Source organism: the organism of the source record quoted next, unplaced genomic scaffold (assembly GCF_019419815.1).
Source record: "Pyrus x bretschneideri cultivar Hongxiangsu unplaced genomic scaffold, Pyrus_bretschneideri_v1 Contig2, whole genome shotgun sequence".
Classification (NCBI taxonomy): Eukaryota; Viridiplantae; Streptophyta; class Magnoliopsida; order Rosales; family Rosaceae; genus Pyrus; species Pyrus x bretschneideri.
The window spans coordinates 10,632,837-10,699,759 of NW_025999501.1; the positions used below are offsets into that span (position 1 = coordinate 10,632,837).

A 66,923-nucleotide genomic window follows, 5' to 3' on the forward strand; every position below is an offset into this window, starting at 1 on the left:
AGACATACGTAAGGTAAGAAATAAGATAAGGCATGGTGGGTCAAGGACTCAAGTACCTTGTAACAACAACCACTAATGTAACACAATTGCATTTATGAAAATTAACCCTATTTAAAAAAGATTGACAAAGTTTATGTGTAATAAAATGGTGGAATTTCAGTTCATAAAATGCATATTTTTGGAACCGAATTCGCGTGCTACTATCTGAGGAGGAGATACACAAGCTTGACTATCTATAAAACAACAAAGGATTGCAAGATTACCTTAGTACCGGTGGGGTATCAGGCAATGACTCTTCGGGTCAAGTTAGTAAACAATTTATGAGACTCAAGCAGTAGACAAGAGAATAGAGTATGCTATAATTGTATTACCAGAGATAAACCTAGAACGACGTATTTATAATAGTTGGGAGATAGTCCTTATAGGATATAAAACTCATATTAAACCAGGAGAATCCCAAAGAACATCTAGAACTGGATATTGCATACTCTTAGTAGTGTGATTACTTGGTGTTGAGTTCATGACCAACCTTGGTTCATATTCCGATTTGTCTTATTCTGACCCTAAAAAATTATGATCCCCCACTTATACGTACTTTTTAACATTAACAAACAAGTCGACCATACAGATAGAGTCGTTGGAGAAGTTGTTGGCAAGTGGAAAATCAATTCAATTGCGGCTACACAAACACACCATATACTATCTACACAGTTGAAAGCATATGCATCCCACTACTAATGACTTAAAGCTTTTAAGCAAAGCTTACATGATTGTTTGTAGCTATACCTACTCGCCTACTGTACTATGGTTGTTAATTATGCAATATTTACCGACATTGCATCATCTAAATATGAATATATTGTTTTTATAGTGAAAAGAAAAAACATTGACAATAGAAGTGGACCTAATTCATTATGTAGAAAAGGATAGGTTTAAGGAATAACTTATCTTCAATGCTGAATGTTGATGTATAAACGAGAAGTTATTATCGACTTTAGTCATGTTTGTCATTGTTCATGCTTCAATAAAAGAAGATCAATGAGGTGTAAATACAACATTATGGTGGAAGTGCTAAAACTTGCGGTAGATTTACACTTTTTTTCTTACATTTTGAAGAGGGTACAACTTAATTTGTGTCTTGGCAGAGAGTGGAGGCATCTTTTCAAACCTAGGTGTAACTACAGCCTTGCCCTTTTAGAAGTGCAAAAGGGGAGCTAAAACTAGCTTTTATACATATGAAAATTTTATTATATGCTCTGATATATAGCATGTATCATAGCAATGAATTGTTCAATGTATAGTCAAATATCCAACAAACAAGAATTCAATTGCCAAAAATCTAAATATATAACATACATTATACACCGATACATACTAAAACATCTTGTATGGTTGAAGCTTAACATAGGAGAGGTGAATGAGCAAGACCCAAGAAGAGGATCAGAAGGGCAAAACATAACCTAAGAAACCAAAAGGGAACAACCACTAGTACAACTATATCCCATAGAAAAATGGTTACCAGAAAGCAAAGACACCTTTAAAAAAAGACCCCCTTTGGACTTTTACTCCCACTAAAACCACTAGCTCTCCACCAACCTTTCTCTTCTTTTCACTCTCCCTCAACCAAATCAAAATTAAAAAAAAAAAAAGACTCAACGAAGCTTCCATATTCCCATTCAGATTTCAGACTGTTAAAAAAGGAACCAAAAAAATTAAATAAAAAAAAAATGGACCGCTAAACCAAAATTTAAACGGTTCCCAGTATAATTCTGTCACATTAGGGCCAAAATTAGAACATATTCGAATAAACACTCATAAAAACACAACATGCAGCCATCTACACAATTCACATTAAAAATTAACACTAATAAAAATAATATACAGCCATCAACAGAGTTCAAATCGAAAATCAACACTCATAAAAACAACATGCAATCATCTATTTGAATTTTGGATTCAAATAGATTCAAATGAGATGACAGAGTGTGATGAAATCGAGAGACCGACAGAACAAAGAGCACGATGGAATGAAATGAGATATATATATATATATATATATATATAAGCATGAATAAAGTGGAAATAACATAAATTAAGCAAGGAAGAATTAGAACTACACTGTGCTTATAAACAGTAAACAAGTTTATTTTGAGATTTCCGATAGGGTATTTAGTATTTACAATTGTGATAAGGCACTAATGCCCTACAGTAAAATTAATCACAATTAAATATCGAACTCATTACACATACCTATTATATTGTCATACAATTTATATTTGATGACTGTGTCATTGCCTATCATATTGGTGAATCTTTGTTAATTGAATCGGGTGTAACCTCATAAATTATTTCGAAGTGATCATAAGAATTTGATTTAGGACTCGTTTGCAACTGTTTTCGTAGCAAATATTTTTCTTCTTCTCATAATCACTTATATTAGAAGTGTTGTTATTGAAACGTTTACAATTGTTAGCAAACTTTTTTAGCACTTTGAGAAGCAATGGAATGAGCTTAATCGATATATAAAATATTCATATTCAGTATCAGATATTCAAGAGCCTAGTCACCCGAAAAACTAAAACAGTAATTTCCAAGCCAATTGTTTCATCATTAGCAACTTAGCCCTCCTTTTAACTTTGGATTATTGGAAGCACCAACACGTTATGGTCTTCAAGGCAAGCGATTCCAACCCAAACAAACGAGACAAATCTCTCCAAACAAACAAACATACTAATTACTACATCACAAATGATTTCTTCGCACTCATTTTCTCATTTTTAAACTATTGTTTGTACAAAAATACGAAAGGATAAAAAGAGAATAGAAGGCTTGTTTAGTGTGCTGGTTGGGATAGGTTATGATCAATTAAAATGAACTTGAGTCTAGTTTCTTGTTCATTATGTTAACATATAAGATGGACAGTACTAGACATGATGAGTTAGGAATCTACAATAAAGTAAGCTATCTTAACTTATTTTTATATATGAATTACAAGTCATATCTTATATGTCTCTACCAATTCAATCTTATTTCTAAAGATCACCAAACGGGTCCATGAAAATTAAACTTGCACTAAAGAGTGTGCATAATTAATTTTTGGTCACTGTAGTAAAACGCCAACTACGAGATTAGGCGTGTAGTTATATACCAAGATCCTTTACAGCGAGCGCGTCATAAGCGGCAGGATGCGCGCCGAGCTCCCTCTATCTCACCGGTGCTTTCATTCCAAAATTCTCAGTTAAAATAAAAAAACAAATCATTTAATTACTTCCCCTCCCTACTCTTTCTGTCACGTCTGTCTCTCTCACTCCCCTCACGTCTGTTTGTCTCTCTCTCTCTCTGACCACCGCATATTCAGTCACACACACACACTCTCTCTCTCTCTCTCTCTCTCTCTCTTCTGGAAATGTGAAATCGAAGAGCGGAGGTACCATATACAATTTGCAGTGTTGGGGAGATTAGGGTTTATCGGAGTGGAGAGCTGAAGAATGCCGTTGACGAGGTACCAGATAAGGAACGAGTACGGCTTGGCCGATCCGGAACTGTACGGAGCAGCCGATAGGGATGATCCAGAGGCTCTTCTGGAAGGCGTGGCCATGGCCGGCCTTGTCGGCGTTTTGCGGCAGCTCGGCGACCTTGCCGAGTAAGTATCTTTGTTCACTTTTTTTAAGTGGTTTTTTATTCGAATTGTTGAAAATTGTTGCTTTTACCAGAAATGCTGAGACTTTAGGGTTTGAAATTTGGACTCTTGGAGGTGATAGAATTACGATGCTTTATCTGGACTTTATTACTGGATTAACAGCGAGTGAAATTTGTTGACTTATTTGACACCAGTACTGAACTATGCCGGTGATTAAATATGCGATTATTGGAGATTACCATTTGATTAGGGCGATTGAAGTGTGCGTAATTGGGAATATTTTACGGGAATGAGTCTGCCATGTATTGGATTATGAATTTTGGTTGTAGGATCAAACTGAAATCCAAATGTTCTAGAATTTGGATTTAATTTGGTTACTGCGAAGGTGGGCATCGATACATAAGTACTTCTTTGTCCAAGAAATGATGTTTAAAGCCTTTTCAGCTGATATGTAATCTGGGTCTTTCCGGTTGATATGCCTGTATCACATAACTGAAATTTTATGGTGGCATTTTAAATAGTTTATTTGGTAGCTAGGTTTTAAGTTAGTTGGTAATGGACTCACGAGAAATGCACTTCGTTGCCAATTTTTACTTATAGGTTTGCTGCTGAAATATTTCATGACTTGCACGAGGAAGTAATGGGAACCGCTACACGAGGCCACGGTCTAGTGGTTCGTATCCAACAGCTTGAAGCAGACTTTCCTTCAATTGAGAAGGCACTTCTATCTCAAACCAATCATTCTTCATTCTTTTCCAACCCAGGTTTGACTACATGTTATGTAATTTCTTCTTCGTAACTTGTTTTGCACCTGCTTAAAGCTTTAAAAATCTAATGCATTGGTAAAAAGTAATTTCCTTTTGACCATGTTGCTGATAGACATTGATTACGGCATATTTATGCAAGTGCATAATTCTATTGCAGGGGTTGACTGGCATCCTAATCTGCGTTCTGAACAGAATATGATCACCCGTGGAGACTTACCTCGCTTTCTAATGGATTCTTATGAAGAATGCCGTGGTCCTCCTCGGCTATTCCTTTTGGACAAGTATGATGACCCAATTTGTGTTAACTTATGCTACTTTAACCTAAAAACTGAAATGCACAGATTTTGGAAAATTTAAGATTTTTATGTTTATCACTTTATCCCATTCTAACAGGTTTGATGTTGCTGGAGCTGGGGCATGTTTGAAGCGGTACACTGATCCGTCATTCTTTAAAGTCGAATCAGCATCTTCAATAACAGTGGAGATGCAGAGAGAAAAGAAAACCCGTAAAGTGAAGGTATTGCAATGGAATGATCATTTCTCATTAACTGCTTATACTTTAGTTGCTATGGTTACAATTGTACGAGGTTTTCTGTCATGTAGGAAATTGTAATACATGTTATTATACACATCATGCTCATTAAAATCTTTCTCTGCAAGCAGCCATACGGACCTTTTTTACCTAGCAATTATTTACTATTTGACCTCTCACAAAATTACTTAAAAGGTATAAAACGAAAAGAAAAGGAAAAACACATGGCATTGCTCCTCAGGGAGGAGTGCTGACACCAATGGGCAGCGACCATGATTGTTATCTATGGTCTTGTGTGGCCTAGTTCTGTATGAGCAAGATATTACTTAAATAGATGCCACTCAATCAATGTGCAGTTCTTCTTTTTGAGATTTAAATTTTAAGCATGCACCTTGATTAAGTTCTATTCATGTCACTCCTCCTGACTGACTGCATGTGTTAGGCATCTCCTAATTTTGTTTGGAGCGTGCGCCTGCATGCAGGCCTATGTGGAAACCGGGAAATGTTACTTTTTTTGTACTAAGAATTTGCAAATTAGGTTCTCCTTTTTCTGTTGGCAAGTCATTGCTATACTATACAATACAACTTATGTCATTACAATATTTACTGTGGTCTTTTATGTATAGCAGAAGAAAGGATCCCGCTGGAGGAATGGAGAAACCCCAGAAGTTGCACTGACATCCCATGCCAAGTCAAATGCCAAGTAAGAGCTCTTTTTTCATATTATTGCACTATTCTCATTCACGCTAGTGTAAATGTTCATGTTTAAATAATAGATGGACGAGTGGCTACTTATTATATTTCAAAAAATGCAGACTGCATGAGTTGTTCCTGGAGGAGCGTATTGAGAATTGTTCCAGTGATTCTGTATGTCGTGTGAAATTGAAGAAAAGGCATTTGAATGGATCTGCAGTTGACTCAAAAACTGGGAAAAGTTACATGAAAACATTTCTGGAGACTCTTTCACCAGAACGCAAACTTATTTGTGAAACTTCTGTTGCTCCACCGCTCTTGAGATTGACCTTAGGTGATAGTGGTGAGCCAGACCTTAGAATACTTGACATCACTACAGTGAGTCCTGCTGAAATGTCCCCAGAAATGGAAATTGCTAGCTTTTCACCTGATATCCATAAAGATATATTAAAACCATCCATGGATGGCTTTAATAGGGGGGTTTTTGATAGAGAAATTCCAGAGGGGTCTGATCCAAACTCTGATGTTGAGACAAATGAAAATTATTCCAACCTTCATCAGGTGGCAGCAGATACGCAATTAGCAGTTGGTGGAGAACATAAAACTGAAGGCAGCATGGAGGGGTCCACCCTCTCCAGTTATGTTGATAGGACAAGTGAGGTGGACAATTACATGGATGCTCTTGCAAATATGGAATCAGAAATGGAAATTAACAATGAATTTCAGCCTAAGAACAATCTACGCTTCCAGAATGTGGAAAAATATGGGATAGACTCTGATGCAGATGAGGAGCATCTGGAGCGTCAAACTCGATTTTTGGATTCTCAATCAATTGGAAACTCCTCTACATCAGATGACGGGAAGAATTCATTTGAAAAAGATACAGCCAGTTTTTCGCACTCTGATAATCCAAACAACGTGGTTGAGAATTCACCATCAGAGTGTAATGGAGCAGCTAAAGAATTCCCTTTCACTGAAACCTGTGGAGCTGAGATTTTTGAGATGTCGTCCAACCAGCAATCTGAATTCGTGGATTCCCTAGCAGCCACAACAAAGGAGCATGCGTTATCTCATAATGTATGCATTGTCGAAGACATAAACCCTGATCCTGGAGATACATCTTACAGTGCATTTGTTAGGGATACAAGTCCTACCCTACAGCACTCAGACCCTGGAGCAAACTCGCCAGTGGTATCATTGGCAGGACCTGTGTTAGATCATACCCCCTCTGAGGAAATTAAAGTTGGTTATAAATCACTAGACATTGATGAAAATGGGACAAATCTGGATAATTCTCTGGCTTTTGTCCCCGACTCCCAGACTAATGATGAATCCCCAAGTACTTCACCAAGCCATCCTGTTGATGAATCAGATATAGAAGATTTAGGTGTCAGTTCTGATGCTTTGCCACATTTGTCAAATGTTGAAGCCCTTGCTTCTGAGGATCAAAGTGGAAATATTGCTGTGAATGAAATACTTAAGACACAATTTGCTAATGAAGATTCTTTAGAAAGATTTGCGAGAAAGATTGATTCACCACATTTAAGTATTTCATCAACAGAAGAGCAGCTTTCCTCAGCTCTGCCAGAAGAACAAACATCTTCAGGTAATACATTACTGCCTTATTATAGAGATGTTACAAATCTTTGTAGCACGGCTTCCAGATTTGCTGATCCTGTTACACTAACTGCAGTCAACTCTGAAGTAGTACCGTTTATGGTGGATGCTGCACGGAGTCATAGCTCAGAAGAGCCTGTAGTGGATGCTCCACAGACACATGGACTAATAGATCAGCAGGATGCTTGGCAGGCACATGTCCTAACTGAGCAGCAGGATGCTCCAGAGACACGTGGCCTAACAGAGCAGCAGGATGCTTCACAGACGCATGGCCTAACAGAGCAGCGGGATGCTTCACAAACACATGGCCTAACAGAGCAGCAGGATGTTCCCCAGACACATGGCCTAATGGAGCAGCAATTATCTGATTTAGACGAGGACGTTCCCCAACTTGAATCTGTTAAAGAAGCGGGTGTTCCACATTATAAAGAAAAATTCAATGTAGAAGAGAGATCTAGGGCCATGGATGACGAGGAATTACGATTATTCACCAGCGATGCTGATGTAGGAGGTGATATCGTTTCTGTGGAACTAACATCTAATTGTCCAACTTTCCCAGGCCATGAGGATCATGTGGATTCAGATGAAGTGGTGCCTGAAACACTATATGAAGAAACTGTTGCTGTGCCCTCTGCTGCTGATGCCCAACCTGATAATGACGTCAATGATGTTAGTTATTCATCTCCAAATGCAATTTCTTCTTCACCAACGAGTTTTATAAATTTGCATGCATCTCTTCCTGGATTTGGGGATTTCCATGACAAAGAATCTGAACTGGATGAGGTTTCTCCAGAATCTGTCAGAGACTCAGAAGTGCAAATGGAAGCAAGTAAAACAGATGTTTCTCCAGATTCAGAATCTAACTCAAGTCAAACAGTTACTCATGACCATTCCAGTCCAAAAGCATCTGATGATGGTCAAAATTTCTCCCTGGATGAACAGATTGAGAACAGTTTGGCTGTGCATGATGTCCCTGCAGAATCAAACCCAAGTGAATCAACTACTTATGACCATTCCAGGTCAAAAGTATTTGATGATGGTCATCATTTCTCTCTGGATGAACAAACTGAAAGCAGTTTGGCTGTTGGTGATGTCACCATAGACTTGGCATCTTTAGAAAATACAGAAGTTGTGTCTTCACCTACCTGCTACCTCCCAGAGCCTGAAACGAGTTTGGAGAATTCATTGGAGTTGCAAGCAAATCAAGTTGATATCAAGGATTTGCCAACAGATGGAGCAAGGGATCAGCCAGAAGCTGACTTAAAGCGTTCTCTGCAGGTTCAATCTGCTGAGCTTGATGTGGAAAGTTCGGAAGAAGATCAAGCGAGTATCATCTTATCAAGTCTTCAATCTGTACAGGCAGGGTCTCAAAACCACATGGATCTGGAGAAACCCAACCAGTTACCATCTACGGAGCACATCAATCAGGAAGTATGCTGGGGTGCTTCCCCGGAATCTCATCCTGAATATCTTCCAACCCAAGCTTTAACATCAGAGTTCTTACCAGAATCATCAGGCCAGGAACTTGATGTTATGAAGCAAACATTGGAATCATTAGATTTTACCCTTCCTAGATCAGTCCTGCCCCCTGAAGCTACTGTGGTCAATCTGGAAGACATGCCACCATTGCCACCTTTACCACCAATGCAATGGAGGATGGGAAAACAACACGCTTCCCTTTTTTCACAGAGAGAATTGGTTGGAGTTGGTCAGGATTCTTTGCTGCCAATACGGCCACCGGAATCTGATGAGAAAGCTCAATTTGATATGCCAGCACCACAGAGTGAGGTGTTGCCTCCCCAGAACCCATTTTTGCCTCTCACGTCTGAAGAAGGCGAGAAGTTCCAACATGTTTCTGAACCAGTAATGGGCAATGTGGTGCATCCTGCCCCGTATTCATTGCATTTACCAGCCATGGTTAATGATGCTAATCATCAGTACAATTTACCTGATTTAGAGGGGGCACAATTCTCGAACTCATTTTTATCGTTACCAGGGGTATCTCAAGATGGGTCTGGAAGTAATCACTTAGCTTCAGAGGGAGAAAAAGTTAAGACTTGTTCAAATCCATTCACTGGACCAAGCTCGGAATGTGTAACTTTTACACATGACCCTGAATCTTCTCATGGATCTATTATCCAGCCTGTGCAGCAGGTAACTCCGGAGACACGTATCGAGCCTAAGGTACTTCAACATTCACTGAAAAATTCAGAATCAGAACTAGGAGAACCTCTTTCCACATCTGTGACAGCACCACCAATGGTTGAGCAGCCTCAGCATAGTTTGCCAACATTGGAGGGAGAAGTAGCATGGTCATCCCATAACTCTGCTGTAATGTCAGACTATGAAGGTGGAAGGTCTAATGGAGTTCCAGTTACTAAGCTCCCTCGTCCTAGAAATCCCCTTATTGATGCTGTTGCTGCTCATGGCCAAAGCAAGGTAAATGAATATCATATGATGGTGTCTTTCAGCACATGCTCTTCTTGAGATTTATGCTCTACAAAATACATTTCTGACATGTTAACATTTTGCAGTTGAAAAAAGTAACTGAACGAGTTCGGCCTCAGGTCGAACCTAAGGTAGATGAAAGAGATTCGATGCTGCAACAGATAAGAACTAAGGTTAGAGCTGTCTTTTTTTGTTATACTTCTTGCTTTTGCGTCACCCACCTTTTCCCCATTGTGGGCTCTCTATTTTCGAATATGAAGACTGAACCAATTTTTGTTGTCTTAGTCCTTCAACTTGAAGCCTGCAATGATGACAAGATCTTCAACGGTGACAAGACCCAGCATTCAGGGTCCAGCAACCAACTTGAGGGTTGCTGCTATCTTAGAGAAAGCAAATGCAATTCGCCAGGTTACTCTCTCCCCCACTCCCTCTTAGTATTTCCTTGTTAGTTAATATATTAATACGATAAGAATTTCGTTACAGGCACATGCAGGAAGTGATGAAGATGACGATGATGATAGTTGGAGTGATACTTAAAGGGGTTTATTCTAGTGCAGCTCTTCACCAGTGCAGTTATTGGCTTGAACTGGGTGGTCACTTCTCTTTCTCACAGAACACTTGACGTTTCTGTAGTTTGGAGTATCCTTTCTCCGTACTCAAAATTCTTGTAGTATACTCCCCTCCTTCTCCTCTCTCCCTTCAGAATCTATTTGTTGAAACGTCGGTCAGCTCTATCCACGGAAATCTAGTTGAGGCAAAATGCTTTATACAAGAACGACAGATACAGCTCTGCGTGCGAGCGCAGTTCCAATGTATGTCCACATATACTCATTTTTAAGATCTTGTTAGGTGTAAATTGTTGTGATATAAATGTACTATGTAGCGTAGCGGGAATGAAATTTTTGTAATCCTATGTGCAATGTAATGGTTCTTACGGTGCATATATGTATCCCTATATAGTCTATATGTATCATATTTTAGAGGCCATTGTTTTGTTGTTCATATAAATGTCGATGTGTGGAACTTATTCAAGACTACAAATTATTAAATTTACTGTTTCTATTCCTTGCAAAATTCTTCTCTGCAATTTTGGTTTCAGGAGGAATGTAGCAAAAGATTAAGAAATATCAGATTTATTTTAGGGTTTATTTTTAAAGTCTCAACTTAAAGCACGGGTGTACTGTTTTGTGCATTGTGTATACTGAAAAATCTCTCGATCGTATGGCTTATGGACCAAAGACTTTCTACAATCTACATGGTCAAATCCATCAACAACTCTATCAATATGAAGTTTCGCGGGTCGTTGGAGATGGGTTTGAGGCCTGATGGTTTCAGCCTCGTTCGGGTTCTGCGTGTGGGAGGTTAGGGGATTTAGGGAGTGGGTAGTGGATAGATGGGTACATAACGGAGACTGGCATTGGGAGGAATGTGTTTGTTGCTACTTCTTTACAAGACATGTATACCAAGTGCCGGATGGAGAAAGCGAGTTGTGTGTTCAATGGGATGCCCGAAAAGGATACAGTTTCTTGGGGTAACATGATTCAGGAATCTGCATTAAATGGGCTTCCTAAAGAGGCAATAGACCTCTTCTTTCAAATGCAGAAGGAGAATTTGAAACGCGGTTGCAATGCCATGGTCGGCGTTCTTTCTGCTTGTGCAAGTTTAGGAGCGCTAGAATTAGGGGACTGGCTAGCAATTTGATGAGGGTGCTTTGTGTGTGCTGTCATGCCGGTCTAGTTGATGAGGGTCGGAGGTATTTCAATAACACGACGAGTGTCTTTTCCTTGACTCCGACAATTGAGCATTATGGATGTATGGTGGAGCTTCTTGGCTGCACAGGTTTGTTGAATGAAGCTTATGAGTTAATTAAAAGTATGTCAGTGGATGCGAATTGCAGCGTTTGGAGAGCATGGGTGGACGCCGGCTACATAGGAATACACAATTGGTTGAACTTGTACTGAAACAAATCATTGAGCTAGAACCATGGAACTCAGCACACTATGTTCTCCTGTCAAATATTTACTCTGCAAGTCATAAATGGGATGAGGGCAGCAGATACCAGATCACGAACGAGTCAGCAAGGGATGAAGAAAATCCCGGATTGCAGTTGGACCGAAGTAAATGGGGTTGTTCACGAATTCCTTATTGGAGACGAGTCCCACGCATTGTGAGATAAGATATATGCAAAACTTCACGAGTTGGCTAAGGAAATGCTCCTTTTATTCCTCTTCTATGTCCCAACAATATACGAAATCTGTGGTTGGAACATTTGATGATTGAGTTGATTCTATGATTATAAGTTCATTCCATACCGGACCAGACCAGAATAGGGTTATATACATTCTAATTATAAGAAGGGGTCATTCGAGCGTATCTAGATAGGTACTATGTTTACATATGGATCCCTACGTCGTTACATTCCATTTAGGATTAGGAATAGGCGTAATCGGACCTGCTTTTTACATATCTCTCATTATTTGGGATGGGACCCTATTCATACAAATGTGTAAAAGATGCCAGCCGCACTTAAAAGCCGAGTACTCTACCGTTGAGTTAGCAACCCAAATAAAATAATTAGAATGTGTAGATACAATCGGAATCTCAATAAATAAAAAAAAAAGATTGAATTGCACAATGCAATCCAAACCAATCAAAACATTAAAATAGCAAAAAAATTTAAAATTCTAAGAAAGTAATTCAAAAGGAATTGTTATAAGGTTTAAAAAAAAAGTCAATTGCCACTGGTCAAAGAAGGGACAAGACGAGAATCAAGACAAAGTGGGGATGGTTAATTCCGGGAAAATGAAATATCCCATACCCTTCTTCGACTATTCGACCTGCTCCTTGAAGCAAGGAAGGGAATGAAGATGGCATAGAATGCCCTGTTAGCAAAAAAGCCATGGAATAGATGAAATAAATCAAAAAATGAATTTTTGTTCAAGAATGAAAACTGTCCATATTCAATTCATCCTTCAGAACCATATGACATCTCGAATATGATGAAATATGATGAATTGAGATGGTATTTTGTAAACACGTAATTATCTTGAATATATTAACTGACTGGTCGTAGGTACTTGGGGAGATTTGATTCATTCCAAATTCTTTAATTCGGAATGAAAGGGTTCACTTTGACCGTTAAGAGTAGATAACCTGTTCCCTATGTCTTTGTTTCTATTGGATTTTATCTCATCGTATCACATTTTGTTATGCGATATTTGAGAATCACCGTCAATACCTTGGTTAAACTGTAGGTGCGATGATTTACTTCATGGGCGAGGTCTCTAGTTCAAGTCCAGGATGGCCCAACTGCGCCAAGGAAAAGAATAGAAGAAGCATTTGACTCCTTTATGCATGCTCCACTTGGCTCGGGGGATATAGCTCAGTTGGTAGAGCTCTACTTTTGCAATTGGGTTGTTGCGATTACGGGTTGGATGTCCAATTGTCCAGACGGTAATGATAGTTATCTTGTACCTGAACCTGTGGATTAATGCAACCTCAGATGCTTCAATTGTCGATTCTCGAGTATTGAGCGGGAGGTTACACCTATGGGTTAGGTCTCCACCAATAGAGGGCATAGGGGAAGAAGCACTACTCCTAGGAATTAACACACGAAAACTTTGTTATAATTTATCCCTTTTCCTTATCAGGATCGGGACTAACAAGAATGGTTGGGACAACAAACATCCATCTTGTTCGTTTTTTGGATACCTGTATAACCATTGAAGATGTTGAAGTGACTAATTCCTGCAAATTAAAGGGCGTTGAAGACAAAGAAATTGTTGGAGTAACTTTTTATCTAAGTCGGCCGGTGGGAGCAAAAGGTTTGGGATATGTTTGGTGTTTCTTCCATCAATCATTTGGATCTCCTACATATATCAACATATTATGGTTTCAAGCACGACTAAGCCGAAAAGAGATATTCGATTGGAGAGTCAATGTGGGACCTTAAAGCAGGTGAGAATCCGGTTTGGTAGCAGCTTACCAACTTTGAATTGGAATCTTAAATAGCAGACGATCTGCTACCCTATTTCCTTGAAAGAAGGTGCCCCTTTTGAGATAAGCAGGTGGGTTGGGCCAAGGGGCGAAGGATCAAGCGCTTTGAGCTTTGTAACTAGCCTTTCCGTGGGAATTTTTTTTTTCTTCACCTTCTTGTATAATATTAGGATGTCCCCTCCGACCGGCGAGATGTTTGTGTTCAATATTCTCCCTCTAATTAGGGCGAGAGTTTCTGCAAAGACAATGTTCAAGACAATTGGCTTGTGAATTCAGTACAGTGGTTAGTCCTTGAATTTAGAAAGAATATAGAAAAAGAAAGAGCCCTCTTCAAATTAATAGTGGTCGGATTTCGAGACGAAAGAACTCTCGTTCTATCAAAATATCAAATATTTAGAAAAAAAAATTCTTTACTTTATGATGAAATGTTTTATTTTGATATATGATGAATCTATCATGAACCTATGTGCCTATGACTTTGTTTCTCAAGAAATTCATGCAGCAGAAGATCTTGAATTTGAGACTTTCTACACCAAAAATATTCTCTTAAACGAAGGTATTCGTGCTTGGATGGCGGTTCAAGATCAGCCTCATGAAAACCTTTCCATTTCTACAATCGCATAACCAATTATTCATGATTGACTAGATCATGATGCGAAAAATATCCAAATACCAAATTCGACCTCTATAAAACTTCTTCAAAGTATAAGAAGCTCTCGCGTGTGCTGCAATTGTCATGAAACGATAAAGCTCGTCTCGAAGATTACAGGGTGAGAGATCATCGTTGGGGACAATAACCGATTTCGTCGTTTCATTGATGGTTCATGTTCATGTTACCAATAATTAATACTATTTTTTTATAGCAATCCCTTTGATGACAACATTTGGGGAGGCTTTCTTATCCGTTCTGTTGATATACAAACGATGCTTGCAAGAAAAAGAATGGGCCAAATGGGATGGTGCCAATAATCCCAGAGATATATGACAAGTTAGAACTCCAATAAGCACACTAACTGGGCAGAGAGACATCAGATTTATCCAATTGTGATATTTGGATAAGCAATGGTAGCATCAATCCTACCTAGTGAGTAACATTTGTATCAACGAACAACGGTTAGACAATCAACTTACTATTATGAACGCCTAGCAATAACTCGTGCGTGCTAAATAAGTTCTACCTACATCAATAACTGAACGTCAAACTCACTAGCATCAACCATCAGCAATCACTCAAGCCTAGTAAGGTCTACTTGGACCATGGGCATAGAGAAAGATATTGCCTCTAGAGATGAGATTAAAGATTCAATCTGAAGCTCTCTTTATCGACTCCTCCTTCCCGGGCATACAAGATCAGATCACCCAAGTTTTGGTGTAAGCCCTTCCTTCTCTCTAATCCAAGCAACGACAACAATACAAACCAAAGTAGCGCCTAGCTTCGGATGCTAGTTCAGAACTTGCCTTCGCAAGTTTCACTTTCATCAACAGTCACCATTCAAACTGACTAATATTAGCGGCCAATGGTCATTTGAGCCTCCTAAGGTCCACTTGCATGATTGCCTCCAACAGTCAAACTCACGCACATAAGAGCACAAACTCATGTTGTGGGATTACTACTGTTCAATTGCATGAATGACTAGACATTTCGATGTCATCACTCACCACACACGTCATGGAATACATAAGCTTGGTGGAAACTGGTGGCTGAGGGCCCACAATGACATGGAAAAGCTGCTGATATTGCTATTTAGCACGCGTTTTCATGGCGATGCTGATAAATATTACAAAGTAGTCTTGTCAATTAGCGCCATTTTTATATTTAAAAGTAAAAAAGTAATCCAAAAAAATACAGACATCAAAACTCAAACGAAGTCTTCAGCACACAAGATCACCACGTTCGCCACCAACATCCACCGCCAACTCGACGTCGTACGGCCCCTGGACATGGCAGCGATTTAACCGGGCCGCCACTTTCTCTCTCCTCAGTCCTCCCTCGTACCTTAACACCCACGCTCAGTTCCAAGCAGTCATGAATCGCCGTGTCCCCTAAAAAAATACCTGCCTCGCAGTTTCCGCTCCCCACTTCTTAAAAACTGTTTTCGAATCTGATTTTTTCACTTTAACAACACAAAAGGTAAGCTAAAAATTCAAAAAACCCAAAATCCCCGATCTTCAAAAATCTGTTTTCGTTTTCGAATCTCTTGCAGTATTTTTTTAATTCAGAAATTTCAAGTCTTTTTGTTTGCAATTTAATAATATGGGAAAGTCGCTTCCCTCCACCGCCAGGCTGTACCAAGTCGCCAAAACGACGTCGCAGGGTCTAGTGACCTCTCCCCCAAAGCAAACGAGGCCCACCTCGCCGACAACGCAGAAATTGTCGAAGCGGCCGCGGTTGTCGAAGGGGAAGGAGATGGAGTCTGAAAGCAGCTCAGTGAACGCGAACAGCAGCAGCAACGAACACCGCGTGCCGCTCTCCGCCGTCGTGTCCGACTGCATAAAGCGGTGGTTCAAGGACACGCTTAAGGAGGCCAAAGCCGGCGATATTAACATGCAGGTTTTGGTGGGCCAGATGTATTACAACGGCTATGGCGTCGCCAGAGATGCCCACATGGTAATTGCCTTTCTGGGTTTGGTTTGATTTCTGGGTTTTTTTTAATGTGGGTTTTGGGTTTTAGGGTTCAAGTTCTGAGCTTTTTGTTTTCTAATCTTGTTTTCGTGTTCTAATCCTAATTAGTTTACAGTAAGTGGCTGAACTTGTTTTTTGATCAATTTTATTGGCTAAAGTTGCAAGCTTTGTGTTTAGCACTACAAATTGTAGAGTTAAATGTTAGGATTAGTACTTAATTAGAGCTCTGGTTATGATTCTTATTTGTGCTAATGCTTTTCGGTTTTCACAATTTTACAGGGAAGAGTATGGATTACAAGAGCGTCGAGGACGCGATCTTCAGCTTGGAAAGTTGGTGATAAGCAGCCAGGTTTGACTTCTCTCTTTGCAATTTGTGTTATCGTCATCATTGTGCTAATCATCCTTGCCTTATTAGCTTTGCCTCTGTTTGGTCTTCTGTGTCTGTGGCAGGTTATAATGCAAGTGATTCAGATTCAGATGAACTGAAGTGTGATTCTTAGCACGACTAAGTTAGCCTTCACGCCCGATCAAATTTTGAGCTGGTATTGCTTTTGTTCTTGCCCTTTTTGTACTTGTTTTACTTTATCGTTCAATATTTAGAATAATTCGAGTCTGCAAAAATAGGTACAACGAGTGTGATCCCGTATGTGAGTTTCAAAATTTGTAATCCTATGAACATTCGTATTGTTGGAAGACGTCTTCTATGTGTATGTATGTAATTGATCTTACTTGATACTTTGTATTTGTTGATTGACTTCCATAGCTCATTTGTATTTGTTTTCCTTCATTTATGAGATACATACAAAATGTTTTTTGTTTCACATCGGTTTTCAAGCTTTGAATTTGCATCTTCTTTGTTGAGTCTTTTGGAGTTTATTTCTCCCTCCCCCCTACTTTCATTCCCATCACCAATGTAAGCGGAGGGAGAAACACATATTTCTTTTCCGTTGTCCTTCATGATTAACCCTTTGCATCCTTTCATTTCTCCATCCTTCCTGACTCATTGTTTGTTAAGATTAAAACAAACAATCTTGAGTGGTATACAGCACCCCCAAGATCTCAGCATTTGGTAATAATTTTCTTTACTAGTCGAAAAAGTCTCACTATCGGTTCATTTTGTACTCCGAAATCAATATTTTATCATCTTCATAACTCACGGAACCAGTGCAGGATGACAAAACTAGGAGTGTATATAGCATTGTTCTTTGAAAAGCCCTTATTGCGAACATAATATTTGTACTGGGTTTGGTTTGTTGAGTCTTCATTGTATATGCCTCTGTTAAAATATTTGCGGCAATCTGGTCAACTTGAATTCTGAGGAAGAGAAAGTTGCTAATATCTGTGTGTGTGTGGATTGACATGTCAGCTGTCTACCAGAAAATTTCAACCCATCGTTGGATCTCTGATTTTACTGATAGAAGATCCAACGTTTGTTTCTCATACAAAAACATAGCATATATTCATCACTGTGCATTTCTAAGGGCTGTTCGTTCATTTTCCCCATGAGAACGTATATGAAACTGAATCGGAAGTAATTTTACGATACATAATGCTGAGAAGTCGAGATATGGTCTCAGAATTATTAGAAGATTTGAATGATTTGCTTAGCCAAAGTTTGTGGAGGATGATCTGGTAAATAGATATCGTAACTGTATGCTTTGCCAGATAATTGATGTCTTCTGTCGTCAATTGCGCATATCCGGCTAAACTGATCTCTAGTGTCTTTGCTTCTTGTGGTAGGATGTCGTAGGCTGTGCTTGGAGTCGTGCTGACCCTCGCCCGCCATGGATGTGCCTGTAACAAGTTTCGTACTTTCTTCCCTCATCTTTGGTTTTTTTTTCCTGGACCTATCAATGTACCCAAACTTTTATTTTCATGGGAAAACAATTATTTGTTAAATGCACTTTCATCTCTAAAGTTTGAGTTGTTACTTACAAGCAATTGTATAGATGCTATGCATGCGCTTATTAAAATTTACCCAAAAAAAAAAAAATATATATATATATATATAAATAAAATGGTCACTAAAGCTTTTTTGATGAGGACCAACGATTTTTTGTTACTGAAAAGGTTGTGCATATTTTTAGCAACTGTTTTAAGCAAAGTTAAGAGATTCATTTAGAAATAGCTTCTAACTCATTTCAAATAAGAAGACAAATCAAATTTAAAAGAAACAGCTTCCAACTCATTCTAAATAAGTGAGACACGAATAAAATAAATTTAAAAGAACATTGATTTCCTTTTGCGCTTTTACAATTTTAACCAATGTTTTAAAAAACGGCCTAGGCGCTAGGCAATGGTGATCCGAGGCGTTTTCTTGCAAATTGGTCGGAAAAATCGGTTGGGGTCTAGGCGGCGCCTAGGCGGGTGAGGCGGCTCTAGGCGGTGCTAGGCGGCTAGGAGGCTAGGTGTTTTTTTTTTTTTTTTTTTTTGAAATTAAAAAAAAAATCCTATCTACATTACTATATTTCCTTATTTTCCTCCTATTTTGCATTTTGTTTGGTTTAAAATTGAGAACTTATTATACATGTGTCATCCTACAATACTCCTCATTATGGTTCTATGACATATATGCTTGATGTGTTTTTAAATTTGGACTTGTTGGATACTCTTTTTGCATTTTATTATTCATTTATTATCTTATCCATGAATTTCATACAAGTTTAATTTTTTGTAAGTGTCAATATGCACTTATTTACAAGATATATAAGAAATTTACCTAAATCCGCCTAGACGCCAGCCCGCTGCTCGACCAGCGCCTAGCATTTTTTAGAACATTGATTTTAACAAGTCATCTAGACGTGTGTCAATGGTCAACTTGTGATTTGATTTGTGCAAGAACACCTTACATGTGAGGAGCCAAGTATTCTTCGACGGATTTGGATCCTCTCCTAAGCTCAAGGAGAGGATCCTCCTGATCAAGGATTGTGGGAATCCAACGGTTATAAATAAGAAGATTCTTTTAAAGTTATAATAATTATAACCATTGGATGAAAATCCAACGGCCCACAGTTCTTGGTTAGGAGGATCCTCTTCTTAGGTTTAGGAGAGGATCCAAATCCTTCTCCAACTTAAAATACTCTTGATATTAAGAAAGGTAAAACAACCGCATGGGACTTGCCGGCGAGGGTGCTGTTGAGACTTGCAAGTGGTATTTTACAAACCCGACACAGCTGACTGACTGATACATGTACTTATTTAATCAACGAAAGCTAATTACTCGCATAAATACAAAAGTTTTAGGTAACCGCCAATTGAAAAATGTATATATTTATGATTAAGCATCTAACTCAACAGATGAGTTAATATAAACCTTTTTCAATGATTTTTTCCCCTTAATTTTTGTATCACAACTTTGTCCATTTGTATAGCTGCCGTGCACCTTCGACCTCTTAATTTGTTTAATTAAATGCTTGCAAAGTATATACTAATGACTAATCATAGTTGTTAACATTGCTTGAAGGCCAAGGATTGCAGCATTGCTTCTGTGTGCAAATTTAAATAAACGTTGCAAAGTATATGCTTATGATTAATCCTAGCTGATTTTTTAAAGCAGCTTTTTAGAAAAGTTGGGGCCTTAATTGCGTTTGGTAAATGAGAAAAAGAAATGTTTTTTTTTTTTTTTTGTCAAAATTATGATTTCAAAATAGTAGAAAGCAAAAACACTTCTATACATGCTTCTAAAAAAGTGTTTTTTTTACTAGAGACAGATGAACAATATCAATTAATGAAACTTTCATATTAACTATCCTAATCCTATCTGCTTTTGCTAAAAGTACTTGTAGCATTATAGTTTACTCAATACTTTTCATGAAGATCTGATTTTTCATCTAATTAATATTATGTCTGTGGAATTGCATGTGCAGGATTCTAATTCTCTTAATTTTGCTCATTTATCTAATTTGTACGTATCATCTAACATATGCGTTCCTTATAAAATCCACCGGCCGAAGGGTTTCGATTTTTCTATTACGTAACGAGTCATGTACGTAAGAATCATTAGTATATTATAACGGTTGTTTTAGTATGTGATCTTCTGTCACATAATATGGTCTAAAAATCTAATTCTTGTATTATATTAGAGCATCTCTAATGGCAATTGAGTATGCAAATTCATTTGATGAGCCATTTAAGTAAAACTAGCTTCAACGGTATAGGCAATTGAGTTTACAAATTTTGCCTACTGTAAGCAATGTTGACTACAATAACATAAGTAGGCAAATTAGGCTCCGCATGCCAAAACTAAAATGTAAAAGAGGAAAATTGACGAAAAGAGCTTGAAAACTTTGAGTTTTAACCAAAATGACAAAAATGTGTTATCAGTGAATAGTACCATAAGTCACTTTTTAGAGTTAAAATATCATTAACGTTAAAAGTGAACAGTAGCCAGGAGTCTTTCATTAAGACTCCCAAGTAAAAGTAGGCGTTATAGATAAAATAAAATATTAAGATATAACTATGCCTATTTTTTTTTTCGTAAAGGGGACTAACTAGTGGTTTCGCCACGGCAGTTGACCATTCTAGAGATCAGGAAGACTCACAAAGACATTTCAGCCTCCTCCTAGCCACCATCATGTGATTCACCAACATCAGGAATCGAAACCAGGACATGCTATGTGAAATACGAGCTTAGAATTTGTCCCCAACTACTGGGCCACCTCGTGATGGTTAATTCTGCCAACTTGGTTTGCCTAATCCATTTAAGCGATATTCTTTTTTATAAGACAATTGAGTAAACAATATATCACGTAAACTTTTATAGTATAATTTTATCTATTTTAGTCCCTGTGGACTATGCCATTGGAGATGCTTTTACTATTTGGATTTTAATTGTTGGTACGTTAGGGCAAAAATGGAGGGCAGCTTCGCGGTCACGGTCTAGGTCTAGTACGAGTTTAGCAGCTACGGTTTTTCTGAGGCGTTAAACGTACCGTACTGAGATCCAATTTTCTTTCTCTCTGAATATATAAATCAAAACAAAGCAGCTACACGAAGTCAGCGTTAATATTGTATCGATGGCTGCAGTGTTAGGTTTTGCACCACGTAAAACAAACACTCAGCTCAATAAATTAATAGTTTTGCATCACGGTAGCTCGTGTTAATTTACTCACACACAATAAATTAACACGAAACTTTAGAACATGAAAGACTCCGTCAAGTGATACATCATGCAATAATTTGACTGATTCAAATGCTCTCAAATCCTGCCTCCCCCGCATTCGTTTTGCGGCTGTGAAAAAAAAAATTGTGTTTAGTTTACTATATTGTCAATAACGTTTACTTCGGTTATTGCTTTTTAAAGTTCTGCTGACACGGTTAATTTGATCCTTCTAACTTCTACTTTTTTTTTTTTTTATTGACAAGAAAATTTTGTTATTAAGTAATTTAGATTATGTAGAATTGCAATAGTGTTGTGCTATGACACACTTATTTTTATCTCTTACACATCCTTGATAACTTTTGAACATTTACTTCCTTCAATTGATTCGATTTGATGGTTGAAAATTGAGCAGAGTGTTTAAAAAATAAAAATAAGTATGTAGATAGCACTATATTATGTTTACAACAACATAATCCACACAGGTTTCGACCTTGCACTAGCAGTTCATCTCAACCTTAGCTCAGTCTAGACTCCAGCCCAAATGTAGGTTAATAGATTAATTGGGCCAAACAGGTACATATTCAGCGGGATTCATGGACATCATGGCTCGGAACACAATACTGACATGTTTACTTGGGCATAAATCTTGCATCGGAAAAGTCATGAAATGCTATTCATACTATGTTTTTGTATCATATTTTCATATCATCTTAAGTTGTATTTGATGTGGACAACTATATCATTTGAATTAATCAGATTTTTAAATTTAGTTCATTAATAAACTAATAACTAAGAAAAACTAGTTAATTAAAGGGAATTGTTATTGAATTCCAAAAATATTATTCTACACTCCAAACTTTCTATATTTGGAAAGAAAAATGCACTTGTAAGGAGTGTAGAATGAGATTTTTAGAGCGCCAATAACACTTTTCTAATTAAATTATAATTGTGGTATACGAGAAGTTTTTCTCTTCATTACTCATAGAAAAATGAATGAATGAAAATGAGATCGCGTACTTTTGCTAATTAGTTTAGTTCCTTTTCTAGTTTTAATACTTCGATCATGGATAGTTTCGTAGTAATGTGGAGCGCAACATTTTCCATTTCACAGGTGTTGGTAAATGTAAGCAAAGTTCGGATTTAGAATAATTTCAATTCTCCCGTGTCAAAACACAAATGTCATGTAATGAGCAAACTCATTTAGAAAACGTGTCCAACTGATTCAAAGTAGCAAGCATATCATAATATGAACAAAATTAAAAGAACATTGATTTCCTTTGCACTTTTACATTTTTTTAGTACAACGATATACTTACATTAAGAGGAAGGAGTTTGACTAAGTCACACAATGAGCAGCCTAATTTAGTATTGAATTCGTCATCTACAAGATTCGAACATAAAAGTTCTCATTTGTAAGTGAAAAGGAATACCACAAAACCATAGTATTGTGTGGCTGCACTTCTACATTTTTATTAAGTCATTTGTACGTGTGTCACTGCCAACTTATGATTTAATCTGTCAAGAATAAAAACGCTTTACATGTGAAGAGTGAGTATTTTCCAACTTAAGATACTCTTAAAATTAAGAAAGTAAAAACAACATGGGACATGCCAGCGAGGTTGCCGTTGAGACTTGCAAGTGGTATTTTTAAAGCATGACACAGCTGACTGACAGGAAAATATATTTATTTAACGAATTATTATTGATACTTTAAAAATTTCATTTTATATTTCAAACTCTCTATAATTAGAAAAAAATAAAATAAAATTGTAAGGAATGTAAAATGAGATTTTTGAAGTGTTAATAACAGTTCTCTTTATTTAATCATTAAGATATAATTACTTGCAAAAAGTCAAAAGTTTTACGTAACTGCCAATTGAAAAATGTAAATATTTATGATTAAGTATCCAACTCAACGGATGAGTTAATATAAACCTTTCTCACAAAAGTTTCCCCCTTAATATTTGTATTACAACTCTGTCCATTTGTATCAGCTACCCTGTGCACCTTTAACCTTTTTTTTTCTTTTTTCCTTTTTTTTTAATTTTATTATTATTAAGAGAAGATGGAAGAGTTCAAAATTATTATAATAATTTAGGGGAGTGAGAAGTTTCGAACTTGAGACACATGAGTAAAAACCAACATTCTATCCATTAAAATATTGGACCACACTTTTTAATTTGTTTAATTTAATATTGCAAAGTATATACTATGATTAAATATCCTAGATGTTAACATTATTTGAAGGCCAAGGATTGGAACATTGCTTGAATTTGTTATAATACTTTCATGTATTTAATATAATTACCATATGATAATTAGATATAAAGCATATTAGAGTTGAATCACAAGGGCATGGAAGGGTGGCAGACACATTGGCCTATAACAAAGATGTGACTTTTCATCTGATTAATCTAATGTTTGTAGAAATCCACCCTTCGAAGGGTTTCGATTTTACTATTATGCAAAGCGTCATGTATGTAAGAATCACTAATATAACGTAACGATTGTTTGAACATGTGAACTACTGTTACATTATATGGTCTAAAAACTAATCCTTCTATCATATTAGAGCATCTCTAATGACAATTGAGTATGCAAATCCATTTTGATGAGCCACGTAAGCAAAACTAGCTTTGGTATATGCAATTGAGTTTACAAAGTTTAGCTACTCTCCCAAAGTAGGTAATGTTGACTACATTAACATCAGAAAATCAAGTTTCAGATGCCAAAACTAAAATGTAAAATTAAGTAGATATTATATATAAAATACAATATTAAAATATAATTCTGCCTACTTGGCTTGCCTAATCCATATGAGTGACAAACATTTTCATAACATAATTGAGAATGCAACCTATCAAGTCAACTTTTATAGTACAATTTCATCTACTTTAGTTGCGTATGAGGCCAATTGGCTATAGAAAAGGTAGATGCTTTTACTATTTGGATTTTTATTGTTGGAAAGTTCAGGAAGAAAGGGTTGGTAGCATCGCGATCACGTGATCAAATCAAATGTGACTGTCTGTTTAGCAGCTAGGTTTTTCTGAGGCGTAGACGCACGGGATTGAGACCCAATTTTCTATTTTTTTCCGAGTAGATCAAAACCACGTAGCTAGAGAGATTCGCATCCTCAAGTCAGCATGAATATCTATCATTGTTGTATTGATAGCTGCAGTGTTTCAGTTTTGCACCACGTAACAACAAACCCTCGCTCGGTGTTTTGATCTGAAATGGAGGAAGTGAGAGAGCCCCTTTCATCCCGAGTGCAAGAACAGCCTCCTAATCCAAAAGATGATGGAGTTCCTCCTCATCTAATCAGATATCTCTACTTTGGCCACTTTTTATCCAGATGGGGCACCAGGTTAATTTGCTACTTTTCATGTGTATTTTTTTTTAATTTTTGGTTTGAGTTTTTGCTTAAATTTATTGTGAACTTTCTTAATTACGTCAAATGATGCGTTGAAATTAATAACTTGTTTTTCTTACTTTGCTGCTGAAAGTTTTATGAAACTACATCAAGTGCTAGAAAGAATTAAAAAGAAAAGAGTAAATTAAATATCAGAAACTATTTTGAAGATTATGTAGAGAACTGATATGTAATTGTCTTTCTTACTATTCAAGGGGCGAAGCCACAAACTTATAGTTACAAAAGTATCCTAAAATGGTTCCTACTATCAAGCTAAATCAATTACAAAACAGGAAGAAATTATTTACAATATTGATAGAGTCAACATTCCTTTCTAAGCTCGATCTCCTTCAACACTCCCCCTCAAGTTGGAGTGTATATTTATGACACCCAACTTGCCAAGTAGCACTTCAAACTGTGTCGAGCTTAATGGCTTAGTGAACAAATCGGCCGGCTGATTTGCAGTTCGAATATGAGCTGCCCGAATCATCCCTTCTTGAATTTTCTCTCGCACCAGAGGGCAATCTATCTCTATGTGTTTGGTTCTCTCATGAAACACCGGATTCGATGCTATGTGTATAGCTGCCTGATTGTCACAAAACAAGGTTACAGGCTGTCTGTGATCAACTCCCAAATCGTTCAGAATGTTCTTCAACCATGTGACTTCGCAGCAAGTGGTAGCCATGGAACGATACTCGGCCTCCGCACTTGAACGAGATACCGTGGTTTGTTTCTTAGTCTTCCAAGAAACTGGAGATTGCCCAAGCAAAATGCAATATCCCGTGATTGATCTCCTTGTGTCCTTACAACGTGCCCAATCGGCATCACAGAATGCCCGCAATTGGAGTGACCCTGTAGATGATAGCAGGATACCTTGACCCGGCGTTTGCTTGATATACTTAAGCACTTTATGAGCTGCTTCCAGATGTGGTTGCCGTGGCTTATCCATGAATTGGCTTAGTACATGTACGGCATAAGTCAGGTCCGGCCTAGTTATGGTCAAATATATCAACCTCCCAACCATTCGTCTGTATGCCGAAGCATCATCTAATAACTTTCCATCAACCTGTGTGAGTGATAAGTTCTGTTCCATAGGGAACCGAGAAGGTTTGACACCTAAAAATCCAGCATCATCCAAAATTTCCAAGGCATACTTACGTTGTGACAAACTGATTCCATGCCGTGACCTGGCAACTTCGATGCCGAGAAAATATTTTAGCTGCCCCAAATCTTTAAGCTTGAATTGATTGGCCAAGAACAATTTCGTGTTCTCTATATCCTCTAAATTGTTTCCTGCTAGTATGACGTCATCAACATATACAAGCAATGCTAGAAAGTTACCTTGACGATTTCGGACGAACAGAGAATAGTCGGATCGTGACTGTTGGAATCCCGCGGCTTTGAGGGCAGTAGACAACTTGATAAACCATTGCCTAGATGCCTGTTTTAAGCCATACAATGACTTGTGCAATCGACAGACCCGAGTCTCCCCCTTTCGTCCGAAACCAGGAGGCAAAGACATGAACACCTCCTCATCAAGGTCGCCATTCAAAAACGCATTGTTCACATCCAGCTGGTGGAGATGCCAGCCACGCAGAGAAGCCACACTAAGGAGGACACGAACAGTCACTATTTTGGCAACGGGGGCAAAGGTTTCCCGGTAATCAACTCCTTCAACTTAACTGTAGCCCTTGGCCACTAAACGGGCCTTGTAGCGTTCGACCGTTCCATCAGCCTTCAATTTCACTTTATACACCCACTTACAGCCGATCGGGCGTTTATGAGGTGGCAACGGCACCAAGCTCCAAGTCCCATTAGCCTGTAGTGCAGCAATCTCAGATTTCATGGCAGCACGCCATTCTAGGAGCTGGACTGCCTGAGAAAAACTCGTAGGTTTTTTAAGAAGAGTAAGTTGGGCTATATATGTTTTGTGAAGGTGAGAGAGGCGATCATAAGTCAAAACCGAAGAAAGTGGATGAGCCGTACCTGAACGAGTGACCAAATTCGTGGATAACGCAGGGACGGTCCGTGATGGGAGGCTAGTCTCGAGTTGAAAGTCCTGCAAGTATGCAGGCGGCCGGATAGAGCGACCGCCGCGGCGCGGAGCGGGGGTAGTTGGTGTGGGCAACGGAGATGGGGAAGGGATGGGTGTCGGTGGAGAAAGATGTGGTATCGGGGAAGGAGCAGCTGCACGGGAGGGAGAGGTCAGATGGGTTTCGGAGAGGGTGAGGTCGGCATTGGGTGTGTGGAGTAAAGGGGGGTTAGGTGGGCCGGTGGGTGGGGTGGGCCCAGCAACAGGGGAAGGGAGATGGGCTGCAGAGAGGGAGTCCATGTCAAAATGGAAGAATGGGTCAATATTGGGTAAAGGGTGAGTATGTGAGGACGCAACGGATTGTGGAGGAAGGAGAAAAGGAAACACATTTTCAAAGAAACTCACATCACGAGAAACAAGTACCTTTTGTTGACTGAGATCAAAAACGCGATATCCTTTCTGACCATAAGGATATCCCAGAAAAACACACCGGGATGCTCGTGGATCAAATTTCGAACGATGTTGTGCATGGGTAGAAGTAAAACACAAGCAACCAAAAACACGTAAATGTGAATAACTGGGGGTTTTGTGAAACAACTTTTCATACGGAGTTTGTCCATCAAGAAGAGGAGTGGGTGTGCGATTTATAAGGTATGCAGATGTGAGAATGGCATCCCCCCAAAAACGATTTGGAAGCCCGGCCTGAATAAGCAAGGCACGTGCCATATTTAACAAGTGTCTATGTTTTCGTTCTGCAACCCCATTTTGTTGTGGTGTGTTGATACAACTAGTTTGATGCATGATGCCTTTATCGGCATAAAAACTTCCAAGTTTGAATTCAGGGCCATTGTCACTACGTATGATCTTAATTTTGGAATCAAATTGAGTGGCAATCATATTGATGAAATTAACTAGAAGAGTCCTAGCATCAGATTTGTGTTGCATAAGATAAATCCATGTGCATCTAGTGTAATCATCAACAATGGTAAGAAAGTATTTGGCACCTGAAATGGAAGCAACTTTATAACCACCCCAGATGTCAATGTGAATTAAATCAAAACTAGAATGACTAGTAATTGAACTTGAAGGAAAAGGAAGTTTTGTTTGTTTAGCCAAAGGACAAATTGCACACTTGTCGGTATCACAAGAAGCATGTTTAAAATTGGAAAAAGGGAATAATGGAAGAATTCTGGTGGATGGATGGCCAAGACGTTGGTGCCAAAGGACTGGTGTAGACTGCCGTGCCTGATTGCATGTTCCTTTCTTGGTTCTATCGAGATAGTAGAGGCCCTCCCGTTCAATTCCCGTCCCAATCATCATCCCCGAACGTAGGTCCTGTATGATACAAAATCGGTTCAGAAAAATAGTGATGCACGCTGAATTGGCTAACTTGCTAATTGAAACCAAATTCAATTTGAAATACGGGACACATAAAACGTTCTCAAGGATCAAATTGGGGGTCAAGGCAACTGTGCCAATATGGGTGACTTGTGCCACGGACCCATTTGGCAATTCCACCGTGTGATTAGTGACTGGCCTTGAGGTAGAAAACAGGTGGGGATCATAAATCATATGGTCCGTGCAGCCACTGTCTAAAATCCAAGTACTCTGTTTGCCATTAGAGTGGAGTGAAAAGGCTTTACCTGAAAGCGCTTCATGGGTTGTAGAATTACCAACATGATTAGCAGAGGAGGACTTGTTTTGCAGCACACTCAATATTTGTTTGCACTCTTCCGCGGTAAATGGAAACTGCATCTCCTTCCTTGCTGCTTGGTTCCCTTTGGAAATCACCGCACCAAACTCGGCCTCAGCTGCTGCCTTCTTCTTGCGACAATATTCGATTGTGTGACCCTTCCAGCCACAAAATGTGCATTTTAGATGTGCACGGCAATTCTTGGCAATATGGTTCGTTTTGTTGCACTTGTTGCATTTCAACTCACCATTTTCTCCTTCGGATGCACGACTCGAATTCTTCACAGCAAACACGGCCGCATCTGGTTGTGCCGGAGCTTTACCCGCTGTCACTTCTAATTGCTTCTCATGCCGCAGTACTAGGGAGTACGCTTTGTTCACTGTGGGTAGGGGATCTTGCAGCAAAGTGTTGCTGCGAACATTTGCATATGATTCATTGAGACCCATGAGGAACTTCATGGTCTTCTGCGTATCCAAATATGCAGCCACTTCTTTGATCGATCCGCAGGTGCATATCGGAAAGGTGCACAAAGCATCACGTGCATCCCATAGTCCTTTCAACTTCGTGAAGTAAGATCCCACGGTCATACTTCCCTGTACGCAATCATGAATCTCATTCTCAATATTGAACAGTTGAACCACGTTCACATGTGAGAATCTCTCCTGCAGGTCCAGCCACATCTGCCTAGCATTCGTGCAATTAATCACGCTACTGGCGATGTCTTTCGACATCGACCCTAGCAGCCAAGTCTGGACCAAATTACTGCACCGATTCCATTGCTGCCATTCGTTTGAATCCTTTCCACTCGGCTCCTCGATCGAACCGTCTACGAGTCCGATTTTGTTCTTGACCGTTAAGGCCATAGTCATGGATTGCTTCCATGTGCTGTAATTATCTTCAACCAAGGGCTGCAGCACAAGAATAGCACCGGGTTGGTCTGAATGATGAAGGTATAGTTGGTGATTGGGATTGTCCCATTTGGTTCCCGAAGCCGTGCCTGATGGTTTGTCTTCTGCCATGGAGGTCGGCTAGGGTTTTGTGTTTTGTTTAATGCCCAGATCAATGCTCTAGTACCATGTAGAGAACTGATATGTAATTGTCTTTCTTACTATTCAAGGGGCGAAGCCACAAACTTATAGTTACAAAAGTATCCTAAAATGGTTCCTACTATCAAGCTAAATCAATTACAAAACAGGAAGAAATTATTTACAATATTGATAGAGTCAACATTCCTTTCTAAGCTCGATCTCCTTCAACAGATTATGAACATGTTGATTAGTGACATCACTTGAAATCTCTAAAAAGGAACAAATGAGTGGGCAGGTTGGATTTTGATCAAACTTTAATTTCTATTGAAAATTGAATTTTCTTCTGTTTTCTGCAGGGTGTGGGAATTTTCTGTTGGTTTATACATGATAAGCATTTGGCCCGACTCCCTACTCTTTGCTGCTATCTATGGAGCGGTGGAATCGGCCTCCACGGCGCTTTTCGGACCCTTAGTTGGACACTGGGTGGATAGATTTACATATATAAAGGTATAGGCAAGCTTATATATGTGAATTGTTAGAGAAAAAGGGAGACAAAAAATTTTTTACATAATTATACACATCTTTCACTTCTGTGAACAGGTTCTCCGGCTTTGGTTGGTAACACAAAATCTCTGTTCTATTATTGCTGGAGGCACTGTGATGGCATTACTGGTCTACTCTGATTTAAACCGCACAAATTTTCATGCGTTCATCATGCTAGTAATATTAACCAACGTCGCAGGAGCTGTTGGAGTTACTTCTACTCTCGCCGGCACCATATTAGTTGAAAGAGACTGGTAAATTCTCAAATTAATTGCTCAGACTTTCATTAGAACGAGGCTGCTCTGAGATTAACAATCCAAATATTAAGCTACTAATTATGCGTTTTAAACTTGCAAATACACAAGAACACCTAGTATAGAAAGCAAGTACAAGATCATTCCCACAAGATTGCACTAATATGTATCTAGATTATGATTCCTAAGAGTTTAAATTAATTTGTTCACAAAAACTAACAAAGATGCACACAAGAGATTTAATAGAATGTATTGAAGATTATTTGAAACTGATAATAAACAAAATAGAATAAAACAAAAATAATCAAATGCAAACAGATTTGGAATATTTGAAACAATGAGAAGACGAGTTAGGGTTTCAGTATTCACTACTAACTACCTTCCTAAAGCAATGACATGCACAATGCTATAAAACAGATTGAGATATTCGTGTTTGTCAACCTAAAGGCATGATATTTGTTCTTTAAACTATATATTGATTATCCTAAGTAACGAATAAGGCATGGTTTCTACTCTAACTCTTTCCATTCTCAAAGCATTTATAATGTTATATGCTAAGTTGCATCTCGAGAAAGTATAATACAATTGAATTGACAAAAGACACAATGCCCAAAACACAGTATCTATTTCAGTTTTTCATGCTACTTAACTCCAAGAACTTGCAATAGTTCTTTTGTCGCTTGGCATAAGCACAAGACTCGATTATCTAAATTTATCTATGTAACAAACTCAATATAAGAAATAATTATGGTGATTAAACATAAAAAATACACGTAAAAAGTGAAATATAATCTGAAATTATCAATAAACATCATCAAATTCGTTTATAACAAAGCACAATCGAAAACTTAAAAAAAAAAACTTGACTAAGACATTTCTAATGATCAGATGGTGCGGCTGGCACTGAATTTTCTATTTTAATTATTGTTTTCCACGCTGCTGCTGCCTCCTCTGTTTGGTGGCTGCTCTCTTTTTTATTTCTTTTCTTTTTTCTATTGTTTTGCACGCTGCTCTGATCAGGGATAATATGTCCCCTTTCATTTGTAACAGTCAAAGGCCAAGAATAGCCTCCTTATCTTTTCTCACCTAATGAGTTTTAAAGTTTCGTTATATCGAAAAATAATGTTAGGAAAACTAATTTTAAGAACATTTTTTTCATCATCATAATTATAGTATATGATTATCTTACATCTGATTAATTCACACATGTCTTTTCACATAACTCTAATTAACTTTCATATTAAATGTTACTTTATAAATTTTGAAAAAAAAAATTAACCAAGATTAAGTAAAATGACACGTGTTAATTTTTAAACCAAATTGCAAACTAAATTATGTGGCACTAATAAGAAAAAGCACATTAATCGACATTTAATCCAATCATCTATAACCACATCATTTGTTTGCAAATTTGGTTTAAAAAATTTGCTCTCTAGCATTACCCTATATAAAACAAGCATTCTCATTTGTTTTCTTCCAGACTTTTGGCTCCTCCCAACTGTAAATAGAAATGTTAACCCTCTAATATGCCCAGTGGTAGAAAACTTTGAATTCGCATGCAGCCCGACTTTCATATACTAAAACTGCCACAACGTCCTCTTCAAAAATGATATTCACTACCATAAATTCTATAGAAAATAGACGTTCGTAGCTTTACAAGCTTGTATGGCTCATCTCCTGGTTCTTTCCGAGTTGGTACAACTTATTCCGCGAACTCCGTTGATTTGCACAGATAGTGCTAACTGCGTAGGATTGTAAAAGCTTTTTTAGTCTCCATACTTTCTTTTTAGCTCATTTTCACTCTTTGCTTGTTACAACCTACAAAACACAAATAGAATGTAAAACATATATAAAAGAGTAAAGCAAAGGTGTAAACAATGAGAATTAGTATGAATACAATGACGAATTTATGCGCACAACACGCTTATGTTAAAAGTGCACTTATTAGAAACATGCTGAAATATTTGTTAAAAATTCAAGTGAGTTTTGAAAATAAATAAAAAATTACTTGAAAGTGCTTCTTGATGAAGCACTTGACAAGTGGTTCTGTAAAAGCGCTTCTATTTGTTTGACAAATACAGTCATAAACGTTTTTAGCTTGAAAACACACCTTTAGCCCTTGCAAAATAAGATCCCAAACAGGCCATGTTTAACTTTTAATAGAAGTAAGTTCTAGGATGAGATTTTTTTGGTAGTCCTTGTTTATCCTTAGCCCAGATTTGTTGTGCATATCATATATCAACTGCTCTTTCTGCAGGGTGGTGGTGATATCGGAAAACCATTCTAATCCAGAAATACTGACAAAAATGAACTCGGTCCTTCGGCGTATCGATCTCTTCTGCAAGCTATGTGCTCCTGTGCTAACTGGCTTCATTATCAGCTTTGTGTCCCTAAAGGCTTCTGCTTTAACTTTAGCACTCTGGAACGCTACAACTATCTGGTTGGAATACTGGCTTTTCATGTCTGTATACAACGGGATTCCGGCTCTAGGCGAAAGCAGCCAACGGAAGATATCAATGCCTTCAAGAAGTGATGTGTCTACTGATGGTCAGGAGACAAGCAGCTTGCTTTCTCATGATAAAAACGATTTGGAACCGGCCGAGGTAAGCTGGATTAAGAGAGTAACTGAAATGATCTCAAGGATCCCTTATGTGGCTGCATGGAGAGTGTATTTGCAGCAAGATGTTGTGCTCCCTGGTGTTGCTCTGTCTCTGTTATTTTTTACTGTGCTTAGGTAAAAACCCTACCGATACTAATTTCCTTTTATCTTAACTTTCGTTTCGTGGCTTTGGCTATACACACAAATAGAACTGGTTGCAAACTTTTAATCAAAAATAGAACCAGAAGGATACTAAACGGACAATAAACCGTATATAAACTATGGTTTAGGCCATGTTTGATATGTCGGACATGATTAGACGAGATAAACGACTTGATTTCAAGTGCAGTCTTGGAAGAATATATGATGTTATCTTCTAATTTGTAGGATTAAGACGGACTCTTCGTATAAAGATTGATGTTTAAACTAGTTCCTAGGAATCCCACCATTTTTTAGGGGATTAGTAGGGATACAGTTTAGACATAAACCTGTTCCAAATAGTCCTTAATCTTTGAAGTTAGAAAATAACATCCATATTCTTTTTTGGTTGCACTTGAAATTTAGTCATTTAGTTCGTCTAAACTTTTTGATTAAAAACTTAAAACCGGTTCTATTCGTGCATATATTTTATTCTAACGTTGTGATTTGTGAGTAAGTCTCTTACCAATTGAATCTCTTATTCCAGCTTTGGGACATTGATGACAGCTACACTTGAATGGGAAGGCATACCTGCATATGTCATTGGGATAGCACGTGGAATCAGTGCTGCAATTGGAATTGCTGCAACAATTGTGTACCCTATAGTGCAATCTCATATTCTAAAACTCAGAACCGGACTTTGGTCCATCTGGTCTCAGGTAAAAACTTTGGCGCTCCTTTGATGGATCGGTCTGAACTGGACAATTTCAGTTAAATTTGACTAGACCGGACTTATTTTCGAGTGGTCACAATTTCAGATTCTAATCTTTTTTCATATTTATTTCTTAATGCAGTGGACCTTCCTCCTACTGTGTGTTGCTTCAATTTGGATATCTAATAGCAACTTATCAGCATATATGCTGATGGCAGGAGTGGCTGCTTCTAGGCTTGGATTGTGGATGTTTGATTTAGCGGTAATCCAACAAATGCAGGTAAAGTAAAACAATATTAATTTAAACTAAACTAATAATCTTATAGGTTTTTTTATGATTTGTGATGAAAGTGTTTTCAGCATTTCTTTGATGCCTTGACATTTAGATGTATCCATATGTTGGACAGGATCAAGTTCCTGAATCGGATCGATGTGTAGTGGGAGGTGTTCAAAACTCCCTTCAGTCAATTATGGATCTGATGGGTTATGTCATGGGAATAATCGTCTCTAATCCACAGGTAATCATATTTTACTTTATGGCTTGATGATTCTAGGTAGGGTGCAACTCAGGTAAGGTCAACCCAAATCCAACAAAGGTCACATAACCCTACTCGGCTTTTAACCTGTCAGAAATTGAAAAGTAAGTTCAAACTCAAATTGTGAAGTATGAATTAGAGTTAGGTTGACCTTACAAACTACCTAACCCACAAAGTACTACAGAAAAAAACATAACGTTCAATCGGTAGTATGTCATTTTTTTTCTACTCTCTTCTCACGTGATCGTGTCAGGTGACAAGAGCGATATACACAACATAATAGTAATAGGCACAAGAAAATATACGATCAGCTGCATCGAAGTTTCTCTTGAGTTGCATCCCTAGTTCGATTGACCCAAACATCATTCGTATATTAGTCAAGCTATAGAGTATAGGCCAAAAGCCTAATGGTCAACTTCTTCTAGTTTTGAACAGCTTCCATTTTTGTTTTGCACCTAAAGACTAAAATAGTTTGGTGACTTTGTGTGACACTAATTTTTTATATTTCTCACTTCAGAAACTTTTTAAGTTTCTAAAATATTTAATTAAGTTATTAATGAAACCCATTTGGGTGTTTGTTTAACTGCATTGTTATTTTTCAGGATTTTTGGAAGTTGACTTTACTGTCTTTTGGTGTGGTGACATTGGCTGCATTGCTCTATACTCTGCACCTCTACCGCATCAGAAAGCACCTCATTCACTTTGAGAAGTTGTATGCCTTTTTTAAATGTTTCACAACATCATCACAATCTGCAATTGCGTAGTTGGGTCTCCAATTTGCTCCTATTGTCCATACAAAACTTTTGAAGTTGGGCCTCCATCACGCATGTATATAGGAATTGGTCATTAATATTACGGTTTAGTTATTTTTCTCTGTTGTAAGAGCGAGGCATCAAGTTCAACTCATATATTGAGATCTAATTATGATGGGCCCATTGTGTAAGTAAGCTCAAATTCCTTTTCCCCAAGTATTGTTGTATTAAATAAAAAAAGAAATTATCTTGAAAAAAATTTTGCTGCTGCTAAAATTAGAAATGTGTAGAAAGTCAAATATCAATTGAATCTGGTATTTTTTTGTGGATGCTTTTTAGGAGTAATGATGAGTATTTCTTATTTGTGGAGAGACTTTATCTTGTAGTGAAATATTTCTTTATTTGTTGTAAAATCGAAGGTATGTGTGCAGTGGAATACAGTAAATAAGACACAATATTTATGAAGTTTGGCAAGTGTGCCTACATCCTCAGGGTTGCAGTAGTACTTTCTTAGTATTTCTTATTTGTGGAGAGATTTTATCTTGTAGCGAAATATTTCTTTATTTGTTGTAAAATTGACAGTATGTGAGCAGTGGAATAAAGTAAATAAGATACAATATTTACAAGGTTCGGTAAGTGTGCCTACGTCCTCGAGGCAGCAGTAGTACTTTTTTTCATTATCTGAAATAATAGGAGTACAAAATAACTCTCATTATTTCCTCTTTTCTCTATAGCCTGACTCACTGGTAATTTCTTCCGCATCTCTCTTCTTTTCTCTTCTCTTCCTTTCCTCCATAGCTCCTCTTTCTTTACTAGTAACCCATCCGTTTTTCTTCATATGAATAATAATCCATCTGATTTTTTTTTATGAATAGTAACTAACTATTCATGTGTGCCATCTACATATTATATTAAAACACTCCCCCTTGGATAGCCATACGTCAATTTCGGTTGGTTCGTTAAAACCTTGATATGTTTTGGATGCTCCCCCTGATGAGTATCTCCCTCTGATTTCGAATTCTTTAATCTGACTGATTACTATGTTGATGTAATATAATACCATTCATGATAGTAGGAGTGCTTGCTTCTGAAGATGGCTCACATGTGCTCCAAATTTTAATGGCCACAGGTTTTAACCAAACTCCTATATTTTTGAGAGATAATAAGATGTGGCAATGAATGTTGCTTCCTTGATCGTTGTAGGATCAATTTATTTCCATATGTAAATACAAATAATTTCTGAGAGCGATTTGTATGCAAGCTAGAGAGATATTCAGATTTTTGTTTGCCCAATAAGACCATGGCTATTGGTGAGTTCTTTGGAATAGAACAAACACATGTCTATAATTTCCTAGAGTTATCAAAAGAAAAACCTTACTTCATTCTAATACCATATGTTGGTATTGTGCTTCACAAAAAATGTAACATCTGATTTAGTGTATTGTACTAAATACAGTAAGACACATACCTCACTAAAATATGGTACTCCTAGACGAAATATCAATTCACCATTTCCCTCACGAGAATGAATGATCTTTCTTAATGTCTAAATATTGGTTAATCATTTGAGTATTCAACTCATAATCTTCAATCAATATAGTTTTTTTAATACCATAAACATTTTGGATAAGATTTATGTTGGCATATTTTTCGATATGCAGCTCGAGACAATATTCTTTTCAACGTTTTATAATCTTTCTAAACTTTTCAGGAATCCCGTTCTAATATTATCAACTCGTGCAAGAGATTTAGCATGTTGTAACAACATCATAAAGATAGTACTCACTAAGGCAATTTATATCATCTATTGGTATTGAGTACATAATTTATGCTTTACCTTTCAAAGGCTTTCTTCAAGTAGTTTGAATCCTTTAGGAATTTTCTACACTTCATGACACATTCTCCTTTGGAATTTATACAAAGTAACTTGCTTCCATGTATACTTGAGGGATTTACTTGTGGAGACATGCTTCAAGTCTTTCATAAAACTTCGTGTAATATATAATTCTCCATTTAAATGAACAAGTTTCACAATGAAAAATCATGTTTACAGGATTATATCACAATTTCAGGTTTTAACTAGGAACCTTGTGTCATATCATGTTGTGTGTAGTTCACTGTATTACAAATGCCCATATGTAACCTTTTGGGTTCAACATCATTTGGCGATTTGTACTATAGGTCTATTTTTCCACGTTCTTAATAAATAGTAATGGAATTGTCTTTCTCCATTTTGACCAATAATTTTTCTTTTTGTCGACAAACAAAAAAACGTGGCTTAATATCAACACAGCTCATTGATGAATTTAGTAGCTACTGAAAACCAAAATTAACATTGGTAATCATCAATTTATAATCCCATAATTTTCACATGCATGCACATGCATATTTATAAGTATTTCATTACTTTGGATATCCTTTCTTTTTAGGGGCTTTACATTGTCTCTTCTAGGACAGTCATCTCTTATTAGATGAATTATTTGAGAATTTGGATCATAACCTCCTCTAGAGCGTTATAGAGCTTGGATTTTTAATCTCTACTTCTGGGGAGTTGAATCATTGGAACTTACACATCGATCATGCTTCAGGCATAAAATATATTAAAATTACCGTGTCCATGGATTACCCATTTTAGAACTTGAATCCATACGGCAACTGTCATGCTTCGGGCATGCAACAGTATAGTAGTGCCAAGTCTGTGGATAGTCTAACTGAGACTTTAATCCGTGCGGCATCTCTGTAACTTGTAATCAATTAGTAATTTTCATTACTTTTTTTGTACATCATGTGAATGATATAAACTGGTAAAGTTTGCTGGGACTGTGAGTAAGATTCCCATCATTGAACTTTGGTCTTCCATTCACTCAGTTAACCACCAATTTTTTCCCTTTGGACTTCCATAGACTCATCATTGATCATTCTGTTTCAGTCTCTTGCCTAGTAGAGGTGGTGCGCAATCTTTACCCTTGGATGGTCCATCACTTCTTGGTGACTCATCCATGCTTGGCAACTTCAGTGTAAAGAGCCAACAACGTACCAATTATTCTATGATGTTGGTGACTTGAGATCCAGCTTCAACAACAATTGAAAATGACTACTCGAGAGCAATGCAAGGTAAGCAATCAGGAAAGGTTCCAAGCAGTCAGTTCCTAATCGGAAATTTGATTTCAGGTTCCGACTTATTGATTTCTTTCTCTTTGCCTTGTAGGTAAGAGCAAAGGCAAAGGAAAAGACAGAGAAAGAGCATGATATAAGATACTCTTACTCTCAACCCTAATAATATGAATACTTTTGCTCTTGAAGGAAAAAGTATAAGATTTTGATGCTGGTGTAAACCTTTTCGATCGAAAAGGGTTTCTTGCTAAGAAAATGAGTTTGGCATTTTGAGAGACTTGGTTGAATAGGTATTCAAGATAAGGAAGACTGAATATGTTGAGAGGTTTGGTTACAGATGCATTCTTGGCAAGGAAAATGAGTTAGGCATTTTGGATGTATTCTTTGCCATGAAGGATGAAAGTCGACATATATAGGGATTTCCCAATAGTAGGTAGTGGTGCGGATGTGGCCTTGTCACCCACGCTTGTTGGCAATGGTGGTGTAGTTAGAATAGTGAACTTTACGCATTTTAACTTTGCCATAGATATTTTGACAGAGTTGTCATTGATATCCAGAAAGTTGAGATTACATCTGAGATATGTTAACAAACTTTATTCAAGAAAATCTGGCTTTTGAAATTCGGAGAGCGGTGTCTCTTCGATTTTTGAATAAGTGGCCGTGTTGACTCACCTTTTATAGAGGTATCAATTGTATTCAAAATGCACGCTTTGAAAGTTGCCCACCTGTGAAAATTATCTTTGTTGTATTTACGAGATTTCACTCTATCCAACCCTTTTCTTTCATCATTTCTTAAAATGGCTTGCCCATCCTACCTTTGTTTAGATTTGAGTCTCGGAGAAAATACACACGAGCCGCGTTAGAATAATATATGGCCCCCGTCCTTTTTATCTTCTAATGGCCCTCTTATGGTTGAAGACTCTGTGATGAGCGATGATGTAACGACTATAGTAGTAGTTAGGAACTTTCTCACTCCTAGAGACAAAAGAATACTTTCAAATAGGTCTAATGAATTGGCCGTTCAAGACTCTTTAGCTTTCAGTGTTCAGTTTGTGGGTTCTGTATCCAACATGGGCCAACGCTTACTTGTTCGAACTCGCCAAGTTGAAACATTAATGGCCGAGGTGGCAAGTCTTAGACAAGAGATTAAAGGGCTCAAGAACGAGAATAAAAAGTTGCGCAAACTTGCAAATATTTACTCGACGAGTATGAAAAGAAAGCTCGACCAACTGCAGGAATCTGAAAGTCAGATTCAAAGTGATCTCCAGAGATTCGTGGCTAGATTCTGAAGGCAACTGATGCCTTCCCCTTCTGATGTTTTGCTAAGTACTGGGGCATCACATGATCAATCTCCAGTGTCCTCCTTCTTTTGAGGTGTTGCCAAGTACTGAGGCTTCACATGAGCAAACTTTGTGAATGCCCCCTCATTTGTTTGTTTTTGTAGTTGTAACTCATGTGTGTGTGTGTGTGTATATATATATACACATGTCTAAAACTTCTAGTTCAATTTGTTAGATATAAGGGTGGGTTCGGTTCCGTTCGATTTGGTTTTTGATCGAAACCAGAAACCAAACCAAAATTACTGTTCGGTTCGGTTTTTTTCAGTTTGATTTCAGTCCGATTCGGTTTTTTCCTCCTTTATATATATATATATATATTTGGTTGGTAAACTAGCCCAAAAGAGGACATACCAAACAACCGAAAAGATCCAACAAACTGTAAATGCCCAATCTATAAAATACAACAAAAAAAAAACCTAAGCTTCCACTGCAGCACCCACCGCCGAGCATCCCAAACCCTCGCCACCAACCAACTGACGCCTCGCCGATTGCAACATCCAGACATGTTCGAACACAGCCAAACAGACGAGCAACCAACATATGGCTCCACAACGACAAATCCAAGAACAACATCGGCCAATTTTCCTTCAAAAATTCACAAACCAACAATCCAAACAAACATCAGCAATTTAGATGATCAAAAAACACAAAAAACAAAAAGAAAGATTGATTAAACAATATAAGAAAATCCAAACAATTATATTAAACAAACATCAGCATAATTCACCTGTTGAACCACCTCCAAGTGGCTGCTCCGTGGTTTACAAGAGTGCGAATGTAATAGATAAAATAAATTTACAGATTTGCAAAGGGTAACAATTCCAATTTCCGAACCCAATCATTCAATCACAAAATAAACATATTTACAAGATTGGGGAAAAAATCAATGAAATTGATACAGCGAGAGCAATGTTTACGAACTTGAACTTCTTGAATCAGGCATCGCAGCGGTAGGAAAGATAGATTCTTGACGGTGGGAGAGAGAGAGAGAGGTTGAGAAGTCAGACTAAGAAGATGAAATGGAAATAAATGGGTGGACGGCTAGGGTTTTGTGTTTAGAAATGTTATAAAAAATTAAAGATCCACAATCAGTATAAATATTTTACTAATACGATTATAGCAAACAAAGCTTGTTGTCAAGTTGGCTGAAGCAAATACTCCTCAACCAGGAGGAAGGGTTCGCAACCTCTAACCTCCAGGTTTTGAGTATTTGTGTATGATTTATATAATTAATATACCACCAAAACCGAAACCAAACCAACATATTTCGGTTCGGTTTTTTTTTGCTTCGGTTCGGTGTTCGACTCGGTTTTTATCGGTTTTCGGTTTTTTAAACCCACCTCTAGTTAGATATAGGAAACTATGGAAACTTCTGGTTCCATTAATATGAATCATTGAGCCTTTAAGCAAAGATGTTTCCTAATATCATATGCTTCCACATGAATTCTCGGGCATTATGAATTCGTGAAAGTATCTCTTGTGTAAGATGTTGATGGTCACAAAATCAAGTTCACCATTTCCTTATTCCCAAAATGAAGAAATTCAGGTATAGCAGAAATTGCGATAATTAACTCATACCACATATGAAATATGTCTATACAAAATGTTAGAACTTCAAGTTAAAACATAATTCATATGGACTCAAAATTTATTCTCAATATCGACATCATTTTAGGTTCATATTTTTTGGAACTCATGCTTATACTTAATCTGTACATGGATTAAGGAACTCATGGTCCTCATTTACATGAATCAAGGGACTTCTGGCCCTTATTTAATAGTCTGTGGACTGAGATGCTTATGGCCGTTACTTTAATTTAATTGAGGAACTAATGTTCTCTCAGTTGATTCAAAAACTTCAGGTTTTGATTGGATCAAGGAACTTTGAGAACGATCCTTTTTATATAATGATGATCAAGGAACTTCAAGTCTGATCTTTGATCTTTTTTAATAGTGGAACTTTAGGTCCAATTATTTTATATGATGAGGATAAAAAAATTTCAGGTTCTAATCTGATCAAGGAACTTCGGGTCTTTTTATATACTCATCATAAAATGTAGTACACTAAATAAATTAAAGCAATAGGCGGTAATTCCAGCCATAGTAAATAAATTGCTTTTAAGTAAATAAAGCTTGTGACAAGGACTTTGATTCAGCACCATTCACATAAATATCAAAGCTTAAAGCAAATGGTAATAATTTCACCTACTGTAAATAAATAGAATTTGTGATAGGGCTTTAAATCAACATCATTCACATAAATATGCCAAAACAGAAAAAGCAATTATTAAGTCCCTATCTTTTACTTTTCTTTTTCTTTGTCTGCCACTTTCTTTTGTTTCATCCCTTTTATTTTTTTTATATTTTTTTTTAATTTTCACAACTCTAAGTCCTTTTAGTTACTCAGGAAGTAATAGTAACAATAAGTCTCAATTGGTGTTCCTCCTCTGGTGAGTTTCGAAAAAATCGATACGATTCCCATAAGTTTTGGAGTCAAGAGTAGTGCCTGCAACTTATGAGAAGATCAAACCGTTAGATTTGGCTCAAATTTTAGTATGATATGGATAGGAGGATATTGAACAACTTTCATGAGAAACAATTTCGATTTGAGCTACTGAAAAAGAAGTTTCAGTACTTATAAGATGGCTGTCCAGTTTTCTGCGGAATTGGAAACTAGGTTGGTGTTTCAGACATTGACGACGATCGCACCGTTGGAAGTTTCTGAAAATTTGATGTGTTATAGGTATTGGGCGGACAAACAACTTTCAAGAAGGAAGTATCTCGATCCGAGGTTAGCAAGTTGGAATTCAAAGACTGTTTACATAGTTGTCAAATTTTTTGCCAATGATAATAGTTATATAACTAAATGTATATTTACTTTAAGAAAATTAGTCATACAGAGATATGAAGATGAAATTAAAAGATTTTCTTATCTGTGAGATTCCAGCCGACAGAGGTGAGAGGTAGCTAGTGCTTCACCAAATTTATGGCATTGTGCTTTCCACTAACACGAGAGCTTCTCGTGCTGATAACTTGTTGTAAAATCAACGGTATGTTTGCAGTAGAATAAAGTAAATAAGACACAATATTTACGAGGTTCGTTAAATGTGCCTACGTCCTCGGGGCAGCAGTAATACTTTATTTCATTATCTGAAATAATAGGAGTACAAAATAACTTTCACTATTTTCTCTTTTCTCTCTAGCTTGGCTCACTGATAATTTATTTCGCATCTCTCTTCCTTCCTCTTCTCTTCTTTTCCTCCATAACTCCTCTTTCTTTCCTATGTATGTTTTTCTCATATCTCTTTCTTCTTCTTCTCTTTTCTTCCTTCCTATGTATGCTCTCATCTTATAGGCACAAGATTACTATAGTAACACTATGTACTTTACAAACTTTCCTCAAATGAATAGTGAAATACTGTACATGAATAGTAATCCATCCGTTTTTCATCATATGAATAATAATCCATCTGATTTTGCTTTGGATGAATAATAACAAATTATTCATGTGGATCATCCACATATTTTACTACAACATTATTCGAGTATTCTTCTTTATTTGAGTATTCGCTCATTACTTGATCAAGTCACAAAACAACACTAACATAGAAATAAAATCCCGATCATACCTAAGATTTTCCCATACTTGTAATGGAAATGGTGAAATGACCATTTTCTACACATGCTTTAAAAAAGGGATTTTATTTTTATTTTTTATCATTATGCATGTGAAATGAATTTTAATGATACATTTTGAAAACAATACGACTCAAATTCAAATTCTAGTTGTGTTGTAGGCTTGTAGCTAAGTCCACATTTAACCCCGAAATCCTCAACTTATAAGTAAGAATTGATTCATACGACCCAATCAAAATTTTAAATTTATTATTTGATGCAATTAGAATTGTTCATAACGATAAAATGGTTAAAAAAAATCTATTAGAAAAAAAGAAATTAATAAAAAATTTCTCGATGGACATACAAATAATTAATCAAAGATTGTAAACAACAGAAGAGAGAATTCGAAAAAACTGTGGTAGAGGATCATCAGATTCATTCGCCCACGATTTTTTTATTAATTCCAAATTTCCCATTGCCATACCAAACTCCTGGAGCCAATTTTATACTGAAATGCCACAGGACAATGCTCAAAAAGGGCAGAATGGTAAGTTAGATCTCATTTTGTTGGGCAGAAATTCCATTCAGCTTAGTCCATCTTTTTAGGTTTTGAATATCTAGTCAGCATAACTTTGCAGTAGCTGGTTGTCATAGTATTAGTCAAAACTTGGAAATGCAGGCGTTTGGCCGTACAGTTTGACTCTTCTCAAGGAGGACGAGGAGTTTTACCCCTTGTGATTCGTCTATTGGATGGATAAAGTATTTTTGAAACACGTAGGAAGCATTTATGGACGAACTAAAAATTTGTTGCATGCTTGAGAGAATCTCGAAGAGGAACGTACCAGAAATTTCTGAAGACTTGAAAAAGTAAAGAGGGTGTGGGTTCTGTGGGACAAGAACGAGAACATGCAACGTAACTTCGACAAAGAAAATAAGAGAAGAAAATAAACAAAGCATAGCGAGTGCAAATGACCGACTGAAAGTTTTTCCCTGAGGCTTCAAACGTTGAAGAAAATTGGTGGGCTTGACTAAAAGTTAACCCAAACGCATAAAACCATTTCAATCATCTGATACCAAGGGTGAAAAGCAGACTTTTCTTAAAGCATGATGAACATATACATGCATGTTTTAGTTATTTGGTAATTCGATTACCTCCACGTTTTTGGATAACAATTTACATATGAAGTTATAATTTAGTATATTTAATCTGAATTGCTCACGTAACTTATATTTTTTTTCTTTGTTTTCACAACATGGTTAACAGGGAAGGATCCAGCCTCTTCCTTGGAAGTATTTAACTTATTCGACCAATGGTGGAGTTAGAAATTTTTCATCGGGTGGCTAGCTTAAAGATTTAAATCTTTATAAACAAAGAAACTTGATATTATATTTTTTACAGTATCAGCTAACTTGAGAAAATTTTCACAAGGTGAGCCAAGAACTTTCGTTATTCAAACAAATTCAAACTTGTACATGTACAAGAAGCAATGAGAAAAAAAATGTGAGAAAAATATATGGTTTGTAAACTGTATTATATAATTAAATCGAGAAAATTCAAATCAGTGACTAAATATATAATGGGTTACATTCGAAAATTAATAAAAAGTACATGAAAAGTTTCATTTTCTAACCAAAACTATCTGGGCTATAGGGCTATAGCCCAGGATAGCCCTTAATGTGGCTCATTAGATGTATTCGACATCAAAATTTCCCAAACAATTAAATGACGTGGTCTTTGACATTGCGTACGTACTCAACCAACTTTTAATTGTGAACACTTGATCTCTAATGGACACCGACGCTTTTTGTAATTATTCCTTTATTATACTGGATTAATGGGCTAGTACGTAATCAAATGCAAGATGAAAACACTACGGTCTCATTTGTTATAAATGATTAGCTTGGATAAGATTAATCACAGTATTGAAGCTATTTTGAAGGAAGAAATAGATGACAATTTCTTTATTGAATCCATCACAAAATCATTATAAACTCTTCATGTGTTAGACTTGAATATGATAACCCATTTCTCTAAAATATTGATATATAACACACACACACACACATACTGCATAAGCATGGACGAAGCCAGAGATCTATATAGATGGAGGCATTCTCAAATAACAAAGTTACAAATTAAAAAAACTATAAAAATTTGACTTAACCAAATATTTATATATTAATCCATAAGATTTTTCATACAACAAATTACAATATCTTTCGAGGCTTTTTCATGTTTTAAAAGCGTTGCATGACAACTTTATTACTAATACCATCAAATATATATATATATATATATATCTATTAAAATTACCATGTTGTTATTCATCCATTGATCTCCTATCCGATTTATTAATCGATTCTTCAGAAATTTCATGGTCAAAAACCCTTTTTCAACGTTGTCAATAATATAGAAAAGTTAATGGTAATATCACAAGCAAATAAACTAGTGATACACTTTACTACTGTCACAAGCATATACATTGTTTTCCAAAAAAAAAAAACCTGAGTGGGTCATCCATCCACCTGCCCAAGGTGGCTCCGTCCTTGCGTGTAAGTAGGTAGTATCCAAGTCTTCCCAAGGTGGCTCTGTACTTTTTCAACATTGGTAATAACATAAAAGAGTTAATACTAATATCACAAGCAAATAACTAATGAGACATTTATTATGTTACAAGCATATACATTGATTTCCACACAAAAAATACATAAATAAAATAAATAAATAAATAATTGAGTGGGTCATTCGCCCACCTGCCCAAGGTGGCTCCGTCCTTGCGCGTAAGTAGTAGGTAGTATCCAAGTCTAGCCAAAGTACACGCAGGTACCATCAAAATTTTCTAATAATTTAGACAATGATATGTTAATTAATTTGGAAATGCTTGTTCCAGTTGTTTGCTTACTTTCCATTCTCAAATACTGGTGAAATATTTGGGGAGATTTGAACTCCATATTTTAGCTTGGTGCTGGTGGAGAAGGTACCTTGCTACCCTAATGAAATCCGACCCTTGGTGCTGGTGGAGAAGGTACCTTGCTACCCCAATGAAATCCGACCGAGATAAACTAATATTGTAATACTGTGTGTATACTGAAAGCAACTTTGTCTGCAATTCAAACCGTGACCTAAGCCTCTGACTGACTTTATCACAGAGGTACAGATCGACGTGGAGAAGGTACCTTGCTACCGTACTACGATTTTTTTTTCTTTTTTTTAAGAAGATTAAGATTATAGAAAGTGGGTTTGGTTGCTTGCCAAATTGTATACTTTTGAGAGTGTTGACTTGGTCATACATTGTGGTACCAAATGACCGTATTCTTTCTCAAAGAAAAGCAGTATCTATTCAAATCCGCGGAAAAGCTTGACTTGCATATATTCAATGTTAGCATAGCATGGAAAGTGACATAATTATATATTTCACTAGCAAAATCAATGTTAAAAACTTGTAAAGAGAAGCTAAAAAGGACGTTTGCTCTAGGCCAGCTAATTAAATAAGGATTCTTTCATTGCTGAATGTATAAAAGTAAGTAAATTTGCATATTTTAAGCGGAGATGCTAGTAGTTTTCTTGTTTGGACCTCCTTATTTATTTTTTATGCTATTGCATTTTGTTTGGTGATTGAATTCGTTCATTTTGAAGCCACCTTTTGAAAATCAATCATGTCAAAAATTAACCAAACTGTTGTAAATGGAGGTGTGAATGCCCACATAAACAAACATGTGAAATGGAAGGATGGAATCGAAGAAGTTTGGTATTTACAATTTGGGTGTATAGAATTTGAACATTCAATATTTGACATTGTAGACTTTTGCACGGTAAGTGTTCTGTATAAAGAACATGCAATGTATGACAAACAATAAAGAGAAACATACAGAAGAAAGGAAAAAAAAAAAAAAGGAAAGAAAGAGAGAACATAAAGAAGAGATATGTAGGAGAAAATATCAATGAGTCATGCTAGAGAGATGAGAGAAAATAGTGAGAGTTATTTTATCCTCGTATTATTTCAAATAATGAAATAAAGTACTATTACTGCCCCGATAACGTAGGCACACTTGCCGAAGCCAAACCTCGTAAATATTATATTCTCTTATATACACAAATCCTTAATTTCACAACACAAACTATATAGAAATCCTTTAACATATTTATTGGATAATTGTGAGGGCCGACCCTGGATAATACCCAAATGTAATGCAGCCACCATTTTCAACCTTCTTTTCTTTTGTCTCTCGTCTCACCTCCACACACGAAGATGGTTATACTCTAAATTATTGTAATAGTTTTGAACTCTCTTCCTCTCCTTGATAATATATATTTTTTAAAGTATTGTATCTAAGATAAATTTTACAAGTCCGTCTAGTTAATTGTCAAATCACAAAATAATTTCGTATGTAGTTAATTTTTTACATAAATAATATTTAAAGCTGAGCTAGAAAATAGACAGTTGAGATTATCTATTATTCTTCTTAATTAGTGAGTATCATTTTGTTTAAAAGAAAATTAATGAAAATAGCTTCAAATTTTCACATTTTAATCAAAAACCACCTAATAACTTCATTTAATAATAAGGATAAAATAATAAAAAATAAAATAAAAATAAAAATAAACCCAACTTGCACTAGGGCATGTACCCCCTCCCCTTTCCCTTCCACACTCCACTTTTGACACACCCCGACCTAGATCAGGGCGTGCTGGCCGTCACGTGAAAGTGACGTAGCCAAGTGCACAGTGCGAAAGCTAATAAAGTAATAACGTAAAAGTACGAATAAATAAAAACTAGCATACATAAGGTCAAAGTAATAAGTGCTAGCGTAAGTGAGACACAAATTCAGAGCAGAAAACCCTAAGCAGTCCAAATTAAAATAGCGTTACATCAGTGCACCCGAAGGTGAACATACGCTGGTGATCGTCTGTCAGAAATACCGGAAAAGCCCTCTTGGAAACCACCAACTTGATAGCTAGCTAGAACCTGAAGGGGCGCAAAACAAAAGCGTGAGTGGGCAAAAACAAAGCTTTCCGAAAACCATTTCAAAAACAATATTCTAACCCCTCGCCGTAAAACCTGTATACTTCCCAGAAAATAAACATATGTACGTATATATAGATGTGCCAAACATGCTCAAGAATATGCCATGTCGGAACCTCAGAATGAAATGCAAGTGCTCAGGTATAAATCACATCAATAATACATAATCTGGCAGCCGGAGTCACCTAACGTGACCTGTACGGCTGCATCTAGAGCTCAAATCTCAATATCAACAACTAAACCTGCCCACGAGTCGGAACCACCTAAAGTGGTCTGTACGACAGGCCTGGGTGTAATACATATAAACGTTCTAGTGCTATGATCACGTGAAGGCTGTGCGAATAATCGCGGGTCACCTACGAGTCGGAACCACCTAAAGTGGTCTGTACGACAGGCCTGTGCACCTAACTTGGATCCAAGCTGAGCGTGTGGTGCGGGAGGTGAACATCACGTGAATGACTGTGCCCTACTCTGGGCGGGAGCACTAACACCGGGGGTGCAAGTTATGAGCTCTCTAAGCATCTCTAATCACTATTAAATGCAAATATGAAATAACGCTTACCTGGCACTTACCTGTGCATCCACAGCACCAATTAGGCATACGTATATATATACGATTAATTAAGCCACTAATGATGCATAAGGAACGATAATATAACACATGGCATATAACTAATAACATTTAAATCAATTTCTGGGAAAATAATAGTATATAGGTATATACGGAAAACCAAAAGCCCACTCACTGATAAGTGGAAGGGTCGTCGCCCCCTGCCTCGAGTGACCACGCTCGTCCTCGGGATACGTCTCACCTATATGCGAAAATACTATAAAAACGTTAATTTTAAAGCACATAACCTTCCTTTCGTAATAACTTCTCATACATTGCTCAAAATGGACAATTGAATATACCAACATGCTCTACACAACCTCATGATCACACCCAAATTTTTAGAAAAATTTTCCACCGCCGCACGTGCCCCCACGCGCCGGCCAAGGCACGGCCACACGCGCCGGGCACGCATAGGCACGTGCCTGGCACGCTGACGGCGTTAACTGACGCCGTTAGGAATATTCCGTTAGTTCTAACGGATTCCGTTAACGGCGTCAGGAATATTCCGTCAGACTTGACGGAATATTCCGTCTCCTTCCCCGGCGAGACTCCGGCGACGTCGCCGGCGCTGGAAAACTGGAAAAACTTTAAACCTTGATATCGCGGTCATTTTTCGTCCAAATTTCACGATTTTTGCACCAAAATGACACTTAGGACTAGGAGAACAACGATATACTACTTTTAAGGGTTGAAAATCACTAGATTTTACCTGTCACCAAACTCCAAGTCCGGCCAACTTCGAACACGGTGATCCCGACGTCCAAATTCACCAAACGAACCACTCCGAGACTCCTTGGGACCTCACCAAGCTACCTACGAGCTCCATTTTCCTTAAAATGTAAGAATTTACGATTGCATGAATAGTACCCCAATTCGGCCATTGTGAAATCGACGTGAAAACGTTGAAGTTTTTACCTGAAAATGGTACGACTGGACTCCCACGAGCGTCACGAGTCTGAATGTGTACTTGGTTTCTTCGATCTGTGGGAGTTTGAATGGTTTTGGTGTATGTCCGTACGTTTATGGTGAATGGGAAGGGAGAGAAAGACACGGGACAGAGACAGGGAAAGGGACAGAGGGATAGGGAGAGTGAGGGTGTGAGTGTGTGGCCCTACACATGCCAACACAACACAAAACAACCAACACCACGAAAAGAAAACGCACTAGGGGCAATATTGTCATTTCACACGTACGTAAGAATGTTTCCGGGACGGGCTGTCACAACTTTTTTCTCCCATTGTCATTAATAGATTTCTTTTTTTTTTCTTTTTTCTTTTGCTTAGAATAAGAAAAATACTTTAAATTTAATTACATTCTCTAGTTTTATTTTTGTGGTGTTGTTTCCCAATAGTAGTTATGATGATGAGAAACTTTTCAATGTGTCCGAAACACGGGATGGTACACTCTATACAAGTTGTGAGATTCTTGTGTTAAAAAATTAATAACATAAAAAAATAAAATTTTCCACCACCTACATAATAACACGTGGTATACCATTTGTGTTATAGGCACAAGGAAAAATTTCTTCAAGATAACACCCAAGTTCAAGAAATTGGATGGAGAGCTACATTTACTATTGTAGGTATGTAAAAAATGTGACAAAATTTTAATTTGGTAATTGAAAACAACTTTTTAAATATAAAATAAGAATGGAAATAAAGTTGATTCCCATCAACATTGTTTACATTTTGTCAAGAATGTGAATCAAAACATGTTTGATTACACTGAGAACATAATCTTGTCAAGGTTTTGATCTAAATAGTCACTTCTGGGTTCATCATTTTCGGCACAATGGGTGCTTTTAAAGGACCAAAAATGAAACTGAACCAAGAATTAAACACTATTTATAAAACTTCACCAACAAGTAGACAGTATTCATGAAACTAAACCAATAAGTAGACGCTATTTATGAAAACTGGACTAATATGTAGACACTATTTATGAAACGAAAGAAAAAATTAGACATTATTTCTAAAACCAAACCAATAGGTGAAAACCATTTATGAAACTGAACTATATACTATTTATGAAATTTGAGTAAGAACTAGAGAATATTTATTAAACATGACGGAGAATTAGACACTATTTATGAAAGTGGACCAATAACTAGACACTATTTATAAAATTGTACCAATTACTATACATTATTTATGAAAACTGGATCCAATAATTAGGCACTATTTACGAAACATGACCAAGAACTAGACATTATTTATGAAAGTGGACAAAAAACTAGGTTCTATTTATGAAATTAGACCAATAAATAGTATAGTACCGTTCAGTTTCATAAAATAGTATGAGTAAAGTACATAAAACTACCTCAACTATTGGTGTCACGACACTTTTATATCTCATCTTTTAAAATTGACAATGTCATACCTCATCTTACGAATTTGTGTCAATGTTATACCTTCCGTTAGCTTGGCGTGAATTTCTCAGTTAAATGCTGACGTGACTTGATTCAGAGCCTACTTTCTATTAAAAAAATTTTAAATATTATTAAAAACTAAAAAAAATATTTAATATTTTTTAAATATTAAAACAAAAGTAAAAAAAAAAAAAGAACCTAACTTCGTCCCTTCCCCCCTCTCTTTCTCTTCTCCATAACCCCCGCCCCACCCGAAGAAGAAGAAGAAGAACCCCCAAAAAAAAAAAAGGCAACCCAAAAGAAGAAGAAGGAAAAAAGAAAAAAAAACCAAACCAAACGCAGTTCGTCCCCCGCCCTCCCCCCCCCCCCCCCCCCAAACAAACCCAACCCCCTACAACCCAGAACGAAGGAGGAAGAAGAAGGGAAAAAAAAACCCAAACCAAACCCAGTTCCTCCCCCCCAAACCCAACCCCCTGCTAACCCCAAATCCACCACTCCCACCCCATCACGAAGGTTTCCCGATTCCACCTCAACGGGTTTTTTTCCTGGGTTTTTTTTTTTTGGGTTGTAGGTAGTGGGTGCAAGGGTGGGTGCGGGTTTAGGGAAGACAGAGGGGAAGAAGGAGGAGTCTAGGAAAATCATGAGTTGGGGGGGGTGGGGAAGATAAATTGTTTTTAGTTTTCTTCTTCTTCTTTTTTTCTGGGTTGCAGGAAGGGTGCTAGAAGGGGAAGAAGATGAAGATGGAGGAGAAGAGAGAGAAGGGGGTGGGGAAAGTGGACGTGAGGGTTTTTTATTTGATTTTATTTATTTATTTATTTTTACTTTATTATTTTAATATTTAAAAATTATTGAATGATTTTTTTTTTAGTTTTTAATAATATTTTATTAATTTTTTAATAGAAAATGGGTTTCAAATCAAGCCACGTCAGCATTTAACTAAGAAATTCACGCCAAGCTAACGGAATGTATAACATTGACACAAATTTGTAAGATAAAAATGAGGTATGAAAGTGTCGTGACACCAATAGTTGAGGTAGTTTTTTGTACTTTACCCAAATAATATTTAGTTTCATAAATAGTGTTCAGTGTACAAATCCCGTGCATCAGGTTTTTTTTTTATTTTTTATTTTTTATTTTTATAATTGTGTCATTTTCATTAAAATTTAAGTTTTTGGTTCTTTTTATTAAAATTTAATTCTTTTTCATTAAATAAAATTAGAGTATAATTTTTTGTTAAAATAAACCCAATTCAAACCATTTTCATAAAACTTCCCTTGTTTAATTCAAGTTGAGCTTGTTTTGCTTCTGGTGGGTAAAGAGACACCTACCTAAATGAGACACAACTGCCACGCATAAATGCAGATTAATTATTATGGTGTGCTAATGGGAAGTGATTGATAATGATAATAACATTGTCAACCACCATTTGCCACGCACGATAATCATTTCGTGTACGAACCATGCACTCATCACGTCACTAAAGTCCTGCCTCTGGTGTCAACCAAAAAAAAAATGGACCCTTTTTCAAAAAAAAAAAAAAAAAAAAAAAAAAAGGTCCTGCCTCTGGTTTATGACTCTCTAGGGTTCTTCATGGCATACACGTTAAAGATTGATAAACATCATTTTAATTTTTAATTTTCAATTTTAAACTTACTAATCACTCACAGTCCTACTCATTGAGTGGTTTTCTTTTTTGTAAATTTGGTTTTTATTTTCCTAAGGGGAAATATAATTTTGAGATTATGAAAACTTCACCATTTTTATCTTCCCCTCTATATATATAGATTCACATTTTCCTTATTCCATAAAAATAACATTAAAAAATTGAGCTTTTTTCTTTGAAAAACTACCTAATATTTTTTGAGTGAAGTAACAACTTCGCTTTTCAAGAAATAAGCTCATAAACTAGTATAAAGAAGAGAAATGTTTAAACACGAAACGCAGTGAGTTAAAAAGAAAGTCCATAATCATTTGGACAATCTATCACTTGCAAAACTACTAATAATCTTGAGATGCCTTTACCAACTTTCATGTTCACAAAATCTAAAGGCAAGAATATAAACAAATGGATTGAAAAATTTATGTCGTGGCCAGCTCTACCAACACATGGATGGGTTATCAGGTTTAGCTGCCCTCAATCATCCTAAAATAAGAGCATACAAAAATATTCTGTATTATTTCTTTATTTATTCACACACTTTTTTCCTGCTCCACTACACCTTGAATTTATCTTTGCTTTTTTTTTTTTTTGGGAGATGGATTGTCTGTCCTCTTATTTCCGTACTTTTTTATATTTTTCTGTGATATGTGATCGTGGTTAAATCACGTCGATATTTTATATTAATTTTTTATATAAATAATAAAACAAAAAGTAATAGAAATATAAAATGTTAACATAGTTTAATCATGACTATACAAACAAGAGAGCATAAAAAGAGTATGAAAATGAGAAGGCAAACAATTCACCTCCTTTTTTCTTAAATACTTTCCTCAGATCATACCAGAGTTCTTTGAAGATATGATCCGAATAAAATATGCAATCGATCAGGAATTGAAGACCAGATCAGCTGCAAATCTGCCACACAACATGAAAGAATTGCCGAGAAGAATGGCATGATTGTAATATCAGAAAAACAGAGGGGTGTTTTGAGAACATAAGGTATCGTACAGGTTGTAAGATGATGATAGCCCACATAGCGCCGCATGAGTCACATCGTTCCTTATCAATACTTAGCTTTTGAACCATTTCTCTTGCCACAAAAAAAATAAAATCTAGAGTACACATCTCTTGATCAAAACTTTAATTCTCTTTATCGTCATCGTTGTTAAAGATTACATTTTGAAAGTTTTATTTACTTTTTTAATAATAAAATTAATTGACGTTTTACCATAAATTGTTACTTGTAATCATAGTCGAAGGTTTATCTGGCACATATATATATATATATATATGAATAAATGATTAAAATAAATAATATTTTTTTTAAATAATTTTTAATGATGATAAAGAGAATGAATGATTTCGAGTCATTACATCACGAATAGCTGTAGTTTTTTACATGTAAAAAGCCAACGGGGTCTCCTAGAAGCAGTGATCCGATCCAGAATTCGAACCTTGAGGGCCCTAGTTTTAAATATAAGTTTTTAGATAGAAAAAAAAAATTTGTTTATTTACAGTTATTTTGTCGAACATTGGGTGCGCTTGTTGTCGTCAACCAAACCACGTTATACACATGTCAACAAATATCGACATATGCCAAAGCAATTGATGAGTGATATAGAGAGAATTTGTCAAGTGTTGTCAACTCAACCTGTCGAGATATGTCTAGCAAACATTACATCAAATACTTGGTGGACACAAAATGGACCCACACTTAACATTCAGAGGACCCTTAAAAGACCTTTACGTATATATTTCTTGAACTCTGAGTGATCATGAGACCGTCTTGGTCCCAATTCCCATCCGCACCTACCTCGAAGGATGGCAGGACGGTAATATCCTAAAACAAAGAGGGCAATTCGGAATACAAAGTGCCAAGCAAGTGGAAGATGATAACCCAAATAGCCCTGCATGAGTCACAACCTTCCTGACCAGTATCTGAGAAAAGCTCCTTTTTCAATTATATATAAACTTTAATTTATTTTCGTTTTTGCTGTCCATCCGTTCTTATCTGAGTAAGGCTGGTACTACGTAATTGCAACTATATAAGTACGGCGATATCTGCTCCGAATATCTTTATTCCAATTTTGTTTTTTTTTATTTTTAAAATCATTTTTAATTTATTTTTTAATTATTATTTTATATTTGTTTGTGTCAGGTTGTTCGTACTGTCTGCACTTGCATCTGTCCTTCCTCACATATGTCCTCCACCAAATAAAGCCACTTTGCGATAAGAAACGACTTTTTCAATACCAAACGTGCCCTCCCCTACTTTCGCCAATTACTACCGTCCTTTCCCGTCCTTCCCCGTACGGAGTCTCCTTTCCCATCTTAAATGACCACACTACCCCATCTTTGATACTTTTCATTTTTACCAATTTGCCATTTTCGTTGGCCTTTTTTCAAAGCGATTTTCACACTTTGCCCGTTTCTTTAATTCATTTACTTAATTTTTCTTTGATTTATTCAATTTAAATTTAATGAGTGCATAAAAAAGAGTTTCAAAATCAGGTCATTTTTCATATAAAATAAATGTATACATTCAAGTATAAAGCCACAAGGATAGTGATGTTTATTATTACCCCTTTCTCTTTATGTGTCAATAAATTCTCGTTTAATTATTTAATCTAACTATTTATAAAAATATTCTGCAAAAAATATACCTACAAAAACAGAAAAGGATTACATGGGAAGAAAAATTAAGTTCAAGAATCGCAACCTAAAAGAAATGATCATGTAATTCTATAGTTTAAAAGTTAAATTTCTCACAAATAAGAAGATCCAATTGATTGGATTTAGTTCAAGTCAATGGGGTCACTTATTAAGGATAGTCTGGGAAAGAAAGGATAAAATAGTCATTGCATATGGAAACAAGCAATGATAGAACGTACACAGCACAAGGCCATTATTGTAAAATTCATTTCTCCTTCATCTTCACTCCCCCATCATCAACTCTCTCTCTCCCTCTCTCTCTCTACCCACAACCTACCCAAAAACCGAAAACCAGAGTCTATCTGCCCGACGGTTACTTCCCAAAACACCATTATTCTCCAGTCTTCTTCCACCTATAAAATCAACTCCCATTTCTTCATCCAAATCGCAGAAAAAAATCTCAGACCATGAAGAGGCAAAAGACCATTCGACCCAACAACACCAACAACGACAACAACGTCTTCCATGTTCTGTCCGATGAAATCATATTCATAATCCTCGACTTCCTCGAAAAAAACCCAATTGACAAAAAGTCCTTCTCTTTGGTCTGCAAGTCCTTCCACGCCGCAGAATCCAAGCACCGCAAAAAGCTCAAGCCTTTGCGCTCCGACCACCTCCCGAAAGTCCTCCACCGCTACCCAAATGCCTCCCACGTCGATCTCACGCTCTGCTCGCGAGTCCCGGACGCTTCCCTTGTCGCCATCTCAAATGCTTGCAGGTCCAGCCTCCGATCGATCGATCTTTCGCGGTCGAATTGCTTCTCGGGAATTGGATTGCTCAGTTTGGCTGCAAATTGCAAGAATCTGGTGGAGATCGACCTGTCGAACGCCACCGAGCTCAGAGACTCCACCGCGGCGGCTCTGGGGGAGGCGAAGAACTTGGAGAGGCTGTGGATGGGGAGGTGCAAGATGATTACGGATATGGGTGTTGGGTGTATCGCAGTTGGTTGCAGAAAGCTGAGATTAATTAATTTGAAATGGTGCCTCCGTGTTAGCGACTTGGGGGTCGGATTGCTTGCTGTAAAGTGTAAAGATCTTCGAAGTTTGGATCTTTCTTACTTGCCGGTAAATTCTTGTTTTTACTGATTTAAGTTTATGTTTTTAGCTTTATACCGTTAGTGGTAAATGGTTGCTTTTTATTTATTTATTTATTTAATGTTGTTTTATTTTGAAAAGCACCCTGCTTTTGGATTGTGTTTGTCAAATTTAATGATTTTTAATGGCTGCATTAGTGATATGTTTGTTCATGATTTGCTGCAGATCACAGATAAATGCTTGCCATCGATCTTCGAGTTACAATATCTTGAAGATTTGGTTCTAGAAGGATGCTTCAGTATCGATGATGATAGCCTTTCGGCCTTCAAACATGGGTGCAAGTCGCTTAAGGTAGATCCTATGGTTTGCTGGTTCTGTTCGAGATTGCCTGTTTTCTTAGCGTCTTGTTTTAATCACATATTGATATGATTAGCTGGTTCTATTTAACATAACATCCGAAGGATCGGATTTGGGTTGTCATATGTGCAATTAAAAAGTCGAAAACTTTGACTCTTTGATTATATTTCTTCTGATTACTCGAGATTCTTTTATTGGGACGATATTTAAATTTGATGCTATTCAGGGTAATAGACAATTCGTGCTAGTTACTCGTCAGAGTTAACATTTCTGTTTGGACAAATTTTGACACATGCTGTTATTACCTTTGACAGAAACTTGACATATCTAGCTGTCAGAACATTAGTCATGTTGGGTTGTCAGCCCTAACGAGCGGTAGTGACGGATGTTTAGAGCAACTCGTATTGTCATATGGCTCTCCTGTAAGTATTGACTTTTGTCAAGTCTGTTTAATAGTTAATAGTGTGATTTCTCAACTCATACGTTGCACTGTGGTGGCACTGGTGCTCAGGTGACTCTTGCTCTTGCCGATAGCTTGCGAAAGCTTCCGACGTTGCAGTCAATCAAATTAGATGGTTGCCCCGTTACCTACGCTGGACTAAAAGCCATCGGAAACTGGTGCATTTCTCTGAGGGATCTGAGCTTAAGTAAATGTGTGGGGGTGACTGATGAGGGTCTCTCCTCTGTTTTGAAAAAGCACAAGAATCTGCGGAAGCTAGACATCACATGCTGCCGAAAGATAACTTATGCTTCTATTGCCCAGATGTCAGAATCATGTACCGCACTCACTTCTCTTAGGATGGAGTCATGTACCCTGGTTCCTCGAGAAGCATTTGTCCTCATTGGACAGAGATGCCAAACTCTTGAGGTGATTGACATAACAGATAATGAAGTCGACGACGAAGGTTTTTCCCTCGCTCAACCTCAGTGTAATAAAGAACTTCTGTTTTAATTGCTTACTTTTGTACCTTCTATGTGCAGGTCTGAAGTCCATTTCTAGATGTTCCGACCTCTCCAGCTTAAAAATAGGAATTTGCCTGAACATAACTGATGATGGCATTGTGAACATTGGCATGCGCTGTTCGAAACTAGTAGAGCTCGATCTATACAGGTGTGTAACTTGTGATCCTTGAACAGTTGAACCTTTGTTGTAATTTGTTTTTATCCCTTCATTTTCCCTTTGTGCACAGAAACGTGTAGGTCATGAAAGTGCAACAATGTTATACAGTCTGCCAGAGAAACTACTGAATGCTTAATCTAAGGTCTCGTTGATTTCAAAGCATGCTAATCTATGTTGTCAAAAGTCTAACTAATTCATATAGGAAACAAATCCGAACTTCTCTACAAGATCTTCTGTGTTGGTGCCAAATATTTGTTTGCGTAAACATCTATTCATGGACTGACAGGACAAGGAATTAATCTGAATGTGTTTATTTTCTTTAGGTGCACAGGAATTTCAGATTCAGGCATATCAGCTATTGCTAGAGGTTGTCCTGGACTTGAGGTTATTAACATAGCCTATTGCAAAGACATTACTGATAGTTCATTAATCTCGTTGTCAAAATGCTCAAGTCTGAACGCTGTTGAAAGTCGAGGATGTCCTCTTATCACATCTCTGGGTCTAGCAGCAATTGCTGTGGGATGCAAGCAACTGACCAAGCTGGATGTAAAGAAGTGTTCAAATATTGATGATGCTGGGATGATCCTGCTTGCTCACTTTGCTCAGAACCTTAGACAAGTACGCTTTCGCATTTCTCGCTTTCATGTGAGCTTACAGTTTGATAGACACACTTGTATTTGACCGGACCGTTCCTATTGTCTTGCAGATTAATTTGTCATATACCTCAGTTACAGATGTGGGGTTGTTATCCTTAGCCAGTATCAGTTGCCTACAGAGCTTAACCATCTTGCACTTGGAGGGCTTGAGCCCTAGTGGACTGGCAGCTGCCTTATTGGCCTGCGGGGGGCTAACTAAAGTAAAGCTCCAAGCAACCTTCAAGTCATTGCTACCCCAAGCTCTTTTCGAACATTTAGAAGCGCGCGGTTGTGTATTTCAGTGGAGAAATAAGTTCTTCAGGGTAAGTGCTTTTACTTTTTAATCATCAAAGCTACGAAGATGCTAACTTTCCAGAAAATTTGTTTAGTCTGATGTCATTAAAGATCTAGGACATAGCTGAAAAAAATTTGTGATTCGATAACAAACAATAATCAAGTTACATGTTCGTTGCACTCAGATTTGTGCTTTCGATCCAATATCCCTGCTCAAGAACTCATAATATTTGTCTGTTGATTGTACTTGACTGTCTTGTTAACTTAAGTTTGTATTATTGACAGGCTGAATTGGACCCTCAGTGTTGGAAAATACAATTAGAAGATATCATGCAATGAGTTTTCCCCACGATTGTATCGGCTGAGATGTTTTAAGTATTTTTAGACTCTTGTGAAGGAGGCAAAGTCCTCGTGTTGCTTGATGTGTAGTACTGGTTTTTTCTTTTATTTGTCACAGCTTACTGGATGTAAAGTTTTTCTAAGTTGTGAAACCTTGACACAAGGGCTTTGCTATGTAAGCTGTAGACTTTGGCATCAATCTTACCAAATCCGTCGAAAAGGTTTAATGAATGGATGGTTTGGAAGTAATGTTAAATGTTCATTTTCCTTGTAACTCATGTACTTTATCAACTAATGAGTTCGGTTATTGTGATATTTGGAGCATGACTTCGGATGAGTTTGATTTATGAGATTGCTGTATGAAAGTGTGAATTGAGACCAATCATTTGAATCACATGGGAAGGAGTCGCAAGAAAAAGTATGAATTGAGACTATAGAATTATTTGTATGATTGTATCATATTCTCTGTACCTTATTATTTGGGTATCATCTTGTTATTTGGGATGTTGGAGTAAACTAAATTTGATCTTTTTTAATACATTTAGAAAAATTATTCAATAGACGAGGGAATTCTTGCAAGTAAAGAGTACAGAATTATTTGGGATGTTGGAGAGTTCTTGTAAGTAAAGAGTAGGGAATGTTTGAGTATAGAAGGGGGCCAGTGAAGAGTAGAAAATCATTTGGGATGTTGGAAAATTCTTCTAAGTAAAGAGTAGGGAATGTTTGAGTTTGGAAGGGGCCAGTGTGATATTAGACAAAGAACACGACATGTGTTAGTTAGAAAAAGGGATTAAAAGGTCATGTGACAAATGTCTAGGGTAACAGATGCGGATTAACTAGGTAAGTGAAGGGTTGTCTCTTTTGTAGAGGTGATATTTTGGTGGAAATCAATGAGGCTTTAGGATATCATTGTAGTGCTTACACATGTTCACGCTCTTTTCCACTCACAAAGTCTTTGTTGTTGTATTTTGTGAACCTCAATTGCGCGAACGCCTCGAATAAGCTCTCGACAACGTTGAACGAACATTCCATAGTGGGTGACACCAACCCACTCTGTATATGTTTAGTTCTTCTCTCGCTTTATGTTGCCACCTTTGTTCTTGAATCAACATGCTTAGATCTTCATTATAATCGGCGCTCTCCAACATTTATTGTATTGACATTTCGGACATCAGCTTCAAATAAGTATCAGTAACCATATCATATAATCAACTATAAAAAATCCTAGTAAAAAAAATAAATGAGATTGCTCCAAAAGCTCCGGATAAAACAATTTTCAATCAAAAACTGCGAACCCTTTTCTCAAAATTGCACTGAGCAAATTGGCTCTAAGGTGGAAGGAAAGAAGGCTCACATTGGTCATAGGAGGACCAACAGATTCTTTGTTAGTGGGTTTCCAGCAAGCTATATTAAAAAGAAAATGTTCTCTATAATCGTTTGCTTATTTGAGAAGTGTTTTTTTTCTTGGAGTATCTACGTTGTAAAGGAGGCAGAGTCCTCGACTTGCTCTATGTATACTGTTTTTTTCGTTTCTAGTTAGTCATGTAATTATACTTTATTAAATGATGCGTTTTGGTTCTTGTGATGTTATTTTGGACATGAACTTGAGAGATGAGATGGCTTTTGTACAAAAGGAATATGCATAATGTTGCCCTAAATATTATCCTTATTGGTGTAACAATGTGGAGATGACCCATATATGGTTAAAGATGAAGAGTGGAAAAGTAGAAATGTCAAAAAACGTATGTTGTAAATAGTATAAGTTTGGTTTCGTTACTGTTTTGGTGCATAATCAACATGGATTAAAAGAGATTGTGAACTTCTACAAGTTAAAATATCTATACATATCTTTGCATGCATACACATGCATCATATGATGAGTACATAGATGAAAAGTAAAAAGTAATGCTCTTACTTTTCCTCGCATTTCCTTTTAATGTTCATTTCTCTTTAGCTTGAAATGTTTCCCATAAGGATTCTCATGACCAAATAATTCTTTATTTCTATGCCACCTTGACAATCTCAACGAGCCTAATCAATAGCTAAATGCAGCTGTCACAAAAAATAAAAGGTCTCGCCGGGATTCGAACCCAGGTCGCTGGATTCAAAGTCCAGAGTGCTAACCACTACACTACGAAACCTTTTTGGTGCAACGGGCGCCTATTAATTATATTTGTAGCAGTGATTCTCCGGTGAAATTTAATTGCCAATTCTAAGTTGGAAATTTTATTCGAATTCATATAACCTCTTTCTACACTCAACTTAAACTTCAGGGAGGTGTAGTCAAATAAGGATTTAGAAGGATTTTAAAAGATTTTAAAAGACTTTAGAATCTTGGTGTAGTCAATTAGGATTTTTCAAGATTTTAAAAGAATCCATTTAAATACAGGGGTAATTAATTAAAGGATTTTTTTAAAAGACTTTAGAATCATGATGTAGTTAACTAGGATTTTAAAGGATTTTTATAGAGTCCATGCAAATCTATAGGTATTAAAAAATTCATAGATTTTGAAAGATTTTGTTCAATAAGAGATTTTGTAGAATTTAAGAAGGAATGGTAAGCATAACAAAATCATACTTCCACCCCCAGGATTTCTTTTCAACCTCTCACTTTCTTTCTCTCTCTCTCTCTCCACACTACAACTCCAGCTTTCCTTCTCAATCTCTATTTTTTCTGAGAAACCCATCCTTCCTTCCTTCTGACGTCTTAGCTACCCACCCCATCCTCTCAATATACAATCAATATTCCATTGTATACAATCGTATTCAAAAGATAGCAAAGTTGATCAGACCTTTGGAGATAGGACTGGAAGAAGGTGAGAGGGGGTTTGGATAATTGAAGGGTTTGAGTTTCATTTGTTGGACTCCATTTTTCCTACCTTTGCAACATCCATTCTTCTCTCTCGCATTTGTTGATGGACTCCTTCATTTTTCCTACCTTTGCAGCATCTATTCCTCTCCCTCTTTCTCTCGAATAAGAGGAATCACTTATTAGAAAAATTCAAAAGCCGAAAGCGCTTTCATGAATGAATGATTATGGTGGAAGGTATCTGCTATGGAGGACCATGGACAAGGAGTATAGGGGTTACTTAGTTGGGAGAATTGTGCCAAGTGAATCTTATTTTTTATTTAAAAATAAATTTTAAAATGGCAAGAGAGTCTCTCAAAATCCATTCAAATCTTTAATCAAAGTCCATAAGAATCCTTTTAAATCTTAATCAAAATCCATAAGAATCCTTAAAAATCCATTTGAAAGTTGTAAGGATTCTACAATCCTTTGAAATCTGTCACTTAAAAAAAATATTTTAAAATTCTATGAAATCCAAATTGACTACACCCCTATTAAATGTGAATTGTTTTTTTTTTTTTTATCTTATTACATTATTACCATTAAGTAGAAGATGAAATTAATAACAAATTGAAATTTATCAATAAACCCACACCCAAATTAAACCTTACCATCATGTAATGTTTATCCTACGTTGGCTAAAACCCTACGTTGAAATGCTTTTTTTTTTTTTTGGTTTGATTTCTATTTTTTATAGAGTTGAGAAGATGAGTTTTTGAGTTTCAATTTATGGCCGTCAACACTGAAAGTTGAGAAGATGAGTTTGGGGGGTTTAGGTTTCGCTATGTAGATGGTGGTGAAGCCTCACCTTGGACTTAAGACTCTGTTCTTGGTTGAATATTTCAGTAGAAAAGAAGTGGTTTCCTAGCTTGAGAAGAAGGTGAGTGTTCCCGACGATAAGGCACCTCTAAGTATAAACACATCATCTCCACGGTAGAGCTTGGCAAGCTCATCCTCCACCGCTACGGGACACACAAACTATCCATAACGATTTTCTATACCTATGGCAGCTTCATCGATACCCCTAGCATTCCCGCCTAACTGCCACATATCACAATATCTGCATAGAAAGAAAAGTTATTATTAGTTTATTTTCTCTGATGTTTTAAGTCTAGACATATGAAAGCATGTACTTTATGTTTATGCAAATACAATCACGGGGACATGGATATCAAGAAAGCATATGGAAGATTCATAAACAAGTAGAAACTTCACCAAATTATTCAATTGGGATTTTTTTTTTTTAAATGGGTGTAAAGATAAATTCACATTTTGAATTGGGTTTGTGAGGGTAATTTAGGTATAAAATTGGGCTTAAAGAGATACTAATTCTTTCATTAAAAATAATATAGGTGTAGAGAGTAAGTTAGGTGTAGAAAGAGGTTATATGGGTTCAAATAAAATTTCCCAATTTTTTTTAGCTAAAGTACTTCGTTTTTAGTTTACTCTAAGAAAACTTGTAGCTAATATATCATGTTTCTAGTTTACATTCCAATAAAAATTCAACTAAAAAATTTTTACAAATACTACTATAATTCAAAATAATTACATGATTACCACTTAATCCTACCACATTTTTTATTGACCAACTTTTGCATGCGCTCGGTTGATCAAATTTTAGCAGATCAAAATTTTCAATCTTAATTTTACTGTCCAAAAGTGACCTTAAAAAAATATGTTAATTAATGAAATTTTCATAAGTTCTCCAATTTTATTATGTATACATGCAAAAAAAAAAAAAACAAAAAAATCAATAAACAATAAACTCACAACAAAACATAATTGAAGATGAAAAATTACACATACTATTTTTTTAAATCACTGGTCAACAATAACTTAAAATTTACGACGATCAAACAAAAATTTCAGCAACAGTGACAACGGCGGCAGACAAAAATATAAACGTTTATATGCTTATGTGTATTTGCCCACCAATTGGTGCTTAATCTAAAAGGAATGGAAAAAGATTGGTAGTTTTTTTTTTTAAAGGGTAGTGATATTCCTTTTTACTTGTAAGTGAAAGATTTTAGGTTATTGTTAGCTCATTGTGAGGCTTAACTCGCTTCTCATCCCTTAGTATAGATAATATCGTTTATTAAAAAAAAAAAATCTTTATAATATTGGTATTTAATTTGAACTTACATTTTGTTTATTGAGTGATGCTAGACCCACCATATTGTCTTACTTCTCACCTACATTATAATCCCGCCCATCCTAAAAAGTTAAAAAATTGAAATGGTATATCTAAATTCCTTTTTAAATTTTCGGAGAACAAATATTAAATATTACAATATTCTCCGGCGACCCACCCCGACTCCTTGAGCTACCTATCCCGAGTCCCTCATTTCTCCAGTGTTCACTCCCAATCCACCCTCCACCATTGAGATCTAGCAACATCACCAGTCGCTCTCTTCTCCGGCAACCCCCAAATCCACCCTCCTCCAACTTCTCTCCTCCATTAACACTACCTTAATCTTTTCTCCAACCATCAACTCCACTCTCTCAGTGAGATTGTTAGAGATGAAATCCGCTGCGAATTTCACTTTAAAATACGGCTTTATGTTTTATAATCGACTTTTGCAGCGACGTCGGTGGTGAAAAAGGACGATGGAAGGTGTGGTTGGTGTAGGCGAAGGAAAAGGGAGAAAAGGGTGAGTTGCATGAATTTCACGGAGTTTGAAAGAGGGAGGAGGTGTTTGGTTGCATGTTTAAGGGATTTTTAAAAATGCCTCTTTAGTAATTACTCAAGTATTGTTTTATAATGAGTTTATAAATAGGGGTTTAAAAGTTGTTTTCTATAAACATAAATATGTCATTAATATTTTTATTATGAAGTGAGTGAAGAAATAGGATAATAAGGTAGGTGTAGCAACACTCTCTTTATTTCATGTTTTGCTTGACCTAAACAATCATTAAAAAATGAAGCAATAATCAAAGCTTAACTTGGTGATACTGTCAATTAGCAAAGAAAAGTGCAAAATTAAAAAAATGAACCAAAGAAGACAAATATAAAATCTCTATGTTGGAATATTGGTGTGTAAAGGGTTGCAAGCAAAATATTATAATAAGAGTTCATTACCAATTTTCCCCTTTAATTTTAATGCTTGGTCCACGTTAGTCTTCATTTTTTTTCTTTGGTTAATCTTAAAAAGAAACATGTTGTTACTTTTTTTTATAAAAAACGATAGAGTTGTATTCACTGATCAACATAAACAAATACACAAGTGTCAATTTACATAGCTCTAGTGACCGAGTAAATGATCTAGAATGAACCTACACAATTAAACAACTAGAGTAAAATCTCTGTATGGATACCACAAACACATAAGCACAAAAGCCGTCAGTAAAGTTTTGTCACAAAAATGATAGACACAATAAATATAAAGTGAACAAATTGATGATCATTCAAGAGCGAGGTTACATAAAATCATCGTAGAAGAGCAAGATCACATAAAGTCATAGTTGAAAATGATACCACATAACTCATCACACACGGGTGACAACCACATGCAACCATCTCAAAAGCATGACCACAAAACTTGCTAGATGAGGCAACCAAATGGCTACAACTACTCTGAGAATGGAACCACAATATTAGCTAATCTCTGTGGAGGATTGTGATACTCGAACCAAGGCCACCGGCAACTTAATCGTTCAACCAAGCTCCGCAACTTTCACAAGTTAAGGTGGCAGTTGCCGGATTGGAACGCACAGGGTGGCGAAGCCGCCATATCTAATCGCATCGGGGGAGGAACTTGTGCATAATGAGCCACTACCCATAACCGTGAAGCAACCAAAATTTAATCCTAAAACCAAACCGTTTGTGTCGATTACCAAATTTGATGGGTTAAATTGTCGAACAAAGATCCTTTTTGGATTCTTTTTGTAGGAATCTAGAGATCAATCAATTATGTCCGTTTATTGTACATTATGCAGTTAAAAATTATTTCAAATTTTAAAATAATGCCTAACGAAAATTAATCGCATAATATACAATAAACTGATAAAATTGAGTAATCATCCGAATCTCTCCAAATAGAAAACGGAGAGAATCTTATTCCCAAATTATCATCCTAGCTTATGCATTATGAGCCGCCACCCACTCTTACGTTGGCACTCTGCGCAGTCAAGTCAAACCCACAAGATTTGACCAGACTTCTTCCATTTTTCCACGGTCAAACTTTTCACCGAGCTTCCCAGAAACATCCCAAAGTGACCAAAATACCCCCCTCTTTCTCCATCTCCACTCTTTCCTACATATGTCACTTGCATTCAACCCTTTAAATTGCTAACCTCATCCCTCTCATTTTCCTCTCAAATCCAGAAGCAAAAAACATGACTTCTTCCTTCACTCACCTCCTCACAAGCAACATTGAGAACGGCGGGATTGGACAGGACAGGACTAATTGGGGGGGACTATTCTCGGACTATTCTTCTAATCCGATCCGGTTCACGGACAGAAACGGGACTGACATCCCCAAGTTCAAGTCACTCCAGCCTCCTTCTCTGCCTCTCTCTCCTGCCCCTGTTTCCCCTTCTTCTTACTTGGCTTCCACGCCGGCTTTTAGTCCCACCGATTTTCTCAGCTCACCCATGTTCCTCTCCTCCTCATATGTAAGATATATAAATTTTATACGATTTTAAATTTTTGATGGGTTTTTTATGTTCTTTTTTGTGTGTTTATTGATGGGTTTTTTGGTTTTTTTTCTTCTTCTTCTTCTTCTGCAGAATCTT

The 66,923-nt window shown here is 36.8% G+C and overlaps 5 protein-coding genes and 1 non-coding gene across 8 annotated transcripts in view; 5 read left to right on the forward strand and 1 right to left on the reverse strand.

Moving 5' to 3' along the window:
* The first annotated feature begins 3,173 nt into the window (after positions 1–3,173).
* Positions 3,174–10,762, forward strand: LOC103962158 (protein SCAR2). 3 transcript variants are annotated; one of them, XM_048583520.1, is made up of 11 exons: positions 3,174–3,643; positions 4,241–4,404; positions 4,565–4,688; positions 4,801–4,924; positions 5,566–5,642; positions 5,755–7,238; positions 7,326–9,083; positions 9,207–9,688; positions 9,784–9,870; positions 9,983–10,105; positions 10,181–10,762. In XM_048583520.1, exons 1-11 carry the CDS (start codon positions 3,489–3,491, stop codon positions 10,232–10,234), a joined length of 4,632 nt encoding a protein of 1,543 aa, XP_048439477.1. In that variant the 5' UTR covers positions 3,174–3,488; the 3' UTR covers positions 10,235–10,762. The 3 variants fall into 3 exon arrangements, with proteins under 3 accessions (XP_048439477.1, XP_048439476.1, XP_018506643.2); XM_048583519.1 differs by having other exon boundaries at positions 7,326–9,688; XM_018651127.2 differs by having other exon boundaries at positions 5,569–5,642; positions 7,326–9,688.
* A 4,876-nt stretch (positions 10,763–15,638) lies between these two features.
* On the forward strand, positions 15,639–18,233 carry LOC125476604. Its single transcript, XM_048582873.1, has 5 exons — positions 15,639–15,824; positions 15,977–16,301; positions 16,596–16,665; positions 16,767–16,858; positions 18,057–18,233. Exons 2-4 carry the CDS (start codon positions 16,101–16,103, stop codon positions 16,814–16,816), a joined length of 321 nt encoding a protein of 106 aa, XP_048438830.1. The 5' UTR covers positions 15,639–15,824; positions 15,977–16,100; the 3' UTR covers positions 16,817–16,858; positions 18,057–18,233.
* Positions 18,234–24,434: 6,201 nt separating this feature from the next.
* LOC125476900 (solute carrier family 40 member 2-like) lies at positions 24,435–35,372 on the forward strand. Its single transcript, XM_048583521.1, has 8 exons — positions 24,435–24,781; positions 29,936–30,086; positions 30,180–30,376; positions 32,634–33,110; positions 33,661–33,832; positions 33,968–34,105; positions 34,233–34,343; positions 34,964–35,372. Exons 1-8 carry the CDS (start codon positions 24,651–24,653, stop codon positions 35,123–35,125), a joined length of 1,539 nt encoding a protein of 512 aa, XP_048439478.1. The 5' UTR covers positions 24,435–24,650; the 3' UTR covers positions 35,126–35,372.
* Positions 35,373–55,754: 20,382 nt separating this feature from the next.
* LOC125476907 (F-box/LRR-repeat protein 3-like) lies at positions 55,755–59,668 on the forward strand. The gene is made up of 8 exons (XM_048583535.1): positions 55,755–56,626; positions 56,822–56,947; positions 57,268–57,375; positions 57,465–57,858; positions 57,935–58,064; positions 58,397–58,691; positions 58,780–59,031; positions 59,288–59,668. Exons 1-8 carry the CDS (start codon positions 55,970–55,972, stop codon positions 59,339–59,341), a joined length of 2,016 nt encoding a protein of 671 aa, XP_048439492.1. The 5' UTR covers positions 55,755–55,969; the 3' UTR covers positions 59,342–59,668.
* Positions 59,669–61,410: 1,742 nt separating this feature from the next.
* TRNAQ-UUG lies at positions 61,411–61,482 on the reverse strand. Its single transcript has one exon. It is a non-coding gene; the product is annotated as a tRNA-Gln (tRNA).
* Positions 61,483–66,509: 5,027 nt separating this feature from the next.
* Positions 66,510–66,923, forward strand: part of LOC103962153 (WRKY transcription factor WRKY24) — a 2,223-nt gene continuing 1,809 nt past the window's right edge. Inside the window, exons 1-2 of the mRNA XM_009374827.3 lie at positions 66,510–66,803; positions 66,918–66,923. The exon at positions 66,918–66,923 is cut by the window's right edge and continues 177 nt beyond it. Of these exons, the coding sequence (XP_009373102.2) occupies positions 66,525–66,803; positions 66,918–66,923 (285 nt within the window). The 5' untranslated portion in view covers positions 66,510–66,524. The remainder of the gene's footprint in view (positions 66,804–66,917) is intronic.

Excerpts from the sequence above, each read along its gene's own strand:
- LOC103962158 (XM_048583519.1), top strand. The coding sequence starts at position 3,489 with ATGCCGTTGACGAGGTACCAGATAAGGAACGAGTACGGCTTGGCCGAT. Across the intron at positions 3,644-4,240 it reads CAGCTCGGCGACCTTGCCGA|GTTTGCTGCTGAAATATTTC; the intron begins GTAAGTATCTTT and ends TTTTACTTATAG. Across the intron at positions 4,925-5,565 it reads AGAAAACCCGTAAAGTGAAG|CAGAAGAAAGGATCCCGCTG; the intron begins GTATTGCAATGG and ends TTTTATGTATAG.
- LOC125476604 (XM_048582873.1), top strand. The coding sequence starts at position 16,101 with ATGGAGTCTGAAAGCAGCTCAGTGAACGCGAACAGCAGCAGCAACGAA. Across the intron at positions 16,302-16,595 it reads TCGCCAGAGATGCCCACATG|GGAAGAGTATGGATTACAAG; the intron begins GTAATTGCCTTT and ends ACAATTTTACAG. Across the intron at positions 16,666-16,766 it reads AGTTGGTGATAAGCAGCCAG|GTTATAATGCAAGTGATTCA; the intron begins GTTTGACTTCTC and ends TGTCTGTGGCAG.
- LOC125476900 (XM_048583521.1), top strand. The coding sequence starts at position 24,651 with ATGGAGGAAGTGAGAGAGCCCCTTTCATCCCGAGTGCAAGAACAGCCT. Across the intron at positions 24,782-29,935 it reads TTATCCAGATGGGGCACCAG|GGTGTGGGAATTTTCTGTTG; the intron begins GTTAATTTGCTA and ends TGTTTTCTGCAG. Across the intron at positions 34,344-34,963 it reads TAATCGTCTCTAATCCACAG|GATTTTTGGAAGTTGACTTT; the intron begins GTAATCATATTT and ends GTTATTTTTCAG.
- LOC125476907 (XM_048583535.1), top strand. The coding sequence starts at position 55,970 with ATGAAGAGGCAAAAGACCATTCGACCCAACAACACCAACAACGACAAC. Across the intron at positions 58,065-58,396 it reads GTAGAGCTCGATCTATACAG|GTGCACAGGAATTTCAGATT; the intron begins GTGTGTAACTTG and ends TATTTTCTTTAG. Across the intron at positions 59,032-59,287 it reads GGAGAAATAAGTTCTTCAGG|GCTGAATTGGACCCTCAGTG; the intron begins GTAAGTGCTTTT and ends TATTATTGACAG.